This window comes from Anolis carolinensis, chromosome 2, assembly GCF_035594765.1.
Source record: "Anolis carolinensis isolate JA03-04 chromosome 2, rAnoCar3.1.pri, whole genome shotgun sequence".
NCBI classification, from domain to species: Eukaryota; Metazoa; Chordata; class Lepidosauria; order Squamata; family Dactyloidae; genus Anolis; species Anolis carolinensis.
Genome location: NC_085842.1, coordinates 155,605,172 through 155,677,260, shown reverse-complemented (window position 1 = coordinate 155,677,260; position 72,089 = coordinate 155,605,172). Strand labels below are relative to the sequence as shown.

The 72,089-nt window shown below is 39.2% G+C and overlaps 3 protein-coding genes across 4 annotated transcripts; all 3 read left to right on the top strand.

Moving 5' to 3' along the window:
• Positions 1 to 5,667: 5,667 nt before the first annotated feature.
• On the top strand, positions 5,668 to 18,663 carry LOC100561620 (keratin, type II cytoskeletal 7). Of its 2 annotated transcripts, XM_003217029.3 has the most exons (9): positions 5,668 to 6,084; positions 8,799 to 9,010; positions 9,726 to 9,786; positions 12,880 to 12,975; positions 14,096 to 14,260; positions 15,582 to 15,707; positions 16,820 to 17,040; positions 17,900 to 17,928; positions 18,055 to 18,663. In XM_003217029.3, exons 1-9 carry the CDS (start codon positions 5,743 to 5,745, stop codon positions 18,108 to 18,110), a joined length of 1,308 nt encoding a protein of 435 aa, XP_003217077.3. In that variant the 5' UTR covers positions 5,668 to 5,742; the 3' UTR covers positions 18,111 to 18,663. The 2 variants fall into 2 exon arrangements, with proteins under 2 accessions (XP_003217077.3, XP_016846728.2); XM_016991239.2 differs by having other exon boundaries at positions 17,900 to 18,663.
• A 10,016-nt stretch (positions 18,664 to 28,679) lies between these two features.
• Positions 28,680 to 47,808, top strand: LOC100561812 (keratin, type II cytoskeletal 5). The gene is made up of 9 exons (XM_003217030.4): positions 28,680 to 29,412; positions 30,501 to 30,721; positions 38,046 to 38,106; positions 38,800 to 38,895; positions 39,386 to 39,550; positions 41,646 to 41,771; positions 42,521 to 42,741; positions 44,261 to 44,295; positions 46,761 to 47,808. Exons 1-9 carry the CDS (start codon positions 28,783 to 28,785, stop codon positions 47,078 to 47,080), a joined length of 1,875 nt encoding a protein of 624 aa, XP_003217078.2. The 5' UTR covers positions 28,680 to 28,782; the 3' UTR covers positions 47,081 to 47,808.
• Positions 47,809 to 51,855: 4,047 nt separating this feature from the next.
• On the top strand, positions 51,856 to 66,025 carry LOC100566088 (keratin, type II cytoskeletal 5). Its single transcript, XM_003216970.4, has 9 exons — positions 51,856 to 52,587; positions 54,088 to 54,302; positions 56,216 to 56,276; positions 56,744 to 56,839; positions 59,846 to 60,010; positions 60,901 to 61,026; positions 62,427 to 62,647; positions 64,279 to 64,310; positions 64,430 to 66,025. Exons 1-9 carry the CDS (start codon positions 51,946 to 51,948, stop codon positions 64,768 to 64,770), a joined length of 1,899 nt encoding a protein of 632 aa, XP_003217018.1. The 5' UTR covers positions 51,856 to 51,945; the 3' UTR covers positions 64,771 to 66,025.
• Positions 66,026 to 72,089: the final 6,064 nt, after the last annotated feature.

The window sequence follows — 72,089 nt, the reverse complement described above, 5'->3', positions numbered from 1 at the left end:
AAATCCTACACTTCTCCTTGTTGAAATTCATTTTGTTAGTTTGGGCCCAGCTCTCTAATCTGTTGAGGTCACTTTGAATTCTGATCCTTCTTTTGGAGTATAGCTATCCCTCCCAATTTGGTATCATCTACAAACTTGATAAACATGCCCTCTGAACCTTCATCTAAGTCATTAATAAAGATGTTGAACAATATTTGGCCCAGAACTGAACCCTGTGGCACTCCACTAATCACTTCTTTCCAGGATGAAGAGGTACCATTGCTGAACACTTGTTTGGTTTGGGCGCTTAACCAATTACAGATCTGCCCAATAATAGCATTGCCTAGCCCACATTTGACTAGTTTACTTGCAAGAAGGTCATGGGGGACTTTGTCGAAAGCCTTACTGAAATCAAGACATAATATATCCACAGCTTTTTCTGTATCTACCAAGCTTCAAACTCTATCAAATAAGGAGATTAGATTAGTCTGGCATGACTTGTTTTTGAAAATTCCATGTTGACTTTTAGTACTCACAGCATTTTTTTCTAAGTGGCCATAGACTGCCTCCTTAATAATCTGCTCCATAATCTTTCCTGATATTGTTGTCTGACTGGATGGTAATTGTTTGGGTCATTTTTCCCCTTCTTGTATATAGGGAAACATTTGCTCTCCTCCAGTCTTCTGTGACTTCTCCTGTTCCCCAAGAATTCTCAAAAATTATTGCCAGTGGTTCTGAAATGACTTCTGCTAGTTCCTTTAATACTCTTGGATGTACGTAGTTCACCTAGCCCTGGAGATCTGAATTCATTTAGAGTAGCCAGGTATTCCTTGACTACTTCTTTGCCTATTTTGAGTTGCATATCCCCCTATTACCTGCTCTCTCTAATAAATAGAGTTTAAAAAGAAACTGTTTTAAGACTCTCAAAGTTAGAAAAGTAAGCATGTGGGATATGGTAGGTTTTATTGAATTAACTCAGTTCACAAAGACCCCTTCTACATTGCCATATAAAATCCAGATTATCTGCTCAGAACTGGATTACATGACAGTGTAGACTCATATAATCCAGTTCAAAGCAGATAATGTGGATATTCTACTTTGATAATCTGGATTATATGGCAGGAAGGGGCCTAAGAAGCATGGAAATGAACAGCTGACAGTGTCTTGACTTTTTCTATAGGGAAGACGAAAAGAAAGAGGAAAAAGCATTCCATGGACACCATAATTTCCTGAGTCTGATAAGAATGAAAAAGTAAATACAACCACTGCCCCCATCCCAATAAAATAATTTAAAAGATCATCAAGATTTCTAGGAGAGAGATGTACCTGTGAAATAAATTATTGGAGCCCTCCATTCCCCTTTAAAACCTAAAAGTATGTCATCTTTATATATTTTATGTAAAATTTACACACACACACATATACACACACATACATTGTTTGCTAAGAGCTTTGATAGGACAAAATATTGTAATATTCTATCCCAGTGTAGGTTCAGGAAGTTTTCTTTCAATTAAGATGCACATGTTTTACTATTATTAGAAGATGTATAATGACTATTGTCAATTGGTGGCCTTATATACCAATACATACACTAGGGAAATAATAAATAAATAAACCCAAAAATGAATATCCAGGTTTGAGTTGTTGTTTGGGCTCTTTTATTAATCTTTGCAGTCCCAGAAAACACAGAGGGCAGAAAATTGGGCCTTGAAACTACTTTGTTTGAGTCTGGGGAAGAAAGGTGGGAGGGAAGGTTACTCAATGAATAATGGCTTCAAACTTGTCAGTTGATGTTTGCAAGATCAAGAATGCAATGAATTAGACTGGGTCCCACTTTAATTATACTTATTGTAAACTCATTAAAACTAATAAAATTTCAACTAGTTAAGAATAAGGCTATAAGTTGTGATACTGCTACAAATGTGACAATGTGTGTATCATACCTACTATGCTTGTCTTGATTAAATAGAACCAAAGAGGACCTAGAATTAGACTAGAAATGTGATTCCTATAATGAACAATCTTTCTTACTCCCATCATGAGCCAATGAACCCTGGTCACTTGCAAATGTAAGCCCAAACTCTGCAATGGAATTAGCTTAGGAGATCAAATAAGATGACATTTTTCCAGGTATGACTAATACTTTGGTATGTATCCTCCAACTGCACCTAATGAACAATTAAAGCAATTATTTTCTTTATCCCCTATATTATATTTACATGCTCCTGGTGCATGTTTAATTTCTACCTGACTCCAGAGCCAGTGTCTGGCCAAATAGACTGTGCCAGTCTCTGTCCTACTTAAGATTCGAAGCCTATGTCGCAAACTACAAGCAAGTCTACATAAAAAAGACAATATGTACTCATGCCCTGCTTTTTGCAAAAATAGGAGACTTTTCAGGAAATTCCAGATTATCTGCAAGGCTTCACAGCTCCCTGGACAGATGGAGTGGATCCAATTCTGCCCAGTCTCCTATTCATCATCCTTTTCCTGCACTGATCAGCACAGGGAAAAGGGAAAGTTTGCCTTCAGTGGTGTCACTTCTACTTTTGGCTGGCTGCTACGGTTGCATCTGCTCATGGCAGAACACATGTTAACATGACCATCAAGAAGGACAGGTCACCCTACTCCTCCTTGATGGCAATGTGGGAGCCCTGGAATGACATCAGCAGACATTCAAATAACAGCCAGACACTTGCATGTAACTCTACAATAGTGGGAAGCAGGAGCAATGACATGGAGAATGAGGTGATTGTCCATCAGGGCCAATACAGTCTCAGGGTGCGTTTACACTGATATTAAAATTCAGATTGGAACTGGCTCAAAAGGGACCAGTTTCGCTGCAGGGTGATTAAATTGACAGTCTAGAATCAGTTTGAGGCAAGGAAGGTGATTACAATGTACCTATTTTCAAACTGCTTTGTAGAATTCCCCCCTTACACCCCAATTTTCAGGAGAGGTGCACACCAATACACCAGAGGCATAGAGGGTGAAAAAGGGAAAGTGACAGGTAGCAGTGGAGGTAATCAATTAGCCCTCCCAGGGCACCAATTAGTCCCCTTCTGCCCAGCCATAACCTTGAGGCATTTGGGTGAATTTTCACATCGATGAAGAGGTGTGCTCCACCAGTGATTTAAATGCAAAGCAGCAGTGGGAGAGACACAAGGTCATGTGTTAAGTATTGGTTAGAGATGCTATTATTCTGTTGTAAGTATGATTCATCAGTTTTGTATTAGAAAACCCTTCACTCAGCAATATTGCATTCTTTGACAGTTTTCAGGGAAGAGTCTTCCAGCCATGTGGTAAGTATTGGCTACAGATGCTATTATTCTGCTCTAATTGTGATTCATCAGTTTTGTATGAGAACGCCCTTAACTCAGCAATATTGAATTCTTTGACACTTTCCAAAGAGGAGTCTTTTCCAGTCCTACCTGTAGAGACTAGGGCTTCAAACAAATTGATCAACCTATGGAATCTATTCTTGAATAATCAATCAACACGTGTGTAAATCCCATTGATATCAGTGGCTCCATTCTAGTCAACACTAGCAACTGGAGTTCAGCCCATGCATTTCACCTGACACATTCCACATGCAGAGCTTGTGCTCTGATACCAAGCCATATAATTTTTTATATGTTCACCTGCACATACAAAGCATAAAATCCCTGGCATAAAAGGATCAGAAGTGAAATGGCCTTTCCTTTTACTGTGAATGCTTTGTAAACAGCAATGAGTTCTTAATAGCTCTTTCATTTATGAGTTATGATGCTATCCTAGCTTTTACCCATAGAGCTAAAGGCAGTATACATGGCTTCTCTTCTTCTTCTCCTCCTCCTCCCTTTTCCTCCCAACTACCCTGAGAAGTAGGTCATATTCTCCCTTTATAAGCTAAGCATTTCTTTTCAACTAGACATAACAGCAAAATCAAACGAACAACATACTCTTTAGTTAGAAGCTGAAAGACCCACTCTATAAAACACCTGTTTAGGTATGCACCTACATTTCAGGACTGCATCTAGAAAAACTAAAGTGATGCTGTGATAAATACATGTTTACAAAAGTGTATGTTGTGTCCACACATTCTTCAAGGAGGAACCAACCACTGGCTACAGTTAACCTTGGAGGACAGACCAGGCTTGCCTTTGCCTAGAGCACAGAATTGTACTTAGGATGCACTGGAGGCGAAAGGGAGGAAACTTCAGAAGAGGATGGGATATGGCCAAGCCTTTGGCACAAACCTCTATTTTGTCTGAAGCAAGTCCTTTTCCCTTCCAGCATTTTAATTAACACATGGATCCCACCCACAAAGAGTAAATGATGGATACTTGGTTAGAAAGCACTTTAAAGGGGCACTGTAAACATCAGTTCAGATTTGTTTAATATTCTGAAAGTACAAAATTTCAGTGTAACATGCTATTATAGTAATTATCACAGGAGTTACTGTCTTTCTTAAATGTTGGTATTTACAGGGCTTCAGTCACAGAGAGTTCCTTCATTTACAAGTTTCCTCTCTCTCCCTCATCCTGCTCCACTACCTACTGGTCTTTATCATAAGAATTGTTGCCATTCTTTTTCAAGCAGAAACACAATCTTTATTTGGGGGGGGGGGGAGTGGAGGAGAGTATGGTAGCTCAAGGCGTTCTTAAAAAGACAAATTAATCTGGTGTTGGACTGGACAGGTTGTTGTAAAATCACTAACCATCACAAAATGTTTTATATTATATAATGAAATCATATGTACTCTGCTGAAGCGAGCTATAGTTACGTTCAAATGCATTTTTTAGTCTTTATGATGCCACAGGATGCTCAAACTTGAAAATGTTGGCAGCAGCATTTTGATAATTGGGTATGCAAAGGAGCCAGTCCAGTGGACAGCAGAATGGTAAAGCTGGTGATTGTCACATGCAGGATTGCCTTTGGTATCTGTGGGGGATATATTCCCAGACATAGTGTGAATATGCAAAACACAGGAAATAGTGAACCATGTTTAAATGGACCTCTGATCCCAAAATACCATAGAGTAGTGGTTCTCAACCTGTGGGTCCCCAGGTGTTTTGGCCTATAACTCCCAGAAATCCCAGCCAGTTTACCAGCTGTTAGGATTTCTGGGAGTTGAAGGCCAAAACATCTGGGGACCTACAGCACTAGAGCTATAGTAGATGACCTAGAAAATGCTTAGAGACATATTTTTTCAAAATTGGATAAATGAAACCACAACTACTGATCTCACAGATACAGTTGTGTGTCATACTGCATTTAATAGTGAAGGGGGAAATTTCTGAGGGAAGTATTGGCCAGGGTGATGTGATAACTGGCATGTCATACTGATTTAGGAGTATGTTCTCAATTCGCTTCTGACATGATAAAAAAATGATTTAGGAGGGAGGACATATTTCAAACTCTTTTCATGCCTTTGCCCTCAAGAAAAAATGTCACATATAGCACACTACTGCTTGCTAAAGGGAAGCCAATCAGTTGAGAAAATGACTGCTTTCTGATTGAGTTTTGCAAACAGTGCACTTAGAAGGTTCCTTGTGCCCTCCAGGTCTTGTCTAGTGCTATTTACTTCCTTTTTCACCCTGTGGAAGTCAATGTCTTGCTGCCAGGCAAGCCAAGCCCAGTAATATCCTAAATCAACACTGCAAATTTTAGACTGTCATCCTGCCTCTTCTTCTATATATAAACAGCTGTTCCATGTATCACGTCAAAGGTCTTTCTGCTGCTCTTCTCCTGTGTTTCATGTTGTTGTTTGACTAAGTTATGATGGACCAAGAGCAGCCTTACAATTGCTCTCACAGAATGAGAGGTTTTTCTTCTGCTTCCTCCACTGGAGTTACCTACAAGCCACCTGTATGTCAACCTTACGTGGCCACTGGCAGGTCTGGAGAAGGCAACAGCAGCAGAAGTTTCCATAACTTTGGCCAAGCACATAGGATTTCCAATGGCAGATACCGGGGTGGAGGAATCCGTGAGATTTACATTAACAAGCAGCTCTTAGAACCTCTCTATCTTGGGGTTGATCCACATGACCATCAGGTTAAAGCAGATGAAAAGGAACAAATCAAGGACCTCAACAATCAGTTTGCTTGCTTCATTGATAAGGTGAGATGAATATTTTTTTTGTTTTCATTTTCTTTCAATCTCATATTGAAGGAACTGAATATTCAAATTGACAGAATATTCAACATTTGATTTGTAACTGAGTTTTTTGCTTACTGACACTTCTGAACATCAGTTTGAATCTATGAACTTTGATCAATATTTGTGGACTTTGATGAACATTTAATCTTAATATTTGATTATTGTGTACATGGTGACTGGCTGTGTGAACTGACTGTTCAAAAGCACTGCATTTGGTGATGGTGCTGTTAAAAGCATTCTGCTTGTTGAAGCTACCTTTGCCATGCCTCCTTCATAACACAAAGCTAACCGCATATTGTATTGGAATATCAGGTCTGGATTTCTGTGTTGGGAACAGACTCTCAGGATAACCATCTTTTCATGAATGACGCTATAGGGAGGCAGCTTTGAAAGTAGCTTTCCATGTCTAAAAGCAGCTCTGGAGAACAGAAGGTGGACAAAATCCAATAATATGTGTGTAGCGGGGGGATGAGTGGGTATATAGATATTTACACTTCAGATGATAGAAGTACCAGCGTTTCCTACCCAATATGGCCACTGGGTATGGTTTAGGGTTCTGGAAGTTGTGATGCAAAAGGGTAACTTTTCCAAACTCTGATACATACACTAAAGGTTCTAATCAATAATTGAGGAGCTCACAAAAATTACTGAAAGACCAAGGTCAGTCCCTGAATGTTGTTGAGATGGTTCTAATTTTTGAATGGAAAATTTTATCCTAAGATAGATAGGTAGATATAATCTTGGTCATTTAGTGCTTTGGTGCAAAATAACTTTTTCACTGAGGGCCCATCTACATATACATATTGAATGCAGTTTCAACTTGGTATTGAAGAAAGTGGTTTTGCTGTACACATTGATTACATAGGAAATCTTGAAACCAGTTTGAAGCCTGGATGGTGATAATGACACAAACCATAGAGCACTGGTACACACAAAGGGCTCTCATTTGCTTGCTTTTGTTCAAGTTCATTGTCTGACCACTGCAATTTGAAACTGTGAAATGAGCAGTGCAGGTGGGAGCTGTGACACTACAACTGAAGGGGAAAGGGTTTAGAAAGAGAGACAGAAAGATGGATAAGTTTTGAAATTTAAAAGAGACTCATTTTGAACTTATACCAGAAATTGTTACAAAATACTCCAGCACAAAAGAAACATGGATTTTTTTTAAAAAAAAACTTTAAAAAATAAAAACAAAACAAAAACTGATTGCAGGAATTCTGAAATTAATTCTATAGCAAAGTTTGAGTATAACTGATAGAACTGTGTGATCATCAAAGGGGAAAAAAGACATATATAGAGTATATGTGTGCCAAATACTTCATGGATCTGATTTGTTTATATGCCAGGTCTCCTACAGGGAAATGAATGGAAATGTGCTTCATGTGGGCAAGACTTTTCTAATGGTTGCCAGGTCTGTTTTCATGTATGAGTGTATACATGTTCTAAGCAAACAACTATGCAATATATCTATAAACACTGGCAGTTAATCTTACACCTAGTAACCTACATCCAGATAGAGCTACCTAAACAGGAATTTGATAGAAAACCCAAGTATCAAGGTATAGCCAAATCTCAACCATGTTCCAGTAGAAAAAGTTCAGGAACAGAAAGGAGGGAGCAAGGGCAAGATGGATGGATGGTATCCTTGAAATGACTGGCTTGACCTTGAAGAAGCTGAGGCCAGTGACTAGGGAACTCTGGCATGGACATGAGGTCAAGAAAAGTTGGAAATGACTGAGTGAATGAAGAAGAAGAAGAAGAAGAAACAGATTCAGGCCCAAAATGGATTTTTGGATTTGATATCCAAGGAACAACATTTCTAAACCCTATCAGAGGTTGATTGAAAGAAGTGTCTTTCAATGTAACACTTCTTGCAAAGTGATATTGTTTGGACAATCCATTATGTTCTGTGTCTACCCATGGCCTGGGCCCAAAATGAATGATAGGTATTGATTAGAAAATCTTCAGATTATTTCAGTATAAACTGCAACAATAGACAGTCAAAAGCTAGTTTTCCCTCTCAAGTGGAGCAGCTGAAATCAAGTAATGATGGAGCTAGAGCAGCAAGTGTAGGGTTATGTATGAAAATATTTGTTTGCAAAGTCTAGTTCAGATATTGTTAACAATTTCCTGGATTTAGCATGTTTACAGAGGCACCTAGTATAAATCCAATTGCTAGCCTCAGAGGAGAGCCATTAAATCAATAGGATTTTTGTTGTGCTTATTTACAATTCAGTTATTGTTCCAGTTGGTGAGTCTGTACAATGTGGGGTTTGATTCCCCATTTGACTGTGGAAATCCACTGGTTAATCTTGGACAAGTCAACCTTTCTCTCAGTCTCAAAGCAAGGCAAAGGCAAACTCTCTCTGAACAATTCTGACTAAGAAATGTCTATAATAGGTTAGTTTCAGAGTTGTCAACAAGTATTTTCTTTGCACCTGGTTTCAACTGGGGATTTTTTTTTTTACTGCAACATCCACAATTCATTTCTATTAGCCACTCTGGATAGATCTGATGGGACGTGTGGGTCAATCTTCTTGAGGGCCAAAGATTCTTCATGTTTGTCTAAATGTATCTTGTGAGCCTGGGCAGTGTCAGCTATGTATGTATTCACATTTGAAAATCTGAACTGCTTTGTAGCAAAATCCAGTTACTTCTTTCCTTTTGGATTTCAGGTCAGATATTTGGAAGAAAGGAACCAAGCCCTGGCCACCAAGTGGGAGCTGCTGAAATCTCAAAACCCAGCAGTTAAGAAAGACCTTTCACCACTATGTGAAAATTACATCACTAGCATGAGAAGAAAACTTGACAATTTATTGTGTGAGAAGAACCAACTACAACAGGAACACAAGACCATGTTGGATCTAATTGAGGCAAATCGATGCAAGTAAGGAACCTATTGAATAATACAGTCGGTCTTTGCAGGTAGTCAAAATGATGCTAACACTGAAATGCGTTCCGTTTTAAGAATGGAGGAGAGTAGAAAGTATGGCTGATATCAGTAGCTCCAAATTTCTTCCTTTGTTCTCAGTCATTATATCTAGAGATATGAAATATGTAGTATGGTGTCCTTCCAGGCCAGTTCAACTCCATTGTGTCACATAGCATAGTGGTAGCATGTCACACTTTTTGCAGTTTGGAATAGTTTGGAAGCTAGATTTAATTAATTGTTGAAGCAAATTTGCCTACATTTCTTGAGTTCTTCATATCTGAGAAATAAAGACTTAAAGAGTTTTGTTTGTTTATGTGGGAGAAGCTGGGATTCATCTCTTCATGAAACACTTTTAGTATTTAACACTTAAAATCTAGTTATGTATCCCTGTGAATTCAACCATGTTTGTAGTGCAAGCGGTTATGGCATGGCTCTCTCTGTAGTGGGAATACCTGTACCTCATAAATTTGATATGTAGCAATGAATACAATCTTGTATCAGATTGTTCTTGAATAATTCACCAAAATTCAGAATTTGTCCCTTCCAATCCTCAAAGGCAGGATTCTAGGTGAAAGCATATTTTAATCTAGTGCAGAGTCCATGTATGATTTATGTGCTGACAAACTCCCTTTTTCCTGCCACTATCATAATCCCCCTCTCCCCCTTCAAGGTATGAAGAAGAAGTCAAGAGACGAACAAATGCAGAGAATGAGTTTATTGTGTTAAAGCAGGTGAGTGATCCAGGAGGAGTATACCATCATCTACATCAAGTAAAGAAATGAAAAGGTTTACACTTACATAGTTTATAAGTATTCAAAGATCATCGATCTTTTTTCGATAGAGTTACGAGTTGGGTCGATACAGGGAATGCTGTGGATGTAGCCTACCTGGATTTCAGTAAGGCCTTCGACAAAGTCCCCCACGACCTTCTGGCAAATAAACTAGTAAAATGTGGGCTAGACAAAACTACGGTTAGGTGGATCTGCAATTGGCTAAGCGAACGAACCCAAAGGGTGCTTACCAATGCGTCATCTTCATCATGGAAAGAAGTGACAAGTGGTGTGCCGCAGGGCTCCGTCCTGGGCCCGGTTCTGTTCAACATCTTTATTAACGACTTAGACGAAGGGTTAGAAGGCACGATCATCAAGTTTGCAGACGACACAAAACTGGGAGGGATAGCTAACACTCCAGAAGACAGGAGCAGAATTCAAAATGATCTTGACAGACTAGAGAGATGGGCCGAAACTAACAAAATGAAGTTCAACAGGGACAAATGCAAGATACTTCATTTCGGCAGAAAAAATGGAAATCAAAGATACAGAATGGGGGACGCCTGGCTTGACAGCAGTGTGTGCGAAAAAGACCTTGGAGTCCTCGTGGACAACAAGTTAAACATGAGCCAACAATGTGATGCAGCAGCTAAAAAAGCCAACGGGATTCTGGCCTGCATCAATAGGGGAATAGCGTCTAGATCCAGGGAAGTCCTGCTCCCCCTCTATTCTGCCTTGGTCAGACCACAACTGGAATACTGTGTCCAATTTTGGGCACCACAGTTGAAGGGAGATGTTGACAAGCTGGAAAGCGTCCAGAGGAGGGCGACTAAAATGATTAAGGGTCTGGAGAACAAGCCCTATGAGGAGCGGCTTAAAGAGCTTGGCATGTTTAGCCTGCAGAAGAGAAGGCTGAGAGGAGACATGATAGCCATGTACAAATACGTGAAGGGAAGTCATAGGGAGGAGGGAGCAAGCTTGTTTTCTGCTGCCCTGCAGACTAGGACACGGAACAATGGCTTCAAACTACAGGAAAGGAGATTCCACCTGAACATCAGGAAGAACTTCCTCACTGTGAGGGCTGTTCGACAGTGGAACTCTCTCCCCCGGGCTGTGGTGGAGGCTCCTTCCTTGGAGGCTTTTAAGCAGAGGCTGGATGGCCATCTGTCGGGGGTGCTTTGAATGCGATTTCCTGCTTCTTGGCAGGGGGTTGGACTGGATGGCCCATGAGGTCTCTTCCAACTCTACTATTCTATGATTCTATGATTCTATGATCGACCTCATCAGATGGGATGAATTTAGTGTCCTAGGATGCCCTGCCCCCAACTGGGGTGAAAACGTCACTGGACGCTTTCCCCCCAACATGGGAGGTTTCCCATGTTGTGCTGGCTCCAATGGAGTAATGCTCACCAGAAGTGTAATGCTTTCTCTGGCCTTTATGATGAGGCCCATAGTTATGTTACTCTGCTTAAGCATACCAAGACATTTGAGACCACGAGAAAGAAGCTTATAGCATAACCTTTTGTAGATTCAGGGTGGTAGTTCTACACTGTCATTTATTGCAGCGTGAGGGTTGCAACAGCCTATGTGAATCTGTTAAATGATGTGAGTTTAACCCAGGTAAGCTGTTTAATGTGACTGCACCCTGGATTAAAAAAACACAGAAGAAGGTCCAAATCTTACAACAAGATTTGAATCTTCCCCTGTGTTGGGGCAGTGGAAACACTGATTCTGGATCAGGCATCTACACAGTAATGCTGATCTAGAGTGAGGTACTCCAAATCAGCATTGCTATGGTCCCCGGTGAGTCAGCTTTGAGCAGTGGTTCTCAACCTGGGGTCCCCAGATGTTTTGGCCTACAACTCCTAGAAATCCCAGCCAGTTTACTAGCTGTTAGGATTTCTGGGGGTTGAAGGAAAAAACATCTGGGGATCCCAAGTTGAGATCCACTGGCTGGTGGGTGCCTACATTTCACATCTCTGTGCCACCCCAGTTGCTGAATGGTATCCACACACACACACACACACACAGTCTAGCTGCACTGAATCATGTTCAGCATTGCTAGACACATGCTCATCTTGCTCCCATCATTCTGGGGTTTGCAAGGCCCGGTCACTGTTTGGCACTGTAGTGGTGATAGCTCGAGTAAAGAAGCAATGCAAGAGAGAGAAGGGAGGAAAGCAGTAATTGCTCTCTTCTTTTGCCCCTCCCATTTCCTGTTGTCTCATCACACTATCTAGCAATATTATAGGAACTGAGCATGGAACACCACGTTTTTCATTCCCAGTGGGCAACAGAACAATAAGGCAGGTATCATCCCCTGTCCCAAGGCTGCCCAAACCTGAGGAAAGTGAGATGGTGGTGTAAACAGCTGCAGGTGCATTCTGAATAGAAAGTAGCACAAAATGTAGATATGTTCCAGAGCTTCCCTAAAGCTCCAGAATAGTCCAAAAAAAATTTAATGTGGGAGGAAGCTGCATTAGGTGGCCTTCCCCGTGATAATGTGAATGGATATGTGGATGCCATCCCCAAACTGACTCATTTGGTCTATACAGATGGGTCCTAGATGTGCACTGCATAAGCCTCAAAGATGCTGCAAGATTCCTTGGCATATAACTTGCAGTTTCTCAAGTCGCTCCTAACACGGAAAAAAAAATTATAACGGTAGAAATGGAAGGCTAACATGGGATCTTCTGTGTTTACATTTACATAGTTTTCCACACACAAAAACACACTTTTCATAGCCAAATTCCATATTTACTTGACACCAATTGAAACATAGTTGTACTTGCACACTACATAGAGAAGCGTCCCAGTGGGCAAATAGGGCTACTAACTACAAAGTATTAAGACACTAAATATGAGAAGTGCCTGGGTAGAAAGAAAAGGTATTACATATCCTTCTGAAAAATTAGAATCATGTTCAATATGAAAATGTATCACTCCTTTTTAGTTGTCCCCACCCACACCCAAAGGTTATTTGTAGTTGGATCCTCCTTTCCAATCCCTGCCTTTGAAATTATATAACTGTTTCATTCCATGTTTGTTCTTCAGGATGTTGATGGCATATTTAAAAAGCAGAAGGAACTGGAACAGAAGAAAGAAGTGCTGGAAGAAAACATAGGTTTCTTGACAAACTTCTTTTCAAAGGTCTGTCTCCTTAAGTTGCAACATTAGACACAGCTCTTACTCCTCTATGCAGACATTTTACCTGTGTAATTTTGACAGATCAGGAACAATGGTTTTACTGATGTTGATTTGTCAGGTAGCAAAAAGGACAACATTTTCTACCACACAAGAGAGAAAACAATTAGTTCAGAAGATGGAACTAGGCTTCATGGCACACAGAAATTTGCCCATCAGCAGTTTGTTGCCATTTCCTGCATCTCCTGTCTGAGGCAGGTGTCCCCAGTTGGCCTACATTGACTAGCCAGATTGTATAAGAGGACTTTCCCTCTTCTTCATATGGAGATATTTGACTACAACAGGATAAAACTTGTGACCTTCTGTATGCAAAGATATGCTCTGTAACTCAGCTGCTGTCACCAACTAATCTCTTAGGCAATGATAGGAGTTTAGAACATTTTGTTCTAAACAATTCAAAGTTTATATTTTGTATTCATGTCACAATGTTATCAGGGTGACTAAATTGCTTCCTTGTCACCAGAGTGCTGAATCCTCTCCAGGCTTGCTCCCAAAGTTTAAAAGGACTGTCCAAGGTGCTAAAGTTACTGTAGAAAAAGGAGCCAACTCCTTGGACAGCTGCTTTAAAATTAGGACTAAAACCTAAACGAATGTGAGAGCCCCCAATGGCTACACTTGGATAGATGAGAATCCAGGATATCACAATGAAGGGAAATAGTGAAAAAAAGTTCCTTGCCCTTCATTTCTCCTTGGTAGGGAAGATGCTGCTCAATGAAAAGGGAGAGGAAAAAAAAAACTAGTTGCAACAGCAAGGATCAGTTAATTATGAATTTCTGTGGGCTCTAATTTTTAGCTTGGAAAAGTTACAACCCCCAGAACCTGGCCAAATTGGCTGGAAAAGGTGGTATTGGAAGGTGTAGTCAAAAAATAAGAAACCCACATTGTGGTTTTGAATAAACACCTCTGCCAGACAAACATGTCTATATACTTAGACATGCTGCGCACAGGACTAAAGAATCCAATATCAACCAATATAAAATATGTGAATTGTGTTGTTCATCATCTCAATACAGACTGTTTGTTTTATTCCTGTTAAGGTCTCACACAAGTTCTTTGTCCCCAACAGGAACGCGCTATCTTGGAGAGTCAGTTAAACAATACATCTGTGGTGGTCAATATGGATAACAGCAGATGCCTGGATATGGATGGCCTCATCCAGGAAATTGAGAGCTGGTATCAGGGCATTGTTCAAAAAAGCAAGGGAGAAGCTAACCTCTTTTACTGGAACCAGGTATGAAAGAGGGACCTAAAATGGTGTGTGTCAATTAGGAAATCAACAGCTCTGATACTCCAGAGTGCCAAAAGTGAGTTAGCTAACTTGAAAATATAGTAAACCAGGTCCTGCCATATTCTTCCTCAACATGGTACGCTTTAGATTAAAACTCCCATATCTTTCAGTCCTGTGGGGACTTCACTATTCATTTTTATTATTCTTGTCTATAATCTCTTTTTAGATTTCTCATTGCCATCTTTGCATCAAAATGACTATAAAATGATGTTGTAACAGTTGTCTGCTGATTTAAAATGGCTCCTGGGTGTGGTGGTTATGAAAGCAGCTCATATTTCCATGGTGTAAAGTCCTGTATGTTTTACTCAGCTATTCATTATCTTGAAAGTAGTATATTTTTGTTTTGGTGTGCTATTGGGAAGGGGATGACTAACTAAGACTTGGAGGGAAATGTCCCCCAGTACTCATGCTGTTGTCAACCATGTTCTAGAGTCTGTCATTTTGGTTAAGTAATAAGAAGTGGATTGGGCAATAATCTTGATGTGTGTTACTTAGAGGCACACAATTGGACCATCTAGCTCAGTTTTGTGAATTCTGACTGGCAATGCATCTCCAAGATTTGAAAGAATTTTAACAGGCCTGTCTGAAGGTCTCTGGTATTCTTTGATGGCCTCCCATACAATCACTAACCAAATCCAGCTTATCTTAGCTTCCATGGTCAGATGAGCTAAGGGGAATTCAGAGTGATAAACATGTTTATTTTACTGCAAGGTCTTTGACAAGTTTTTCCTGTTAATACGATTGATTGTGACCAACTTTTTCACCAAGTGTATCTGTTTATTACTTTTTGTTATTCTAGAAGGGATTTCTGAAGCATTCTACATGCCTCCATGTGGTTTTTTTTTAAATAGAATTTTTAACAGTCTTCAATTCAGGGACATACATTTTACTCCTGGAAGAGGAAAACATCTCAGAAAAGCATCATGGGGAACATCTGAGCATAATCTCATCTGATTCCCTCTTGCTTCGGCTCTATATGTAATCCAAGAGGCCACTTGCACAACAAACAATTCATTCTTGTTCACAGAAAGTCTGAGATGATTGATGAACTTAGCTAGTGAAAAGGACTCTCAAGGTAGTAATGTAAAATCTAGATTTAAGAAGAATCCATCCTGTGTCAAAATAATCCAGTGAGGGGGTCAGACTGGCTAGAGGATTCTGGAAATTGTAGTCTCCCATCCCAAAAGAAATTCCAAATTATTTTTAGAATTTGGTGTTTCCCTCTTCCCATTTGATTTTATTTTGTCTTTTGTATGGATATTAGATGGAGGATCTCCAAAGCAAACGAAGTCAGTTCTATGAGAAGCTGAGACAAAACAATGCTGATATTGCTGAGCTAAATCGCTATGTCCAGATAATGAGATGCCAAGTAGGAACCGAAAAGCAGAAGGTAGGAAAATTCTTGTGTTTACAGATGTGAGCAGTGGAATACTGCCTCGGGGTGTGGTGGAAGCCCCTTCCTTGGAAGCTTTTAAACAGAGGCTAGATGGCCATCTGTCGGGAATACTTTGCTTGTGATTTTCCTGCACGGCAGGGGGTTGGACTAGATGGCCCATGTGGTCTCTTCCAACTGTATATTTCTATGATTCTATGATTCTATGAGTCAGAACTACTTCTTCTAAATCCACTTCTTCTGCTTGGGGTGTTGTGCTGATGTCAAGAATCACTGACCAGGGATGAAGAAGTAATTATATGCAAAGCAGGCTAGGATATAGTTTGTCAATATGAGAAGTCATCCCAATGGATATGCAAAATGAAGATCAAATAGCCTGAAGAGGGAGAGAACATGAAGAGTCAACAGATTCTTCAACAATACCACAAACAGCTCCTCATGTATCCTTCTCATGGAGTCAGCTCTCCATATCGAAGGATTCTGCATCTATAGATTCAACTACCCATAGTTTGAATGTATATGCTTATATTCTTTCAAAAAACAAATCTTGATTTGGCCATTTTTATGAGAGTTGCCATTTTATTATGTCATTTTTGTCCCATTGAAGAAATGTGCCTTTTCTTGAGCTGAGTGTTTACCAAAATACATTCAGGGTACAGTAGAAAATCAACTTGTGGGGACAAAAGCCACTGTTCATAACAGTTTGTTTTGAATAATAATAATAATAATAATAGTAATAATAATGATAATAATAATAATAATAACTTTATTTTTATACCCCGCCTCATCTCCCCAATGGGGACTCGGAGCAGCTTACATGGGGACCAAGCCCGAAAACATACAACAATAAAATGATAAAACAATTATACCAACAATAAAACATCAATATCAATAAAACCATCATAGTAATCAACATATAGCATAAAATATAATAGTAATGTTTTCTTTGAGGAACCTGCTGAACTTAGGGTGACCTATTGTTCTAAGTTCTGGGAATGTATTATAGCATTTGATTATGCAGAATCCCTGCTGATGTAGGACAGTATTAAATCTGATATTAAATTTGGCATCTGGTATGACCTTTGGAAGTCTCCTCCCATGTTTTGCAGGTTGCTTCTTTGCATGCAGCCCTCAGGGAAACTAAAGAACTTGGAGACCATGCTCTGCAAGATGCTGAATCTAAATATAAGGATCTTCAGAATCGTGTGCAGACCTCCAAAGACAGATTGGTCGCCCTTGTGCGGGATTATCAGGATCTCATGAATACCAAACTAGCCCTCGATATTGAGATTGCAACATACAAGACACTGCTGGAAGGAGAGGAGCAAAGGTGAGAGTAACATACAGCATCTTTAAAAAAGAGAGGAAGGATTAAGCTTCTTTATGGCTGAATTTCTAGAGCAGAGAGATAACATTCACATACATTTCACTACTCTCTATCATATTCAAGAAAAATCTACCTATGTAACCCAGACAGCGATTTTAACAGGAAACATTGTTAACTTAATTTTAAAATAGTTGAATAACTGATTTGTGTCCCCATTTTGAATATTAGTTGTGCTTCAATAAAGACCTCATTTTTTATTCTGCAGCTAAACATATTTCTCTGAAAGAAGATAAAGTAGCAGAAACATATAAATGAATTTATTTATTTAAAATAGATTGGGGATTTTTTGATTGAGAGAGAGTGAGATTATAATTCATTTGCAGAATATCTAAAAAAATGGGAATGTAATGGTAATAGGGTTTGTAGAATAAAAGTAGAATCACTTGACTGGATTATAAAGCTCAAGTGGGAGCATGGTTATTATATTTTATTTTGTAGACTGATTTAAGAAGGAATTGATTCCTGCTTAATTGATATTTACAGTGGTTATAGAATCAGAAATAATTGGTTGATAAGAATAAGTTTATGTATTTTTATCTAGATTAGAGGGAGGATTAACAATATAGAGTCATATACTTTTAATAGGTATAAAGTGGAAGTCAATTTAACATGTTTATGGTTTTGTTTGTTTACTATATGTTTTATTATTGCTTGTGATTTTATTTTGTTCTATTTTGCCTGTTGCCATTACTTCTTTAAATTCAATACTATTTTTAAAAGGGATGTCATAGCACTCATAATTTCTTTATTTCATTTCTTTTTCTTCTGTCTCCCCATCCTTTCCTACCATTTTCTCAAACAGAATCTCTGCAGGAGTTCCTGTGAACGTGGGTAAGAAACTAGAAGTTTCCGTTATTTACTTCTGTAATGGGAAACATTTAATTTCCCACATTATCTCTATTTGAAACACATGGGTTATTGTGAGAATCACTCATTGCACATTTCATTCTTTTACAGCTATGGTGAATGCTACGTGTGCCCTCCACAACCCAGCCCGCCATCTGAAACCATAGACTGAAAGCCAAAAGAACACTAGCTACAAATATAGGGTGTTGTTGTTAGGACTGGCAGCTGAAACTTCAGAGGAGTTAATCCTTGCATGATTGCCTTGGGTTTATGGTTATATAGGGTGTATGCATCTGTGCTCCTGAGGACTCCTGATATGAATTGGATTTAAATATCAGTAATCATATGGGACAATCCCTTTGACTGAATAGTGAGCCAGGAACAAATCCACTCTCTCCTTAAGTTTGTGTGCAGACCTTAAACAAGACTGGGAATATTTGGCTCTCCAGATATTTTGGATTTCAACTACCAGAAGTCTCAGCCAGCATAGCAACAGTAAGGGATTATGGGAATGCAGGTCTAACAACACTTGGATTGCCGGTGACATGTAATAGTCCTTTAAACTGTACTAAGTCTTCTAAGGAAGCCATTTCAAAGTTATGTCTCAAATATAGCTTTTTTAAGGCAAACCAAACCACAACTGATATAAAGCCACAGTTTGTTAAGCTTGGTGACACGATGAGTTGTAGTTAATTAAAAATAAAAATGAAACCTTCCAAATTCTTTCTTGTTGTTGTGCCAGGGAAAATGCAAAAACACATGAGTTTGTCACATCTGTCACAATAATTGTGGCTTTTAGTGATGTTTCAATGCAGCTAATATGTTTCCAAATTAAGGCTTCCAATTGAGTGGCACAGAGTAGTTACAGATATGTACATTCACCCTTCAAGGCATGCTCAATTGTGTAATAATTGGACTGACATCAGTATTGGAGTGTTCATCATATCATGCAAGTAATGTCAAATTTTGCATTCACCTGAGAATGATCAAATAAGAAGATCTTTTGTGGCAGAGATTCTGGTGTGGGTAAATGTAATGTTCAAAATCCCTGTCATATATCACTGTTCTGTAGGGCCAGTCCTACTCTTACAAAAAGGAATTGGTTACCCAGGAAGCAGGTTTTTGATATTATGGAAGAGGAACAAATAAACAATTATTTCCTGTTATAATTGCATTTTATTGCCTGGAAGACTTGCAGATGTAGAATTTTATGCCTTACATACCAAAATAATTGCACTGTGTTTGAAACTATGCAGATTGACTTGAATGGTTAAGGTCATTTGCTGTTATGTTTCAAGTAGCAAAGTATCTTGGTTCTTTCCTGCCATTTCAGACATGACTTTGGCAATTCTCATTTTAGAAAGGATGCTGAGATGTTCCTCTGTCAGCTTCAATCATCCCTATTTCTATGTGCAATACTATTATAATCCCTGCTGCAACGCTAAGCAGTAATTTTGGTAAATGAATTAAATTGCTGTATTCCCCTACCTAATGTGGGAGAGGTATTCTGCTCTGGATTTTAGTGTGGACTAAAGGAGCTACCAACTGGGACCTACAAGGTGCCTGAAGGGATAGCTAATACATTGAAAACAGGTACAGAATTTCAAAGGAGTTTGATAAACTAGAAAATTGTCCTGAGAGTAGTAGAACAAAATTCAATCAAGACAAATGCTAAATTCTACATAGGGCTACAAAAACAAAATGTACATTTATAGGGTGGCTTATCAGCAGCGCACGTGAAAAGGACCTTGGAGTGGTTGCTGATCATGAGTTGGGCATTGCCCAGCAGTGTGGTGCTCCAGCAAGAAGGCAAATAATATTTTAACCTGCATTAATCACACTGTAGTTTCCAAGCCAATGAAAGCAATAGTTCCACTATGTGGCCTGAGTTCTCACTGCCTTCAGGCGAGCACTCCATTGTGTTAGATTTGTCCTTTCTTTCCAAAGTGAATCATATGCATTTCCACAAACTGATAAAATGTATCCATTTCCACATTCACACATGAGTTTGCTTGATGTTTGTTCCAAGCCACTATCAGAGATCTGCTTACGCAGTGATGTAAATGAATTATGGAAACAGCACAAACCACAAAATATCTGATTGCGGTTAACTAGAGGTTTATGTGCTGAGCTCTTCCATCATCTTTGGTTTACATGTTGCTTAGTTCCGAAAGGCAAACAAAACATTGTTTTGTGTAATATTCTGGCTCCATTCAAATGATTTTTTAACTTTCTAATTAAGAAACCATGGGTGGGGAGGAGAGAAAGAATAACTGTTGATTTAATATGCAAACAAAGTGATGAATTGCAATAAGACTTAATATAGCAGAGGGTGTATAGGCCAGTTAAGCAGACTTGTGTCATGGAAAATTTAAAGTACATTAAATATAATATCTCCTTTTCTATAAAGTACATGCCACTTTTGGGAGATGGGAATTTTTAAAGCCCTCCTGAGGTTGTTGGATTTCAGGTCCCAGCATTTCTCATCACTGTTTTATTCTGGATAGGACTGTTAAAGATTATGCTTCAGCAATATTGGGAGAGCTACATGGTTCCCAGCCCTAAACTGTATGGGTGGTATGTCTTAGAGGTCAGGTTGCACATAGGTGCCATTAACACCTACTGCTCCCAAATGCTGGCAAAGGGCAGGCTCCCAGCTATATTCTGAATGATCCTGAAAGGTTGCATTTCAAGTGCAGCTTGCTATTTTGGAACCAACAAGCCCAGCAAACAAACCAGAGAATCCTGGGAATGCAGGGCTAAATTTCCAGAGATTTTATCTTTGGCAGGTCTAAATATGGCCTACTACCTTACTTCTTAATTTTTCCCTGACACCAGTCTAGTAAATTGGAGCATGTACCCTTGATATGGCCTACTCTCATTTTCTTTTTTCTTTTTATCCTGTGGATATGGAAGCCATCTTGCAGGAGTTGAGGAAGGATTTTTTCTGCATGTTGACTGGATTAGTAAATGAGAAAGCATGTTTTTTCCCTTCCTTAAGGTGCCACCTTTACAATAGATCTTGTGTTCCTTTGCATTATCATAAGTGCACATGATTGTGACTACATAAATCCATAGCTAGTAGTCTATATGAAATAACTGGGAGGATTGAGATTGACTGAAGAACAATTCAACAGAATTGTTTGCAAATTTTGGGTGACTGCTAAATAGCCTCAAGCCATGCCACCCCCCACAATATTACTCAGGTATATGGCCATAAGAGCTCAGCTACAAACCAGACATTCAGAGAGTGAAACTTGGTATGGTTGACCAGGCCAGATAAGTAGGTGTGCAAGATCTTCCCCTCTTTGATCGATTGAGTTAAGAACGGAATCAATAAAGCTGCAATTTAAAAAGAAAACCCAGAGACTGCTATCTAACTCCACCTTCTTGAGCACAAGATAGCTTGTCCTTCCCCTCCTTGATGAAGAATTGGTTCTGCTCTCCAGGTTTATTATTTTGTTCTGAATCACTTGCTTTGCTTAGGAGTTACGCCACATTGAACTCAGTGAGTTTTACTTCTGGTAAATGGGTTTCATTTTGTAGGGTCAATAAATTTCTTCACACATCATACCAAGGGATGTATGGTTTCTTTCCCATTGGTGCAGGGATAATTTTAGTAAATAAGTGTACACAGTTTCACTGAGAATGGAAAAATGATGTCTTTCATCTCTTCAACTTGGGACCTTCTTGTGAGTAGACATATCGGTACTGTTCCGTTATCCGAGCGGAAGCCAAAAAGGGGGGCTAGATAGAGAAGGATAGTCCATTTTATGGGCGGGGGGGGGGGGGGGGAATTGAAGGAGGAAAACAAATTCCCCCATTTTCTCTGATTATTCCCTCTCTCCACTTCCCATTTAATAAATAAGGGTTGTTTTGATGATGGCAACATGGGTGGATGGAATAACAGGAAAGTGGGGAAATGGTTTTACTCCTTCAACCCACCCACCCCCATAAAATGGACTATCCTCCTCTGTCTAGTGCCTGGATAATGATAGAGTACTGACATATTTAGAGAGAAACTTGTTGAGTATAGCTGTGATCGTGTTTAACAAAGCTTTCCCTTTGTGAAATTTAATTAGAAATAATTTTAGAAGATTAACATTTAAATAAATAATGACAATGAGGAAAAGGCAGGAAAATGCTGTATCTCAGTCTGCCATTGTGTGAAGAGAGAATATTGGCATTTTCAGATCTGTTCAAGTCATTAGTGAATCATCTGAAATAATCTGGATATTAAACAAGATGGGACAATTCACATCTTTACCAATTCATAGTGGTCTTAGAAAGCCACTGTGGAGCATTAGACTTTGACTAACAACCAGTTGAAATAAATAGGACTGGTGGCTAGTAACTATTTGTGTAAGTCACGCTGATTTAAATATGTCTGTTCTATAATAATAATAATAATAATAATAATAATAATAATAATAATAATAATAATAAAACTTTATTTATACCCCGCCACCATCTCCCCAATGGGGACTCGGGGCGGCTTACATGGGGCCATGCCCGGGAAAAATACAATATAACAAAATATAAAAACAACATATCATAATACAATTACAACAATACAATAAAGGATCATATACAGTACAACATAAAATCCAAAAAGCAATATAACAGGGCGGGCTGCATGAATACTCAGTTAAAACTCGGGGTGAGAAAAGGATAAGAATAAAACCACAGGGAACTAGGGAAAAGATAGCAGACAGTCTAGAGGATAAATAATGGGGGGCGTAACAAAAAAGTGTGTTCTAGTTGGGACTAACATCAGATTTAGGCCAGTGATTTTGTCTTCTGTTTCCTAACTAGAAGAAAGGAAAGTGGATATGCAATTTGGATGAGGTGGCTAAAATAGCAAGGGTTTGGGATAATTTCATACATTGCTATCACATTACATTGTGGTGTAGGAAGATATAAATCAATGTAAGGTTTTCTGAAGCTTCTTTATTCCTTTCCTCAGCTCTAATTGAATCAAGCCCCATCTACACTGCCATATAATGTAGTTTGGAACTACAATATATTATCAGTATAGACTCATATAATGCAGTTCAATGCACCAAAACTGCATTATATGAATCTTCACTTACTCATTATTTCAAACTGCATTATATGGCAGTGTAGATGAGCCTAGGAGGAAGAATTTGGAAACTTTTGCTTTTGGTTAACTACATCCAGGTTAAAAAGTGGGGGCAGGACGCTCTCCTGGGTCTGAAACAAACTACCTTCAAGCACAGTGAAATTGCATTGGAAATATTTTGGGATTTTCAAAAAGTAAAAAAGTAACCAAAAATAGAATAGAGGTAACAGATGTGACATGGTGGGAGGACAGTCCTCTGAGGCCCTATCTCTGTATCATAAATTCCCCGATTTCCATTATGATCCAACATAATAAAACATGCTTTCAGGTTGGCCTGTCTGCAATGAACTACATACCTTCGAAGTATCTCAATTTAGGCAATCAATCTCCAGCAACTAATAAAACCTCTCTTCATTATAGTTTCTGCATGAACAAGTTCTTTTTTTGTCTGGCATCTGAAATACAATGTTGACCCAAGGAAAAAGTGGTGTCATTGGGGGTCATCCAATAGGTCTTATATTGTATCAGGCTACATTATTGTAGCTAAAATTTAAAAACAATATGTCAAAATCATATATAAAAATGCCGAGACACAATGAGAATAACATTGCATCCTTTTAACCCATGCAGATGAAACTACATTATTCAAAGCAATCTTTTAATGGGTAAAAAAGATTAGCTGTGACTGAAGTGCATGTGGACGAGAAGGTTCAAGGAGTATATTAACACTGAGTTTTAGTTTTATATTGATGAATGTAAAATGTATATACGACAAAATGCTGTGGTTATATCTAACTGCAGTGATATTTTAAATTTTAAAATAATATTTCTGCTGAAACACTGCACAAAAACAACTGTCATTTTGGTGTTATCCTAGGCAGGTTTCTTGGGGAGTACTTTCATTCCACAACCCACAAGACTTTTTTTTTTTTTTTTTTTTTGCATCGCTACCCATCTCATCTCGGACAAAGGTGGACTTTATTAGATAATCTAAATGCCATCTCATTTAATCTTTTAGCAGCACCATGTAGTAGGCTAGACCAAGAAAGTTTTGAATAGCCAAGCAGTGGACTTTTATGGATAAGAGTGACTTTGAACTCAGGGTTCACACCTTGAAACTTCTCCTTGTCTAGGTGTGGCCCATCTTGACTTTAACAGAAGACAGCCATCATTGATGGGGAATGTTAAGTATCACTTTGCGCCTTGCCATGGAAGGTGAGGCAAGATTGGAGAAGAAGTGATTGAGGAAATGGGGCATGCTTCCTAGCATTGCATTTCTCACATACCATGCACACAATGAGCTGCACAAGAGCAACAGTGAGAGCCTGAAGAAGTAAGAGCTTCCGCTGCTTTGCTTGCACACACCCTTAATCTCATTACCTTTTTCATGGTTGAAATGTGATTAGATCATCTGCATCCAATCAATGATATTTTACTTTCCCAGAAGTTTGAGGGAGTGCAGAAGTATTTAATAGTAGATCCATCCAGCCCATTGATGTGTACTGTGATCTTGGGTGATTATCTGAGGTCTCATCAAACAGTCTCCAACCTGAGAGTCTTTTATAAACAGGTGCCAGTACTGAACTGGCACTAATAGTGTATTTGTTATCTGCAGAACATATCACTACTTGCAACACTGACATGTCACATATGGAATTCAAACCATGTCTGTATGGAAACAAGATACTGATACTAATCCATTTTGGCCACCAGTAGTTACTTTAATATGTCAGCTATAGGGTTAGATTTGTTCTCCTCTGGCATATCAGCTTTATTGAGAGTCATTTGTCTATGTAGTTTCTTGACTACAGGAAGGAACATAAAAATAGCTGCTGATAAATTCATCTTTATATAGTTTTGTCACTGGCTTTCTATAAAAATTGTATAGAAATCTTCCATAGAAATCTCTCTCTCTCTTATATTATTGAGACTCCATAAATTTCATATATATCCCTATATATGTTCTCAGGTAACTATTAGATATCTATCTGTCTGCTTGTCTGCCTGTCTGTTTGTCTGTCTCCATTCATTAATTTATCCGCATTCTCAGGCATCTCTCAAGCATCAGCTGCTGAAATTTTGCATGTTATCCAAGGGTTAAAGGAAGTGGAGAAATATGCTTTGCAAACAGCACCAGATAAAAGAACACTCCCTTAGATTTTTTTTTAATTTCTATACAAAAGCAGTGACAAAAATAGTTGTTGGTATGAAAATCCTGCTAGCCAAGTCTCTTCTGTCTTGCTTCTTGTTGAGCAGATATTTGCCATTTCAATGGGATGCCAAAAATGTCAAGTTTCCAGAAAGACCAAGCCCACTAACACAAACACTACATTTTCTTATTTCTCATGCTTGCCCATCCTGACTTTTTAGACTAAGCATGTAAAGAATATTCACATATTTGCCATCCAACCCGCCCAAAATAAAGAGCCAACACAACAAGTTTGGGTTTAAAACTTGGCAACTGTATTAAATGTTACCAAATTAACTCTTCAATGTGAAACTTGTCTAAGTCTCAAGTGTTCTCTAAGAATTTGGTGAAGAAAAGCCCCATTTTGGTGGTCCTTCCTGACCTACCCCTTTGTTAAATTTAGGGCAAAACACCAGATCCCCAGTTTAACTAAACCTGGATGACCTAAAGGGGAATGTGGTGGAGAGTTTTGCCCCAAGGATAATTGAGGTCATAGTCTTCCATTCCTAGGCCATAATAGTTTCCCCTAGTCGGGGTTGTTTTAACCCTAGGTGAGGTTTCGGCTTCTGGCCTACACCAAACTGAGGTGCCTATGGGGTGTACACCGAAGGATGCAATTCCCCTTCCGATTCCAATGACAACCCTATTTAAGTGACCACATCTTCCAATCTGCCACTGTAAACAGTATAGGGTAGGCGAAAAACCCTCCTAGAACATAAGAGGGAAAACATTCCTAACTTGAAAGTGTGTTTCAGAATATCAAGGAATTCTGTTCAGAAAATAACCAACTGCCATGAGATTTTTCACATTAGCAGACTTTTATTTTTATTTTTGCAAAAAAGTTCTTTGTGCAAGAGTATGATCTGGCACAGAAAACTACAAAACACACTTTTTTTTGCAAACCTCTTTGTTGTGCAAAATGTTATTTTTTACAATCCTCTCCCCTCAAATTATGGGAATGTTAAGAATGCGAAATCCTATCATTTTCTGAGACAATCTCCTCAAAAGGCAGTTGTTGAAGGACAAGCAGAGACAGCTCCCCAGCTATTCTCATAAACTCCATTGGTGAATAGAAATGTGCACTGACTAAAGTGAATCATATCCTTCCTTAATTCCAGGGCTAGGATGCAAAATAGATTACAATATAATTTAAATGATCCCAATAAAACACAATAAATTATATGTATCAAATTGTAAATTAAAGCAATTATATGTCTAAAACAAAAATTAAATGGTTTTTAAATGCCATACCAATAATAAGTAAATAGCATTATATTTAAAAGTTTATTGCACCCCTTTTAAATTTTCAGGGTGAACCAGATAATCATTTGCTAAAAGCCTGTCTGAATAACGAAGTATTTGCCTATTGGTGAAACAACAACAGGAAAGGATATTCCTTCTACAGAATCACTTAAATCTGAAGCTAACCCAAAGCATTGCTGCAATCAGACTGACCCTGAACTGGTTTACACAATCTTTTAAATATAAAATATTAAAATTTTATAGATAATATAAATCAAATCATACAATTCACCATTCTGGACACAAAGTAGCAGGAAATATATACAAATGCATATACAATGACTCCACTAAGGCTGAATAATCCAATAATTTGAAGACCACTGTGAAATTATTACATGAATTACAATGGAGTTTTTACTGGGACCAATATTTAACATTATTTTGTGTTGTTTATTTTTCTTACTTTCAATTATTACAAGGAAACTGTCGCCTTTTATCATTAACAAACAATAATACTAAGAATCGTTAGTATTTTTTCTTGAAAAAATATGTATGAATGAATACATTTTATACTAGGCTTTGCATTTATGATTCAAAGGAAAAATTTGATTGTCTTTGGTATTTTTTTTTTCAATTACTCAATTTAGGAAGCTGGGCGTTGTCATTTTTCCTAGACAGATCAGGTTACACAGAGGGAGTTCTTTTCCTTTCTACTTAAGATTAAGTCAAACTGATGTGCATTTGCTTCTCAGCTTTTACACAGCTACTAATCAAAGGTTTTCTGGCATTTCTGTAGTTCAAAGATTTATTTATAAAAAAGCATTTATTTTTAGATGAAAACTGTGATGGCATACCATCCTATAAGGGAAATCTGCATGTGTTGGCAGGCTCCCAGGCTCCCATGTACACAAGTGACATGTGGTTCTAGATGTACATTTATTCTGCATCAAAATACTCATCTATGCCATCTGTAATTTGCTAAAAATGTGCTTTTGTATGCTTTTCCATTCATGGTTGTGCATGACTGCTTCCAAAGGAGAGTTGATTGAAATGAACAGAGGTTTCTGTAAATAATATAAACATAATCTGTTTTCAGAACAAGAGACTGCTATTAAGACAGAATACAGAGAAACCAAATGGTTTCTAATTGGCTTCATTTTCTCATGTATGCTGAATTGCAATTAAATGGTGTCGAGTATAGGCTGCTAATTCAGTTCTGGCCATCCAGTCAGCCAGGCATCCCCTCTTTTATTGTACTCCATTCCATTACACTCCATTCTACTGCTTGTCCCTGAGAACACAGTAGTTCAATTGAACTATCTTGATAAATTGATTGGCCATGGATATGTGTAGTCCCCTTTTAAAACTGGCAGTATATATATGTTCTCTAGCTCATGCATCACTCCAAATACTCACTGGTTGCTTTCCTTTTAGGTAATCCACAGAATCCTGCAACTAGGACAACAAACTTTCTTCTTGTGGCAGATGTTTTCTGGCACTAGGGTTTCTTTTAGTTGTAATATATTAGAACCATTGAAATATTTTTAATAAATGAGAATGAACTGATTAAATAAACAAGTGCTGCTCTTCCTCATCTACCATCTGATATTCTCTATGTTAATTTCAACTCTTCTCTTTCTTTTCCAAGACCTTGGTGGTCCTGCTTTGCATGCAGGAGGCCCCATGTTCAATCCTAAACATCTCCAGTAAGTTTAGGGAAAGGGAAATCTGCTTAAAATATTGGCATCTACTGGCAATCAGTATCTACAATCCTGGGTTAGATGGAATAAGGGCATCTTTTGACACAAAGCAGGGTCTTATGTTGTGATGTTATATGGAATGTCAATAAAAGTTACTAGTTGCTGAACTACTGTAAAATATAAGATATGTTGTGAAGCACCAGTGCCCAAAGGTACATATGTATTATCACCAAACATTGTTCACTGCCTTCCACTTGCTCAAATACAACATTTCTGTTTGCTTGGATGGCTGCATTGCACAAATTTTACTCTCCTCTCCACCTTTCTGCCATCTGGCTAGTAACCAATCATGTTTTAGGGTATTTAAGGCCCCAGGCCAGTCAAAAAACATATCACTCCATAGGTGTGTGCTATATTCAATTAGCATTAAACAAGTCCCATTAGACACCTGCCTTCCAGGTATGTCAAAAACATGAATGCACCCCGTTGATCTCCTGACTCTCAAAGCAGCCAAACCCAGGTCCTCTGAAGGATAAAAGCAGCCAGATCTAGGAGCTCTCCCACCAGAGCTCCGTTCTCTAGATCCCCTCTGCTGACTGTTTCTTTTTCAGAGGCCATCCTCCAAGATGAGCCGGCAGTCCTACAGTATCAGGGCAGGCAGTGGAGGAGGCAGTGCTGGCAAAGGTTTCAGTACAGCCTCTGCCATTATCCCAAGTGCCAATAGATCTGGTTTCAGTTCACTTTCTCTTGCCCGAGCTGGTGGAGGTGGTCTTGGTGGTGGAGGTGGTTTGGGAAGGATTACTATTGGTAGTGGTGGCGGTGGTGGCGGCGGCTTTGGCAGCAGGAGTCTTTATGGCCTTGGTGGTGCTAAAAGAATATCAGTCAGTAGAAGTAGTAACCTACGCAGTGGATTCGGTGCTGGTGGAGGTGGAGGATTTGGTTTTGGTAGCGGATCTGGCAGTGCATTCGGTTTTGGTGCAATAGCTGGAGGTAGTGGCTTTGGTTTTGGTGGTGGTGGTGGAGGAGGAGGTGGTGGTGGATATGGTTTTGGTGGGAGCCTTGGTGCAGCTAGAAGTTCCCTAGGCTTTGGTGGTGGTGTTATACCTGGGGGTGGCACCATCCAAGAAGTGACCATTAACCAAAGTCTCCTAGCTCCGCTCAACTTAGAAATTGATCCAGCCATCCAAGAGGTCCGGAAAGAAGAGAAGGAACAAATTAAAACTCTCAACAACAAATTTGCCTCTTTCATTGACAAGGTGAGACTTTTCATCTATTTCCTGAAAAGACAATGACAAACAGAAATTATTGTCTTACACACAGCTATATAAAATCCACATATAACCCACTGGATTATATGGCAATATGGACTCAGATAGCCCAGTTCAAAACAGATATTTTGGATTATCTGCCTTGATATTCTGGGTTATATGGCTGTTTGAAAGGGCCTTTAGTCAACATGTACTGAAACAAATGGAGAAACTGAAGGATGGCAACTGTAGTTTTAAAAGAAAAATGTAAACCTTACTTAAATAATGAATGTAAAAAAATTCAGTGATGGAGTTTCAGGCTTATAGTATTTTAAGCTATCCCAACCAAACTAACTTAACATATTATAACTTCTTTCAAATTTACAATGCTGGTAACTATGGCTGGAAATGGTGGGGACGGCTGAGGAGGAAAAAAAAGGGAAATATACCATTGCAGTGAGCTAATTGTATCTTACTAGTTTGCTTGAACATATATTTTTACCTAAAATTTTATTTGGGAAGACAAAAAATAAGAGTTTGAACTTTTAATCATATGGTGGATTCTGTTCCCACTATTACCTGTAGTGATTTTTTGTTGTTAAGAGGAATGATCATGACTGATGAGTGGATGGATAGGCTTTGGAGATTTGTTTTTAACCTAAGGCCCACGAAGAGAATGAACATGATTCACACCTTGTGGCCTATTTCAGTTTTCTTTCAGATTTCACAGTTGATAATAACATCAAATCTAAATCCATATATGCCCTAAGGCTGCAATCTTACACTTTCTTGGGAGTAAGTTTTGCTGAACCTATGGCATTTACTTATCAATACTCCAGCAAAATATTGTGATATATGTTATCAATATTTCATAATAAATGCCTTTAAAATGTTTCCTCTGCAATGACTTCACCACAGTAATACAGTACATGCTTTGTATGCAGTAGGACCCAGGTTCAAACCCTGGCATTTATATAGTTAAAGAATAGCAGCTAACATAGCCGGAATAGATCTGTTCTTGATTGTTGATAGAGTCAATGTTGTGTTAGATGATGGGTGGTCAGTGGATGGCAAATTCATGTATCCTTGCCATTTAGGTTCGCTTTCTGGAACAGCAGAACAAAGTTTTGGAGACCAAGTGGACCCTTTTGCAGGACCAAGGTTTTAAAACTGGTGCAAACAAGGGCAACCTTGATCCGCTCTTTGAAGCTTACATCAATAACCTAAGGAAACAGCTCAATGGCCTGATCAATGAGAAAGGACGACTGGATGGGGAGCTTAGGAACATGCAAGATATTGTTGAAGACTTCAAGACCAAGTAAGTTAATATCTGACAGCTGGTTTAGAACGTAAAGACTTTCTGTATATATTTCAGATTTCAGTATTAATGTCAAAAATACGTAGCATACTACATAGGATTTGTGCTACATTTGAACAGTAAAGACAAATATCACTTAAGTAAGATAAACATTAAATATTAAATAGCCAAAAAAATAAGGTGCAAACACTAAGATAATCTGGGACTCTGCTATTGCAACATATCCAATGAAGTGGTTTAAAACCAGTATAAAAATGGTTAGGACTAAGTACGTTCCAGTCTATTTGGAATACACGAAGCTCATTCCAGCAGCGTATTTAAGAAATGCTCCAGGAGTCCAGAAGAGCCTTGACTCCCAGTGTGACCATCATCCCACTTTCTTTGCTAGTTAATTTGTACCCAGTATGCTTTATTATGCCAATTGTTTGCGTTAGATAGTTGAGCAAATAGTTTTCATGGTTGCCTCTCACTAGCATCGGGGCGGAAACTGGGGGTTTGTTCGCGATTCCATGTAAGATTTGAGTTCGTATGCTGCGTCGCTGTCGACTTCCATGGATTTCCAAGAAAACAGGAGCCTTTTGTCTCCAGTAATTTATTAATAATCAAGATAAGTTTGCTGGATAAGATTTGTCAACTGAATATGCTGTCTGAATTAAAAACAGCAACAAAGACCCGTCTCATCCATCAAGTCATGCCACAATTTAAGGGCAGCTGAAGAAGAAGTCCCATGGTTGACTATCACCAGCTTAGTCCTGGTTGACTGGAGTAAATGTCCCAAAGGACCTCATTGTACGAGGTGGATTATACAGGAGGAGGCAATATTTTAAATTGCATTTTGCAATGTTAATTGTTAGTTGCTTTGAGTCTTTGAGAGAAAGAGAGAGAGCGGGATACAAATACTATAAATAAATAATCCCGTTAGTCACCTGGATCCAACCTATGTAGGACCAATACTTTTTACTTTGCCCAGAAACTAATTACCAGCCAGTGAACTGATTGTAATATAGGTGTCATATGATTTTAGTATAAAAATTGGGAACACAGAGAAAAACTGAAAAGAAGGAAAGAGTGGCAAATGGATAAAATGTGGTCTGTCTTAATGCAATCCAACATGGCAGTGTGTTCAAGTATTGATGTAAAGAAGTTGCACACAGTAGGACAAAGGTAAATGGGTCCATTTGAATACTCATCTCACAAATCAAATGTGCTTGGAGTTTAGGAAAGGATTATGAGGGGGTTTTTTTGTACAGTAGAGTCTCACTTATCCAACATAAACGGGCCAGCAGAACGTTGGATAAGTGAAAATGTTGGATAATAAGAAGGGATTAAGGAAAAGCCTATTAAACATCAAATTATATTATGATTTTACAAATTAGGAACCAAAACATCATATTTTATAACAAACTGATAGAAAAAAGTAGTTCAATACACGGTAACGTTATATAGTCATTAATGTATTTATGACTTTAGCACCAAAACATTGCAATGTATTGAAAACACTGACTACAAAAACATGGACTACTAACAGGCAGACTGTGTTGGATAATACAGAACGTTGGATAAGTGGAAGTTGGATAAGTGAGACTCTACTGTATTTACCCGAATAGAAACATTATTTTTATACTATTAACTGATGGAATAATACTTACATTTTCTGAACAATACATAGAACGGATTTCTTCTTATTTATTGCCCTAAAACATGGGGTTCTACTGCTACTGACATGTAGTTTTACCAAAATATTTTTAATATCTCTAACAAATAACTCACTCATCGCATTCCCAGTTGTCTCAACATGGCACAAAAACAAGATAGGCCAATGCCATGTTGACTAATTTCAGGGAATGCAGAGAAAGCATTTTATAGTCATCATTATTATTATTAATAATAATCCTAGGAAACAGTGGGAACTGGCTAATGACTCATGACTAAGTTATACAACCATTAATTTTTGATGTGATGAAAGTGATGCTAATTGAAATTTTCAGTGATTTTTTGATGGGTAAGACCAATTTAGTGAATGTTCTGGCATGTTCTGATTGCATCCTGGGAACAAAAAGTAAAGGTGACTCAATCCAGGACCTAGTAAATTATGATCTGCATATGTTGCCTCAATGTGTGGTTCTTCTCTCTGAGATCTGCAGGAGTAGTCAGTTTGGTAACCTCCCTCACCACAGGCCAGATGGATACACAGCCACCCTTTCCAAAGACTCAAAAAGTGTTTGGGAAGAAGTTTAATATCTAGCCACTCTCTTTTAATAAAAATCAAACATTAACACAGACATGGACCACTTTCTTTGCAAAAGGAAATACTCTGTGGTATCCATTTTATAAGTTTTCAGACAGCTCTTCAAGAGAGCCAGTGGAGGTTGCTTGCTCCCTGAAATGATTATCTTCATTTCTTTATTATGTACATATATTTGGATTATTTACATATATAACCCATTTGCCCTCAGTTGTGGTCAGTGTGGCATACATGACTCCCCCCACCCTACTTTTGGGTCTTATAGTAATCTTTCTGACAAAGGTAAAGCTGAGAAAGTATCAAAAGAAGCCTGAATGTGAGTCTCCCAAATTCCAGTCCAACATACTAACCATAAAACCACATTGGTTCTCTTTAAGCAATGGTTCGCTTTGAGCAATACCAGTGCAGTGGCTCACCATAAAGATCAAACATGGGATTTTGCTTGGGGCATTGCAAAATGTGACAGGGTGTGGACTGTTCATGACACAGGAAGAAAGTGCACCGATGTCCTTGATGAACGAATGACTTGCTATTTGCTGGTGTTATCAAAGACATCACCCAATGATTGATGCAACTGCATGTCAAGTTTGGTCAAGAACTCTATTAAATTGCCCTGTACTGCCATGATCAAATGTATGAATAACTGCTTCACTGGATTCCAAACAGCAGCTGCTGTGATTCTTAGAGGTCCTCAAACAGGGCTTGCCAAAGTTGCAAACTGTCCCCTATAGACAACCTAAGTATAAAATTACATTGTATGTATATTCAAAAGCAACCAATGGTTCAAGCATTTGCCAACCATCTCAGTGCTTTTTGTAGATATTGGCTAGGTCCAGTCTTATCAAGTTATTAAAAACAGCATGTGTTCCCCACTCCCTTCTACTCAGACTGTTCATGTCTCCGCAAACAAATGTCTAGATCAGTGGTTCTCAACAGGGGAGTTCTGATGTTGTTGAACTTCATGTCCAAACAGCTAGCATGGCAAATGGTATAAGATTCTGGGAGTTGACATTCCATAGTTCTTTAGTCTGACCTGCTTGAGACCCAGATACTTATATTTGCAATGTAAAAAATTCTGGAAATTCAGTGACGTCTAAAATATATTTGAGAAATCCAAGTTCCCATTACTCATCTTGTATAATATGTGCCTGTTATCTTCTTCTATTGATGTTTTCCCTTGTGCCCTTGTGACTTCATACCCCCCTCCAGTATTGTTGTTGATGTTGTTGTTGCTGCTGCTACTGCATGACTTCAAGTAGTTTTTGACTTGTGGCAATCCTAGGGCAAACCTATCATAGGGCTTTCTGGACTGAAAGTATTTGATTTGCCCAAGGGCACGCAAAGGGTTTCCATGGCCATGCAGGGATTCCAACCCTGATCTCCAGATTCATAGTCCAATGCTCAGATCACTATGCCATGCTGGCTCAACCACAGCTCCCATCTGCATTCATGACTGAATGCTGGTGGTGAAGAAACTTGAGTCTGTCTGGTTTCTGTAATGTTAAGCAACAGTAGAGGAAGTTTAGGTGATTCCCCAGTAGGCTAATTTCCTATCTAAAATAAAAAAATGCAAGACTTAAATGTTTTATGTTGTGTTTGTGATTGTTATTTATAGTTTTATAGTTTTAATGGTTTTAATCTATTGTTATATATAGTTAATTTGATATATGATGTTTTATAAGTGTAAGACATTGAATTTTGCTATGGATTATGTTGTGAATCACTTTGAGTGCCCCAAGGGTGAGAAAAGCTGTATATACAATAAATAAATAAATAAATAAATAAATAAATAAATAAATAAATAACAAAAGGGGCTCCAGAAAAATCTGCAAAAAATGTTAATGCTCAGACAAAAACATTAAATTTCACACTATGGTGGTTAAAATCCAACTTAACCATGCCTGCCTGGTTGAAACCTCATTTGTTTAGCTCTGTCTTCTTCTGAGAGCAAGGGAGGAAAACCACCACATTAGACCCAGAGCCTAGACCAGGGGTCCCCAAGCTAAGGCCTGTGGTCTAGATGCCTGGCCCCTGCCGAAAGTCTGAAATGTATTGAAGGTACACAACAGCAACAATCCTAATTAACTTGACTGTCTCATTGGCCAGAAGTTGGCCCACACTTCCCATTGAAATCCTGATAGGTTTATGTTGGTTAAAATTGTTTTTATTTTTAAAATATTGCATTGTTCTTTCATTATGGTTGTGGGGGGGGGGGGTGCACTTCAAATAAGACATGTGCAGTGTGCATTGGAATTGGTTCATTTTTTTTCCAAATGATAATTCGGCCCCTCAACAGTCTGAAAGATTATGGACTGGCCCTCTGCTTAAAAAGTTTGAGGACCCGTGGCCTAGGCTGTGAGCCACTTTCTGCCCTGTGGGTTTTAATGGCTAATATCCCAACAACTGAACTGAGCCACTCAAAAGCCTTTTTATAGTATTCTGCTTGCCTCCAGCAAGCTTTTCATTGTGCACTTTCTTTTTGGGCAGTTTTGATTATGTGCCAGAGCATTTATGGCATTCTAAAAAATATAATTGTGTGCCTTCACTAATGTTATGATATACGGGAGTAGAATTTGTGACAGTATATGAGGTGGCCATGCCTTCTTTCTCTAAAGAAGACAACGTTGTGATGGATTTTTATTTTTATGTCAGTGTGGGTGATGAATCTAGAGGTTTTAGTTTGAACTTAAAATTGTGGGATGGGTTCCAAGTTGCTGAACAACAACCTCCCTCAAGGACCTAGGATGGCTTCCTTTGGACTATGAAAGTAATAGTTGCCACTGAGACATTATGGCAATTTGTCATTGGGTCTTAAGATACTGAGTCTACAAGCAGGTTTTTGCATAGAAAGTTGGAACATGATAAAAATAACAACCATCTTGGATTTAAACCTGCAGGATTGAAATTGTTGGATCAAGTTTGTGTGTAAGAGAAAGAAAGAGGGGTGTGTGGGGTGGGAACATCTTTTGAAATTATCTATGTTATTATGATTGCTATTTTTTTTGATAACTGAACATTGTAAACCAGTGGTTCTCAACCTGTGATCCCCAGATGTTTTTGGCTTTCAACTCCCAGAAATCCTAACAGCTGGTAAACTGGCTGGGATTACTGGGAGTTGTAGGCCAAAACCATCTGGGGACCCCAGGTTGAGAACCACTGTTGTTAACTAAAAGGGGAGGTATAAAGGTTTCAAATAAACAAGATTAATAATGTTGCCTCACTGTGATAGAGTGGGCTCAGACAGTGAAGGATTGTTATTAATCTTATTTATTTGAAACATCTATACCTCCCTTTTCAGGATTGGCATGGTTTCCAACAGATTGTTTAGGAGTTAAACAACAGGTAGCGAGGTGTGCAACTGGTAAGAAGCCAGTTTGCTAAGGGACACTCCCCTAGACTGTATGACATAACCTGGAGTGCTATCTCAGACCACACCACAGTGGGACAATGAGACCTGTCAATAAAAGGTGGATTTAATTGTGAGAGTTTTCCTCCAGGTCAGATTGGCTAACGAGACATGGAGATTTTATTGACTTCTCCTGGAGCTTCTGCATTGCCTCACTTGCTTGAGTCATCTGGGGGAGGAATTTACTTTGCAAGCAAATTATTGTTTTTCTCCTAGGAACATCTGAGATAATTTCATTGGGTTTTGATATAGTTTTAATTATTTTTAAATCCTGAGTTCTTCATTGTTGCTGATTTTTAAAGCAACATTCTGAATGCAGTACAAACTAAAATTGTTGGATTCGTTTGCTCAGACTGAAGGGTTTGAATGTTTTCCACTCTTAACCTGGGTTGAAATCCTGTCATGTTTTTATTCATGTATGATCTAGGTTTGCCCCTTTTTTCTTCTGAGAAGCACTTTGGGCAGGTATAGCATACCCACTCCTTCTTTGGAAGTGCTTTATTTACTAAATGTGGCTGGTATAGATAAGGCTCAGATCTGTTTCAGATCATTTTTGAAGAATTTATCAAAATTTGTAAATGCATTCAAAATAAAAATTGAATGCTGGGGAAAGCCACATGAAAGGTATATCCATCACAAATGTTTTGTGAATAAGACTGTGGACTGATCTAGCATATCCTGCTGATGTGCAAATACACTGTCCTTTCTTGTGCTGTATTTTTTTTTATTTCATGCATTCTACATGTATAATTTTTAAGTATATCATTCAGAATGTAACCACCCTCGGTTAATTGCAAAGACATTAAAAAACCTGTTGTACATAGAAGCTCTCACACTGCACTCATCCACTGCCATTGTAGCAGTCCATAGTCAATTCTTTAAAAACATACATTTAACTCATCTTTCTTTGATATTCTAACTTCTGATTGGCAAAACTACTCCCTGTATTCAATTGTCTGTTTCAGAATGCATGCTCTTGTTATGAGAGCCAGCATAGTGCTGTGGTTTAAGCCCTGGACTATGACTCTGGAGACCAATGCTCAAATCACCATTTGGCCATGGAAACCTATTGGGTTGAATGAATGTGGGCAAACCACACTCTTTCAACCTAATAAGGCAAAGACAAGCCTTTTAGGACCAAATCTTGCTTTTAAAACCCCATGATAGGTTCACCTGGGGGTTGCTATAAGTCTGAAATGACTTGAAGGCACCCAACAACAAAAACACAGAAAAATACAGTATAAAGACAACAATTTCAAAAACACATCCAGGTATAATAAAACAGCAGTATAGAAACCAGCAGCAGAATCAGGTTAAACATTAAAAGCTTGGGGCAAGCAATAAAAAGTGGTTTCCCAGTGTTTTGAATCTGTAAACTAAGTACAAGATAAGCAATCCAGGAAAGAGTGTTCCTGACTTTAGAAAAGAGAAAAGTTTCTAAGGTTGTTGTATGTCTTTCGGGCTGTGTGGCCATGTTCCAGAAGTATTCTCTCCTGACGTTTCGCCCACATCTATGGCAGGCATCCTCAGAGGTTGTGAGGTATGGAAAAGTTCCTCTTCAAAATTGTCACTTATGCTATTGCTAAATTTCCTGAAACCATGTCTAATACCTATTTATTCCTTTATGCCCAGGGAATGATGGCAAACTGATGTTTTATTTTTTGCTATCATAGATACGAAGAGGAAATCAATCGACGTACCTCTGCTGAAAATGAGTTTGTTATGCTCAAGAAGGTGAGGCTGGATTAATTGGGGTCTCCTCAAGATACTGTATCAGGAGTGACTCTGGATGGATGTGAGGGATCAGCAGTATCTTGTAGGCAAATGATTTAAGACAATAGTGGGATACCTCCTGCCCAGAACTATTGAAAGAGTACATCTTATTAGTTTTGTATTTTTTATATGCGAGGAATCAGCTGCTGGGGAATTGGAGGGCTAAAAGTGCTACTGGTCTCCTATCTGCAAGCCTAAGAGACTGTGGCAATATCAGTTGAATGTGCTGGCCTTGTGATTTTCTCAGGCGCTGCTTGAGGCAGTCACATGGGTGGCCATCGTCACAGCCAAGTAAAGGGAGACAGTACTTCAGGATAACCTTTCCATGCTTTGAATAATCTTTTTCTCCTCATGGTCTCAGTCCACCAGTGGTTGCTTGCCCATTTCCTTTACCCTTCACTAGGTCCTCCATTTGGACCTCCCAGAAAGCTGGTAGAAACAGCAACTGTTGTGTGTACACAAGTATATGACTCTATCCCACTGACTGCAAACAACTAGTGCCTATAGCATTTTTTAAAGAAAGGAAGCAATGAAAAAAGCCTAAGAAATGGTTTTTGGCATGTTATCTGTTTAAATGTAACCCTATATGCATTGAAGTGTGGGCTTTTCATCCAGTGAAATCTAGCTGAATTTGATTTCTCCTTATCTTTTTAGGATGTGGATGCTGCATACATGAACAAAGTAGAGTTGGAAGCCAAAGTGGATTCCCTAACTGATGAGCTCAATTTCCTGCGGGCCCTCTATGAAGCGGTATTATGTCTGCTTATACTCCTTGGCTAGTAGTGAAGAAATTAAACCCTACCTTTAAAATCATATGCAGATCTAAGATGAAGAGGCACACAGCTCAGTAACTATAGTGTGAATGGGTATGCTGGACATCTAGTCACAGGTTTCTTGACCATGGAGAGATGTGGGAGCCAGAGATTGACTTTAAAATTCTTAAGAAGTAATCAGCAAAGGTGTAAGTTTCATATTTTGAAAAAAATATGCTGAATCTGACCAAATGCCAAATTTTGGATTTTTAAACTCCCTCTCGCCATGTAAAATATTTCTGGTCTCAACAAACAGAAATATTTTACACAGCTCTGTGCAATGTTACAAATAAGTAAGTAAGTAAGTAAGGAAGGAAGGAAGTAAAGAAAGAAAATCTTTCCTGTCCGATCCCAATACTGAGTGTACAATTACATGCACATCTGTGAGTCATCTCTTCATCCAGATTATTCATTTCTATACTTTCCAGGAGTTGGCTCAATTGCAGGCACAGATGTCTGATACTGCTGTCATCCTATCTATGGATAATAACAGGGATTTGGACCTAAATGGTATTGTATCTGAAGTGAAAGCACAATATGAAGACATTGCCAACAGGAGTCGTGCAGAAGCAGAGGCCTGGTACCAAACCAAGGTGGGAAAATCCATTTCATACATCTCACACTGTCTTGCTAGTACTGAGACCTTTATCACACAATACTGCTATTCCACAGCAGTGCACAGTTACCAATAGCAGTCAGCTACATACCAGCATGAGCGCTCCTTTTATTGAATCTCTCTTCATTCACGCAATAGCAAGAATTAGGTGATCCGTGGGCCTATGGTTGTACTTCTGCATATCCCTGTAAACCTATCTTTCACTTTTCTATTGTTTTTATTGTTTTTAAAATAAATTTTCAATTCTAACAATCATTTTTCTTTTAAAAAACAAATTAAAATATTACATATGCCTTCCTCTTCAGTAAACAACATATAACAATCTTGCAAGATAATTTGGAGAGGAAGAGAAATGTTGAAATAATTTTAAGAGTAGACCCTATTTCAATGGTAGAGCACCTGCTTTGTCTGATATCCTCTGAAGATGAAGACCAATATATACAGAGATTAATATGTGTGCACACATTTCTTTTTCTCTACATGCACATACTGTCTCCAGTTCTGGGCACCACAATTTAAAGGAGATGTTGACAAACTGGAATGTGTCCAGAGGAGGGTAACTAAAATGATCAAGGGTCTGGAGAACAAGCCCTATGAGGAGCAGCTGAAAGAGCTGGGCATGTTTAGCCTGCAGAAGAGAAGGTTGATAGGAGACATGATAGCCATGTATCAAGATGTGAGGGGAAGTCATAGGGAGGAGGGAGCAAGCTTGTTTTCTGCTGCCCTGGAGACTAGGACGTGGAACAATGGCTTCAAACTGCAGGAAAGGAGATTTCACCTGAACATTAGGAAGAACTTGCTCACTGTGTCGGGGGTGCTTTGAAAGTGATTTCCTGCTTCATGGCAGAGGGTTGGACTGGATGGTCCATGAGGTCTCTTCCAACTCTACAATTCTATGATTCTGTGATTCTATGTGAGAGCTGTTCAGCAAAGGAACTCTCTGCCCCTGAATGAGGTGGAGGCTCCTTCTTTGGAGGCTTTTAAACAGAGGCTGGATGCCCATCTGCAATTGAATGCAATTTTCCTGCTTCTTGGCAGGGTGTTGGACTGGATGGCCCACGTGGTCTCTTCCAACTCTATGATTCTATGCTTAGTGTGCAGTTAACATTTTTCCTGAAGCCTTTTGTCTCACATCTGAAACCTTATAGGGAGAGATCTACTCCCCTGTTCAAGGAGGTCCACTGGCTGCCTTTTATTTTCCGGTCCCAATTCAAGGTGTATACCATCACATATAAAGCCCTAAACGGTTTGGGACCCACCTACCTTCGTGACCGTATCTCCTATCACAAGCCTACACGATCCCTTCGTTCATCAGGGGAAGCTCTCCTGTCCCCACTCCCGATATCCCAGACCTGCCTTGTGGGAACAAGGGAGAGGGCCTTTTCTGCTGTGGCCCCCCGATTGTGGAATTCTCTGCCCGCTGAGATTAGGCAAGCCCCCACACAAGAAAGACTTGAAAACATGGCTCTTTCGCTGTGCTTTTGGAGAGTGACCATTTTATATTTCTTTTCTGTTACTCCCCCTAATATCTATCCTCCAGAATACCCCACTCCCTTATGACCCTGTTCGCTGTGGTTTTTATTTTTATGTCTTTCTCACCCCGAGTTTTAACTTAATGTTCATGTGGTCTGCCCTTGTTTTTATTGTCTCCTTGTTTTATTTTGTAATAGATATTATTTACTGTATTGCTTATTGTATTGTGTTGTGCTGTTCTTTTATATGCTGTTTACATTGTATTGTTTTGGGCGTGGCCCCATGTAAGCCGCCCCGAGTCCCCGTTGGGGAGATGGTGGCGGGGTATAAATAAAGTTTTTTTTTAATTATTATTATTATTATTATTATTATTATTATATTGTGTAGAATTATGTCCAAGCCCTTGTATTTCATGGAGTGGGGAGTGGAGCATACATGCCAAAACTGAATAAGCAAAGATTTATACCCATACTATAGTTTAAGACATAATCCGGTCATAATCCGGCAGAAGTTTTCTGAAAAAATTATTCACTAACCAACAATGTTCTTCTTTGTCTTTCTTTCCCTTCCCTATGTTTGCCTCCATTATGCTTTTGTAGTTTGAAGAACTCCAAGCAACTGCAGGGAGGCATGGTGATGATCTGCGAAATACTAAAGGAGAAATTTCGGAGCTCAATAGACTGATTCAGAGGATACGGGCAGAAATTGAAAATGCCAGAAACCAGGTATGGATTCTATAATGAGCACCATGTTATTTCTCAGCACAGTATATAGCATAACAACAGAAGGGATATATTTCCAATAGTTCTTGTAGTAAGATATCACTTTGAACTGACACCATTATCATAGTTTTCTAGATTAGTAGCAGGAGATGAGAATTTACAGCTTTGGCTGCAAATATGATACTGAAATAAATTAAACATATTGTACTATCAAGGGGTGTTCTTAATGGTGTATTGTTTCTCAGCAGAGAAGTACATGATGATACTACATTCTGATATAGGAATATTTATTTCACTATATGCATATATTTATGTACATTCAAATGAAAGAAAGGGAGACATTAGGTCAATTTCTAAAAGCCACACATTGAAACAAAGAAAAACAAGCAAAGGGCCTTTTCACCCTACATAGTAAGGGCAGCATGATTGTACTTTAACGATAATAGTTGCTTCTAATGAAATCTTGGGATTTGCAGCTTGGTGAGGTACTAGAGCTTTTTGGATGAGAACACTATCTCTAATTCATTAAACCGTAGAACAGAAACTGCATGAAAAAAATGAGACACCATAGGTATTTTCACTCAGGGGGAATCTGACTTTGTTTACTATCAGCTCGATAACACTACAGTCTAAATTCTTCAAGGAGTCAAAACTTAAGTAAATGAATGATAACAACAACAATGTTAATGCTTGGAAACAGATGAATGACAAAAAGGGAACAATAATGTAAACATGTTTGCTCTCTTTTCAAGTGTGCCAATATGCAGACAGCCATTGCAGATGCTGAGGATCGAGGCGAGTTGGCTCTCAAAGATGCCAGAGCCAAGCTCATTGAGTTGGAGGAGGCTCTCCAGAAAGCAAAGGAAGAAATGACCCGGCTGTTGAGGGAGTACCAAGAGCTCATGAATGTCAAGCTGGCTCTGGATATTGAGATTGCCACATACCGAAAGCTGCTGGAAGGCGAAGAGAGCAGGTAAGGATAATCGGAACCATAATAGAGAAGCAAAGAATACTTGCAAAGTTTCTTACCTTCAAAGAGAAAATGTGTCTGGTCAAGAAACCTTGTTGAGAAATAAGTCAACCTCCATGAATTTATTTTGCATTTCACATTTTTGGGGGAAAATTCATTAGTGCAAAACAACAACCACCACCACCACCACCACCACCTTTTGGATTTTGTGGAAAATGTTTTTATTAATGGATTAGAGGGGTGAAATAGTTGATTTTAAGTGACCAGTCTAGGAAATAGCACCAAAAAATGAAAATCTTTGAATACACTGTCCAACACACATTTTGGTGACAAATGCTAGACCTATTTCTGGGCATATTTGACCTGCTGATTCCAAAAATGGCACTTGTTTCCCCTGATCAGCTCTAATTTTTGAGATAAAGAACATATACCATATATCAGTTGACATCTGCTCACCCATAAAAATCAGGATATTTTAACATGAAAATATACTTATTTCATGCCAAAAGCACAGATTTATGATACAAACATTCCTGTCATTCGACACACATATCTAAGAAACTAGAACTATTGCAGTCTATCCAATGACATTTTCTGAATCAGGAACAGGGATAAAAATTAAGGCTCATTTATTACTCTACATCTGTAAGGCTGTAAAAAAGACCAAAAGAAGATCGTGAGCAAATCAGATAGACTGGACTCCTTACCAAAGACTTCTTCACACGGAGCTAAAATTGGCGGCAGGGTCTGCCCCCCCCCCCCCCAATCACAAAGCCGAGCAACTCCAGTGGCTGTGTGACAAGGTCGTCAGTTTCTTTCAGGATGTCTATTTGTTTGGAGTCCTAGCAGATGGAGGTCCTAATTTTATATAGCCATATGGATGTTTTATTCAAGAGGGTGTTTTATGTACTAGGATCTTCTCTAGGGTTTAACTATCAATTGCTATCAAACTTCCAGCAAGAATCTTTAATATTGCACAGTACTACAGTGTTTTACCTGCTAAACATGGGCCAATTCAAGCAACGAATAGGCCAGTCAGCTTTATAACACTGTGCAGAGATAGTGTTCGTTCCATTTGGCTGCATCCATTCACCAAGGAATTTAGAATATGTGAAAAATACACAGTGGAATGTAAGAGCACTGGTCTGCAAAAGGGCTGTGAATCAGGAAGATGATGACAAAAAAACCACAATTCAAGTTTAATGCCATGTAAGAAGTGATATGAGGCACTAGTTGATAGGACTAAGCCCTCGACACTGCCATATAATGCAGTTTCAAAATGCAGATTGACTACACTGAATTGGATTATATGGCAGGCTCATATAATCCAGTTCTTTGTAGTTAAGTTCCATTCTGAAACAGAATCCAGCCTGAGAGTACCTGACATAGCAAGCTTGCTTGTCCAGCATACATTTGAAACGTCCTCCACAATTTTGCCCTACTACAATTCCCATCATCCTAACCATCATGGGAAAAATCACATCCTGTCTTTTAAAACTATTTTAAATTTCTTCTTCAACAGGCTCTTTGGAGAGGGAGTTAATCCTGTCAGTATCTGTAAGTACCTTGACTAGTTATTCGGGTTTTTCCTTTTTTTTACAATGTGATCCCCATCTATGTCTAAACTGAAGTCACTCCTATTAAATGTAGTCAGTAGGGTTGTCCATATTGTCGTAAAAATTCCCCTACCGTAATTATTTCGTATTGTTCCCGTTTTTTGACACGAGTATTGAAACGTTTTCCCTGGGCGCTACTGGCAATGTAATACGATCCATCGTTGGCCCATTCTGTAATTGTGTCTTAAAATTTTCATTAATTTTTTTCCTCCAATTTTTTTAAAATATTTTTTAAATATTATTATTATTATTATTATTTTGTTTCTGCAACCTAACATGAACGGGAGCCTAGCGCAGCCTAACATGGCTCCCGCTCCCTGCCAATCAGAGTCTTCCACGATGGCTAAAAAAGGTGGGGGCTAGCGTCCTCCGCGTCCACGTTTAGAATCGCTATAAAAATCGCCTCCGCACGGAGCCAAGCCATTCTGGGTTGGGATACCGAGGAGAGAGGGTGGTTCGCATGCACCATGAAGCTGAGAGGGCAAAGTGACTGGGGATAGAGGGTTGCTGCAGTGCTTAGATATTGTGTTGGGGGGAAATTGGCTTGGGGCTTGGGGCAGAGTCCTTGCTGTGGATGTTGGGAATTTTTTTTCCCAAAGGAGTCTGCGTCCCTCCCTGCTAGTGCTGAGCTTTGGGTTGGTTCCTTCTCCTGAGGTAGACCTTTTGCCTTTCTATTTTTCCTTTTTCTGGAATAAAGCAATCACCCCATAAGCCTTTCTTTCCAAGCCTTAAAAGGAGGGAGCTTGAAAATTATAGTTTTCTAAGCAGCACGTCTGCTTCCCTGTAAGTGCTGAGCTCCTGAGGGAGAACTTTAGCCTTTCCTTTTTAAATTTTTTATTGGAAGTAATAGTTTCCAAAGGACGTGGGGCACCCACCAAGGCATTGCTTCCCTCACGCTCCATTTCTATTCCCAAGCCTTGGGCTGAGTTTTATTTCTGCAATCACAAAGTCAGACATTGATTTGATTCAATAGAGGGTCCACAGCAATTTATAGTTTCCAAAGGACGTTGCCAATCCTGTCAAGGCATTGCTTGGTGTGTGCTGCATTTCTAATCCAAAGTCTACACAAGTAGAAGAGGGACTTTTACAGTGATAAGAACCCAATTGAACAGGAAATAAGACTTTCAAACCAGGAACAGGTTTCTTCAAATATTGAAAAATAGTGTATTATAAAAAGTTATGAAAATTCGCCAAAAATCATAGGAGACAGGAAACATACTGCAATTTGTTGAGCAAAGAGTGTGGAATGTGTTCTCCCACTGTACCAAATTTGATGAGGATAGCTCAATAAATGAGGGCGGGAGACTCCCAGAAAAGTCCCCACCGGTTTCCTGTTTTTTGGCGATTGCGCATGCGCGTCCGCCATTTTAGAAACATTTTAGAAACATTACGAATTTTCGGAAATATCCGAAAATTTTGGGTGAAACATTTAGAAATAATTTCTACATCGAAGAGCTGGCACCCCCTACTTTAGAAACGAGAATTGAAACATTTTTTCCATCGATCGGACAAGCCTAGTAGTCAGGTGTTCTCCCCCGCTAAAATATATGATTGCCTTCTTGTCTGTTTATACTTTAGCTATCTGGTCAACAATATAGCATATTAGTATGTGAAATGTACTACTTAGGGTGCATTTACACTGTAGAATTAATGCAGTTTGACACCACTTTAACTGCCATGAAACACCAGCATTCTTTGGCAGAGACGGTGACAGACCTTGTTAGACTACAACTCCCATGATTCATAGCATTGGATCACAGCAAATTGTATTAATTCTACAGCGCAGATTCACCCTATTGTGACTTCTAGGTCAGGATGTTCTTCAGTTTTTTCATCACTAGCAGAATATTTTACATTTTGGAACATAAAGGCAGGAGCATTGAAAACTGCTTTTCATGACATTTTCAAGAAAGAAAACAAATAAAACATTTCAGAAATAACCTACCAAGAGGGAATAAAAATAGTTTTATGTTCTTGTGAAAAAAGGAAGTTTGTGTTCTAGCTTTCCAACATTTGGGAAACTCTACAATAGATTGTTACAGGTTATAATTCAAATTAGACACTTTAACAAATTCCTAGGGAATTCCTAATACAATCTGAATTCAGCACCTTCCAGCAGAACCAGTTGGCAACAATAGCAGATATCTGTTTTTTGTCCCAAGAAAGAGCAGGTGCATTTTCATTAGAGAGATTCTCACACCCAGCAAGGAATTCATTGTGGTAACTAGGGAAGGCTCTATCAGCAAGTTGGCCTACCTGTCCCAAACTAGAAGGTCGGGAATGGGAGGACCTGTGTCCACTCTCCTAGCCACAGAATTTCACCTCCCTTAACCATTCTGTTTGCATATTATGTAAGAATTATTCTATTACTAGGCACTTAAGTAGCTACTTGTGCTTTCTTCACAGCTGTTGTGAGTACCAGTGCTGGAGGTGGCGGCGGCGGCGGAGGTGGTCTTGGAGGCGGTCTTGGAGGAGGACTTGGAGGTCTTGGTCTTGGTCTTGGAGGAGGCGGTTTTGGTCTTGGAAGTGGTTTGAGTTTTGGAGGAGGAGGTGGCAGCCTTGGAAGTGGACTTAGTTTTGGTTATGGTGGTGGCAGTGGTGGGGGGTTGGGTTTTGGAGGAGGAAGTTTCAGTTCTGGAAGTGGGAAAGGCATTGGGGCAGGAAGTAGTTCTGGTGTGAAAATTATCTCCAAAACCTCTACTAGCCAAAAGAGTATCAAAAGCTAAAACTGACAGAATACTCCCTTCTCCCCCCCCCCCAAAAAAAAGCATGAGCAAGGAAGAAAAAACACATATGCTCTTCCATCTCTTGTGGGAATTAGTAATGGTGCCATGCTACATAATTAAAAATTGTCCCCATCCCCGCTCTCTCCATGGCTCTGGAAAATCCACTTCTTTATTTCTCCTTACTATCTGGCCTCGTCATCCACTCTGTTCTATTCTTCTTCCTCCACTTCACCCCACCTCCTTTTAACCTCCACATTTTCTGTGCCTTTTTACAGTTTTACCTACCACTTATAATGAACTGCTATGAACCATCTGAATGACACCACTGGGCATTAGTAGAAGTCATACCTATCTGTCAGAAAATAGATATGTTGTTTAAGCTGCTCTTTGCCTGTAAATTTGATTTCGCCCCTCCTGATATCCAACCTGAATTAAAGTGTCACAAAGATTCCCAGTGAGAGCATTTCTATTTTAATCTCCAGAACAATTTTTTTCATAAAACATCAAATGTGCATGTCTGAACAATTGCCTACTATTGGGATTTTGTACTGTAATTAAAATGTGTATACGTGTGAGTCCTCGGGAATGCAAATTAACATGTATGCATGAGTTTTTAGCCATGAGAATATATCAGTGCCAAGGTGTGAAATGAAACTAACTTGATACCATGAAAATCCAAAATATTAATTACATGTTGAAACAATAAAAGTGAACCTACTCAAACAAAATTAATGTTTTGTTTTTCCCCCTGCTTTTAGGGCTTGAAAGGGTTTATTATCTGTCTTTGTCACATACACAAAAAGACCCAGGTTGGAGTAGCTCTGATGTTTGTTACATTTGCAAGGACTACTACAGATAGGAATAATATTTGTTAATATTTACTCTGTTTTCCATCCCATGGTCCTTCTGGTGCTTTAGACTTCAACTCCCATAATTCCTGACTATTGTCCCAGTTGACTGGAATTCCTTGGAAAAGAAGTCCAAAACACCCAAAGGACCAAAGTTTGGGTGTCACTGATACATTCACATAAAAAAGGAGATATAAAAGGGTACAGGAAGAGTTGAGATCACCAGCCAGCTGTTTCCTGCTCAATAGGGAAACAGATCCTTCTTGATTACAAGGAATGCAGATTGGTAAGTGAGAGTGACTTTCACAGTCTCTAAATAGCCTCTAAATGAGGGATTATGGCTACATAATTCTGACATAGTTGATTCTGTCCATCATGCTTGCTCATGGAACAGTGCATTTTATTCAAAATACATTGAGTCCTATTTTGGCCACTTTGACTTGCACTGAAAAAGCAGGATAGATAGAAAGATAGATAGATAGATAGATAGACAGACAGACAGACAGACAGACAGACAGACAGTTGATGGCTGGCTGGCTGATTGAAAAGTTACCTGCATCAAAATATTGTGCTCAAATCACATTTTGTGCCCAGAAATGTTACAAAATTTTTGGAAAACAAATAATCTGAAAAAGAGTTCAGAGGTGTCTAGAAATTGTATATAAATGTTTGTCTTCTTGCACATCAAAGAGAAATAGGATATTATTTTCCACTAAACACAGGAATGAAGGAAACAAGGATAGGCAATTTCAGGACAATCATACATTTATTATGTCCCTAGACTGCATCAGCCCTCACAAAATGCTCCATACACTCTAGAGCCACCCGGAAGTTGAAAGTGGTCTCTGGTATGGAGTTCACCTTTTGTACTTTGAATCAATCAAAATAGTCAATTGTTTCATTGTGGATCAAAACATTGGCTCAGTTCCTGCAGGCTGAAAGTATACAGTCTTTTAGATGTTATTGGACTGAAACTGGAATCATCTCGCTCCATTGACTAACCTGGCATAGGCAGATAACAACAATATTTCAGCAACACCTGGAGGCCACAGCTTCCTCGGCCCTGGTGTGTTATCTCTCCTGATCGATCTGAGCACATGAAACTCTGCAATCTTTAATTAGAGATGATGTGGACTTTAATATGAGCAAAACAGTTATGGAAAAGCAATGCCCCCCCCCCCAAGATCTTCCAAAATAAATGGGACAGTATGGATGCATCAATGATTTCATGAAATCTGAATTCCACTAACACTTTTGTCAGCTTTTGCACTGGCATTTTCCAAAGAGACCAATGGATCACTAGAGAGTGACAAAAATTGCTTACGCTCACAGAAGTCACAAGCTCTCCGAGATTACAGCACCCCCTTGCTACAGCACAGACTTGCCCATACAGCTGAAGTTTCATTCTAAATACTTCTAATACACAATCAAAGATATCTTCTTCTAAGAGCCTTGGGTGTGAATGACTCACATTATTGGCAGTGTACAAGGACAGGAATGCCTGCAAATGAAATACATTGTGCAAGCATCAGACTTTTCAGATTGCCGTGAGAAAAGAAATTGGTTCCTTCAGTTCAGGTTCTATCAAGTCCCTTGATAGAAAACAGGGGGGAAACCATCCAAAAGAAACCACCCTAGTCTTGGAAAAGGTTTCCAAGAATGGGACAATGCTAATGCCTTTCAGGCATTCAGATCAGATACCATCTCTGGGCTTGTATTAGACAGGTCTGCCTATGCAAATTCCTACTCCTACAGGGTGGTTCTTCTGTCAGTCCTAGTCATCAGACTGCATTGCTTGTCTCCTCCATAAATGCAATGAAATCAAAGAGGCTAGCTTAAGGGAAACAGGTCAATGCTGTTAAGTCAGCTACATCCCGCTCTTCCACTTGTAGAAACTGAATGGTGAGATGGTTTCACATCTAAGTGGTGATGAAGTTGAGACTTGTTTAGCCAGTGAGCATGTAATACCCTTGGACTTATCTTATGGGCCAATGATTTGCTGAGCTGAATTGAGCAAAAGGGGAGGAAGTCAAGATCGATAAGATGATGTGGAATCTAGCTTTTGAACTGATCAGTGGATTTACTCAAGGATCCAGCTCAATGGGATCCCCCCCCACACACACACACAATTTTCTCTTCAGGTTTTATCTGCAATAGAAAATCAACATGGAAGGCATTTGGAGGAAAGCATTCCTATGAAATGATTGCTCACAACCCAAAAGTTGCACTTAATGACACCTACATTAAAATTTCCAAACCGTTGGCTCTGGAGTCATCTCAATTTGACAAAGTTGCAAGTATTTTCTGGTGACATTAAGCAGAGATGATCAAATCATAGACACTGAGAAACTAAAATTTGGAAAATTTTGAAATTTAGTCTAACTCCCTACTCAATAATGGCAATTTGCATTTGTAGCATTCCTGATAGATGTCAGTCTAGTTTCTAGTTAATTATCCAATGAAGGAAGGATCATGAGGGTGTCTACTCCACTCCTATCAAAATACAGAGAAATAGATATTTTGTTGAAAAGCATAATCATCAAATTCAGTGCAAGCATGTGCAGGTTGTGTAGAGACAATTCAATCTTAGTGATATGGTTTGTACTGCCTGAATGATTTTATATTTCTTGCAGTCCTAACTTGAAGTATCGCAAGCAAAAGTTATTCTAGAATTTCCTTGGCTTTCTTATTAATTCCACCCTTCCTAACAAACATGCACTCGGAGAAAATTTTTCACAAGAATAATTAGGAGGCATGCATCTACTGCCACTTTTGAAAACCATTCCAAAATCTTATGCAAAGATCAATAAGAAAATCTGCTGAGATGTGTCTGCTGATGCAGCCAATCAATAAAGGATGTTGAAACTGCAATTCCTGGCAGAGTTATTAGGGAGTGAACCCCACTGAACACAAGGAGGACTTATCAAGAAAATTAACCTCCGTGGTTTTCTGTTAAAGAAGACAACACGATGGATGGAACATTTGCTTTAGAGAAACTGGAGATTAATTCAGCCTTCTACTTAGTGATGAAATTAATCAAGTAATCTATGTTAGTATGAGCTCAGTGGTAAAGCCAATGGAGCATGCACATATAGTGTTTGGAATCGCCAGCTTTCAGGCACTGGTGCTAGGAAAGATCCCAGACAGCTGTTTATGGACAGGATTAACAGTCGTGTGTTCAATAGTGCAACAATATTACATGTTTGCTCAACCTCATAGCATTGCTGTGGAGCAAATGGCATTGGAATTGCAACGATTGATGTGTAGCACAAGGTTGTTGAAGGTAAAGCATATTACGGAGATGTTGTGGAAAATCAAGCTTCAAATGAGGTAGATCAAGCTTTCCACAGGCATCATGAAAGGCTGATACATGTGTTATAGCAGGAACCTTCATGAACCATAGTCTCACTTTATGAAGTTTTATCAACAGATTTTGGTAAATCCAATAGATGTTGTGGGATCCTGAAAGACACAGTCTTCCCATTGCCCAGTGTCATGTAAGACCATAGATGACTATCACTGGAGTAATCAAATTCATACTACTATCTTTTGTGCATATTGGGTCTTGCAAAAAAAAAAAAAGGCCTATCCTTTTAAAAAGATTTGGAAATCCTAAGTATAAAATATGCAGAGTTGTGGGTATTGATATCTCATTCCACTCCCTCCTCCTCTCCCTTAATGAAATACCTTGCTAAAAAGGGGCTGGGGGATCGTTTTCACTTGCTTGCACAGGTAGTATGCAATTGCTTGCAGACAATGCCTTTCCCCATCCCTCCAGTTCCACGTTGTCGGCTGGAGTAGGTGTGTCTCACCAACAAGTTGCTGCAAGGCATATTAAGCATATGACTACATTAGATTGCCTTGGAACCTGTGCCAATTTTTTCCCAAACAAATAAAAGGGGAGGTTTCCCGCTCATCTTTATCAGAGGGGTTCTGCCTTCATTCTCCGCTCTTTTCCTGCAGCTCTGCTTGTAGTCAAAACCTTTCTTCACCTTTCTCTCTCTGAACAAAGTCATCATGAGTCGTATATCCTATCGAGCATCCACTGGAGGAGGAAGCAGAGGCTTCACCTCTGGCTCTGCAATTGTTGGTGGCGGCGGCGGTGGTGGTGGTGGGAGATCAAGTTTTAGCTCCTACTCTGTGTCTCGGGTTGGAGGAGGAAGAGCTGGAGGTGGTGGTGGTGGCTATGGGCTCGGCGGTGGATTTGGTAGCCGAAGTCTCTACAACATTGGTGGAAACAAGCGGATCTCCTATAGTACCATTGGTGGAGGTTACCGATCTGGCTTTGGTGGTGGTGGAGGATTTGGTGCTGGTGGTGGAGGATATGGTGCTGGTGGTGGAGGATATGGTGCTGGTGGTGGAGCAGGAGGTTTTGGGTTTGGTGTTGGCCTTGGTGGTGGCGGCGGCGGCTTGGGTTTTGGTGGGCCTGGGTATGGAGGACCTGGTGCTGGCTTTGTGGTAGGTGGTCCAGGTTTTAGTGGAAGAGGTGGCCCTGGATTTCCAGTTTGCCCTCCTGGTGGGATACAGGAGGTGACCATCAATCAGCACCTCCTACAACCCCTGAAGCTTGAAATTGATCCAGAAATCCAAAGAGTGCGCACAAATGAAAGGGAACAGATCAAGACTCTCAACAATAAATTTGCCTCTTTTATTGACAAGGTAAGTCAATACTTTGATTAATACCTTAATAACTTTTACTATGTACTTATGAGGCACCAAATCTATTGTGATTGAACACCTTACACCTGTTCTTGCTGCCAGCATTATAGTTCATTGAGATAATCTGAGTTCACCTGGGAGAGAAGAGCGGTATATAAATTAAATTAATTAATTAAATAATAATCTAAGCATAGGGAAAGGGGATTGTTCATCTATGACTTCACACATTAAACTAGTCACATACATAAGAATGGACAACAGCTTCTTTTACTATCCAAAGTCATTAAGTACATCAGAATTGTCAATGTCACTATTTATAGTAGGGATAGCTAGAAAAATATGTGTAAAAAGGTCAGCTGAGTGACAAAATACACATCTAGATCCTGGACCCATTAGATGCACTCCTGTTTTGAAAATGAGATATGGTGAAATAGATAAAGAGAAGCACATTCTAGCTTGATTGCATCACTATCCTTAACAGCAATAAAATCTGTTATGACTGTGTACTTAGACTTCACCCATTTGGTTGAAATCCATAAAGGTAAAGGGAAAATCCTGAGGTTAAGATTGGTCCAAAATATATTTGTTTCAAAAACAGATGGCACAGGGGGTTTGCTTGACACTTATGACAGCTTCTACATCCTATTTGTGCAATTAAAATAAAAGCATGAGGAAAATGTATGGTAAAAAATGAAGAGAACTGAAAACTACATTTTGCAGCCCATCTATACTACAGGCTGACATTCATTTTTGTAAAACAATCTATGAAACAAATATAGTTTCTTTCATCTTTTGAATGAATTCACAATCATTTTGCAATGCAACACACTTTGTATTTCATAGGGTACCAGCGTGATGTCATCATCACAGCATTTCTTAGAATAAGCTGAACAAAAATATAATGGCTAACATAGAACCCCACTAACCTTTTATAAAAAGAGGTGCCAACAAACGTGTCCACTTTGCTTGAAACAGTTACCCTTTGCTAAAGAATCCTAATCTATTAAACTTTCCACTAAATGATATCAGTGTGTGCACGCTTAGCACATGTTCACTGGGCAGGTGCAGACAGATTTTATAGTATTGAATATTTTTGTCCCCGCTTTCTTATCTCCATCCTTGTCGTCTTCAATTCGGTTGCTTCCTTTCTTCTATCTAGGGATGGCAGACATGTGTTCTTGAATTAATACTCATAGCATTTTGAATACATTATAAAGATAGCTCCCTGCTTCAACTAGCTTAGACTGTGGGGAAGAAACACAAAAGATGGTAGGAAAAGCCAAGAAGAGGTAAGTTCCAGAATATTTAGGCTGCTCCGGTTGGAGATAAGAAAGGAAAGTTCATTGGGTTAAATCGGGTTAAACTAAAGACTTTTCAGAACAAGTGAGGGCTACCGCTATTTCTGCTTCAATTGACAATCTATCTTTATCTTTCCAGTGGACTTGTGGATTGTTTGTAACATGCAAAGCATTACAAATCCTTGCCTACTTTATCTTGCAGGTCCGGTTCTTGGAACAGCAAAACAAAGTCCTTGAAACCAAATGGGATCTTTTACAACAGCAGGGGACAACTTGTCAACAAAGCACTATGGAGCCCCTGTTTGATGTATACATCACAAACCTCCGGAGGCAGCTCGAGGCTCTGACAAATGAACGGGGAAGGCTGGATTCAGAACTGAGGAACATGCAAGATATGGTTGAAGACTATAAGAACAAGTAAGAATATCTCAGTTCCATAGCCAGATGAACAGGGGTATTCTGTCTAATAAAATGACAGAAAGCAGTAAGGTCAATAGTTTTTGCTGGATGATGTGTAGCCCATTCATATGAGATTTTATTCTGCAGCTGACTCCATTTAGTTTAAGAGGGTTTGTCCTCAAATAAGTTAAAATGAGATTGTATCCTTAGACTGGCAAGAACCTGAAGGTTTTGCTCATTTTGAAGTAACCTATGGGTAAAATGTACACAAATTATTTCTCAGAGAAAATTAAGCAGAATTCCATCTAGTATAACCAGAAGATACATGACAAAAATATGTTTCTTCTTTTTTCTGACATGTAAATTTTGCCCTACTTGACTGGATCAAGACAATACTACAAAAGCATAACCTAAGAGTCAAAATACCACTAACATATTTGTTCAAGATGATTGGCTATTGCACCGGCTCATAAATCATATCTGCAATCCTCCCACTCTCCCCCATTTTGATTAACCAAACACCCATTAGCTTTGATTTTGCTGACCAAAAAACTTGGTAGTGGTTACATGGATGAGATATCTTTTTAGATACTATCTTTTCTATCCATGCCAGACATATTCCTGTTTTAAATTTTATTTGCTGGAGGGCAAAATGAATCACCACAAATCCTGGCACCATCTTGTTTTCTTGCCATGCCCAAATCTTTTGTCTTTCTTCAACTGATGTTAGCCACACCTTGCCTACTAGATAGCCAATTTCGCCTTAAGTCATGATATTTCTTAAAGAGGATGCCTTTATGATAACATGGTTCTCTTGCCAAACCAAGGTAAAGAAACATGGATTAAATTAGATGATGCTGCAGATTATATACCTTTTCATACAACAGCCATTCTTCATATTTCTGAATGGAGATAAGCAGCTAATCCTGCCTCTCAGATGTATATATGCGTGTTTGATACTTATACATCTAGATATGTGTTGTTTTATTCATTTAACCCTGTCTTAGCTGTAAAATTAGAATTCCTTTAATTTTTTTTTAAAAAAATCATTGATGTATGCTTGAAACATTGTGAGACATTTTTTAGTATTGCTCCAAAACTAAATATGTGCTTCCTCGGGAAAGTAAATACAGGGCAGAGGACTTGAAATCACCAAATTTATCAAGTCCACATGCTGGCAAATAGTCAAACAACCAAGCCATCAAGCAACTTGCATTATAGTCTTAATCATATTGGTACCTGTCACAAAATTGTGGCACTGTTAGTTTAATGAAATCATTGTTTATGCTCATTTCTCCTTCTCTGTCCATCTCAGTAGATAAAAGTTCACAGGGATCCCTTATAAATGGTTATTAATCCTGTTGAAATTTGTACTTTTGGCCTGTCTTCCAAATGTATGAGTAACATTAAAGGACTATCTGTCTTTATATTTTAACCTTCATATTCCGTAGGGCAAGAGGGCCAATCACTTTGAAACCGATAGTTAAAGAAAGAGTTTGACATCTAGTTGAGAAATAGTTTTGTGCTAATTTGCAGGCAGGCATATTCCCCATGATATCACTTTGGATGTGCAAGAGAAAGTTTAAAACACAGCAAAGTTGAAAAGCAGTGCCACACACTGATTCTATTTGCCTGTGGAAAACTTTAATCCTGTACATTTTCTGCACACATTGGAAATCCATTGAAATCTATGCACTGCACATGTGGTGTCTTAGAAGGGCTTATAACCTAAAAAAACAAGGCAAGTTGATCTTCAAACAAATAATTCAACTGTCACCCACTATAGACTAAATGTCCTAAACAATGCCCTTAAAATGGGTTGAGGACAAACTGACATTGTCCTCTTTATATAAGCATTGTCTTGGCTTCCTGCATTAAGATCTCATATTGAAAATCACTAATGCTATCTTTTTTCTCTGTTCCCCTAACAGATATGAAGATGAAATCAACAAGCGTACAGGTTCAGAAAATGAATTTGTGGTGCTTAAGAAGGTAAATTATCTTCAAAATAATAAAAGAAATCATAGGAATACAATAAGCTGTGTACCCAGTCAAAGTAGCAGTCTTCTCTTAGTTCAGAACAATAATTTCTAATGGACCAGTACCTTTTAGGATGTCTAACATATTACCTTACCAAAAATCTTTCAGATATAGATATTGATGTTAACTGAAGCTGAATATTTTTAACATTTTGAAAAAATATACCCGAGTAAGTTTTACTAGGAATCAATCACTGCTGATTGGGTCCAGTCAAACCTAATCAGAAATAAAGGACAACAGCCAGTTCCTGCAATATTAGGTCCTTTGCAAGATTTTTTAATGTTGTAATTGCCACATTATTTTAAAATAGAACTGACTAATATATTTCAAAATATGATTAAAATACAATAGATTTCTCCCACTGAGAAACAACACAGACTCACACAAATCAAGCTTACTTTCCCTATGTTTTTTTGCAGGATGTTGATGGTGCCTATATGAACAAGATTGAACTGGCTGGCAAATTTGAATCCCTGAATGATGAAATTGAGTTCCTGAAAGCAATGTATGATGCGGTACGTACCTTCCCTTGGGAACATAACATTTTATTTCACTGTGCTGAACTGTCACTTTTACCTGTCATGTTGTGTCTACCATCATAGCAACTGGTCAAAGACCTCGGAAATCTCCCAGCCACTGCTGGGCACCTTTGGTAACATCAGCAAAGATGCCCACATAACAAGGGCTACCACAAAAATGCCAACCACATGATCCGAACTTGCTGCCTTTTCCCTGCACTGCAAGGGGATGGATCAGGGAATGGCTACACTGGCCCATGTGGACAATAGCCTGGTTCACTTTGAAGTCTATTTTCTCTCCACACTCTGCTGAACATGCAGGGCTGGTCTGGAGTTTCAGCAAAACTCTGGAGCATTCACTGACTTTGCTAAAAATAGGGTAAACTGGCTCAGCCCAGTTTTCTTCATGTTGAGGTATGGAAGTCCCTGAACATCATCTATATATTCACGTTTGAGTTCTGGTCCACTTCAGGACAAAAGGCTAGTGTAGAGAAGCTGCAAGTCAGATCACTAGAGCACCTAGCTCAATAGTATTGTCAGCTCTAAGTACTATGGCTCCAATAGAGAACATGGATGCTCTAGTCCTCCCTGGTGTAGCAGCAGCTGGACCCATAACATGGAATCCTAAACTCATGGCCAGTTGTCTTTCTATGATATTTGTATTTGCTGTTCAGCAGGCGAGCATGGTATAGTGGTTTAAGTGATGGGCTGAAGCTCCAGGAGAACAGGGCTCATTCAGCAATGGAAATTCACCAAATGATTTTGTGCAAGTCATACTCTCCTAATCTTAGCCTTATAGCAAGGATAAACTTCCTCCAAATAAAACAAACAAATCCTAGGAGTGCCTTCTTGAAGGCTAGTAATATATCGAAAGGGGAAATTCCAAAGGTATTCACCCTGAAAATCCAGAAACATCATTTTTAAATCCAGTCCAATTACTGATAATGTATTTATAATTTAAGATTACATTGATATGGATGAGCCTAAACACAAGATTTGACAACCTTTTCTCCACCGATTTCAACCAAACTTTCTCGAAATTCATACATGTTCAGATTTGCAGACTTAATCTTGAAACTATATATCCGTGTCTCCCTGACTCCTTCCAAACTTGAATGACAACAAAAATAATTGCAAATTACCAGTATTAAACCTTTCACAATTAAAAAATGCATTTTAAATTGGAAAAAAGTTGGCATGAAAAAACACTTCTGTTTTCCGACAATGCCAAAGGGAAAGAGAAGGATGGGAAGCCCCCAAGGCTTGCAACAATATTGTTGTGTTGAAGCATGTTCCACCGTGGAAAGTTTCACATCACAGGTATATGTGTGTGGGTATTCGGGGTTTTTTGGGATCTACCTACCTCTGCTAATATATCTGCAGTGATGAATAGATGTTAAAGCAAGCACAGACTTAGTGACATAAATTATCACATCTTGTGCAACCCATGTGGAGTTTCCTCCAGCTATTATTACTGGATCAAGACAGATAAATTGTTGAATAATGCTCCTCTTTTGGGAACCTGTCTAGACTTGATGCTAATAAGAAATGGAAAATCCATCTTTTTCTTTGGCAGCCTCTCCCAGTTATATTAATCACTTGAATTAAGAAACACATCAAAGTGATTGCGTGTATTCAATTCTGTCTGAGAGTAGTCAAAGCATCAGCAATTGGAGGCAGTTTCATGTAGCAGCTAAGACTCTGTACAGGAAGATAAAAGAGTAAGGTTCTAGTGACCAATAAGGTACTAACAACCCACTGACTGACCATGGTTTTTGTGAAGACAACGTGGGAGAAAAGAGAGCTAGATATGGTACTTGGGGAAAGATGGAATATAAATGAAATTGGCAATAGTGATTGCAAAAGTACTGAACAATCACATGGTTACATAGAACCAGCAATGCTTTCTTTCCTGATTTATCTTTTTATAAGACCTAACAAGAATAAGAGCCCTGTGTCTGTTTCTTTCAAGTCACATTTTAAGCTATGGCTGAGGCCGGAGTGTTCAAACTGTCACTGAAATGTTGAAGAGCAAAATCATAGAAACTCAAAGGATGAAGAGATGTCCCTCTCACTCCCATCCCGTCCCGTCCCGTCCCGTCCCCCCCCCCCCCCCCCCCCGCAAAATTTTCAGACTTCAGTTTGGGTTTTGGCAAGAATCATGTGCATAGCCTTTGGTGTTTCAGATATTTTATTTTATTGCTAATTAAACTGGTACAATTCCTCTTAGGTTGATCTTCACATATAAAAGTAAATGAAAATGTCTGGATCCAGTTGTGTTTCTAATTAAATTGTAATAATAATAATCAAAGGTATGGAGAGGGATGCACACCAAAAGACAGCCAGTTCAGTAGCCTTTGGGTGGCATCAAATTGTGGGGCAATATGGTGTTGTCTCTGGACTTGGAGCCCCGGTGGCGAAGTGTGTTAAAGCACTGAGCTGCTGAACTTGCTGACCGAAAGGTCCCAGGTTCAAACTCCGGGAGCGGCATGAGCGCCCGCTGTTAGCTCCAGCTTCTGCCAACCTAGCAGTTTGAAAACATGCAAATGTGAGTAGATCAATAGGTACCCGCTTCGGCGGGAAGGTAACGGCGCTCCATGCAATCATGCCGGCCACATGACTTTGGAAGTGTCTACGGACAACACCAGCTCTTTGGCTTAGAAATGGAGATGAGCACCAACCCCCAAAGTCAGACATGACTGGACTTAACATCAGGGGAAACCTTTACCTTTACCTCTGGACTTAGATAACAATGTGAAAAACTGCTTCCTCTTGTGAATCTCCTTGCTGTGGATCAGGAAAACTCTTTGTATAAAAATGAACATAACAAATTCCAATGAAGGTTGCTTTTAAACCACAACAGTACCTTTTCCCCCATAGACCAACATTAATCCCATTTACTGAAGATTTTCTTTTTCTACATACATCTACTGCATCTCCAAAAGTGTAATATTTCTTCTACTTTATACATTTTAAATGGCACACGTTTCTTTTTCTGTGCAGGAACTATCACAGATGCAGCAACACGTATCTGATACTTCTGTTGTGTTGTCTATGGACAACAACAGATGCCTGGACTTGAACAGCATCATTGCAGAAGTCAAGGCACAATATGAAGACATTGCCCAGAGGAGCCGAACCGAAGCTGAATCATGGTATCAAACCAAGGTGAGTAACTGTGACTCAGTGAAGGGACTAGAAGCAAAAATAGGAAAACATCTGCCCTCCAAATAGTGGTGAACAATAACTATTTCCACCATCCAGGCCGGATTTCCCATTGTGCTTAGGAGCACCTGAAAGGTTGTCTAACAGTGCTACTTTTGGTGATAAGGAAATTAATCCAAAACCTAATCCATCACAACAAATATTATTGGACTGGATGATTCCAGTGCCTTCAGGACCTCATCCAGAGAAAGGGAAAGGACATACATATGGGGTGGTGTGTGGCCAAACCAAAATTTTAACATACGGGTATGAAGAATGGAGTGTTATGACAGATGTAGGTGAAGAGACAAGAGCTCTGCAGTTAGGACTGGATTTCCCCTCTCATTAGCAGTAACGGGGAAATGATTGAAAACCTTCTGTTATTTTTTTTCTTCTTGTGATGAAAAGTCAAGGTGCTCTAGTTTTGGAAACCTTAAGATAATGTGAGCAAAACCTGACTTGTGCTTCTAACATTGGATGGCCTGACCCCAATTGAGCAGGATACCATGGGAAACTTGGATGTGTCTCCATAATTAGAAGAGATAAGCCTTTGCAGAGCTGGCCATACCATTAGTCAGAACAGTGCAATTACCTCAAATGTCCAAGGGACATTGAGATCTGGGTGTGGCATATGCCCTCAAAACTATTATTGGGAAGGAAGACAAGGAGCTGTTGCTATTGTCAGAGTTACAAGGTAAAAATACCTGTCTGGTCGATATCACATGGGGTTGTTACTGCCATACAGCGACTATAATCTTACATGATACATACATAATACCTGTTATATAGTACACACTCACTCTATAATGATGGGAATTCTATATCTTTCTTCTTCCCTGTGTTTTGAATATCAGTATGAAGAGCTACAGGTCTCTGCTGGGCGTCATGGTGATGACCTGCGCAACACAAAGACAGAAATTTCTGAGCTCAACCGGATGATCCAGAGGTTGCGTAGTGAAATAGATTCCTTTAAGAAACAGGTGAGGTTTGGATGTGCCTTGCTAGTATCTAGCTGAGTTCAGCTGTCTCTATAACAAGTATACCAGTATTGATTCTTTGTGATAGGCAAGTCAACAGATCTTTCCACAAGATAAAAAAAATATAGAAAATTACATCAGGGGTAATGCTATGTTGAACCCCTTTTCCCTGATGTGTTTAGTTTCTTTGTGCAGGAAATGTGTCTATCAGGAAGAAACAATTAAATATGTCACTAAGCCCACCTTTCCCATCCCTTCATACATGTGGTTCAGTTGGGAGCAACAATTGGCACTTGATTCTGCTGACTGCATCTATTTTTTCAACAAAGATGTGGAAACAGCAAAGAGGACCACACTGTTAGATCCACTGCAATGCCTTGTAGATAATATATTTCAATGACTTTCCATGAAAGCTAATTGTCATTCTCCACATAACCAAAATTAGTCATTTCTTCTTCATTCAAGGACACTGTGCCTTCATAATCTTTCAGGCATTATAAATAATATCACCCTTTCTTTATCCTTTTCTTCCTGGTAGAAAAAGGCACAGAATAGCCCCCTTTAGGTTCCTTGAATCTGGTCTTTGAATATTGAAATAATAATTGACCTTAATATTATTAGAAAAAATATAGAAATATGGTAGGATTGGGCAATCAGTTACAAAATATTTAGTTCTATTGTGTTTGCTTATATTTCTCTTTATATGTGCTAAATTAACCGAGTGTTAACATCTCCATCACCCTGCTAATAATGTCACAGATAATACAGTTCTCATTGCAAAAATGCTGCAAGGCATCAAATGCAAAGGAGCTGAATAAACCAAAATTGTTATCTTAGTGGTATCACCCAGACATTGCAAATAAGATCAGAAATCTCTTCGCCTTTCCCTAGAACCCAGACAATCTGGTGAAATATAAAATGGTTTTACCCTCAATATCTCCAAAAATTCACATGGGAAGACCAGCCACAGTGCTCTAGGTTTTCAATATTATTTCAAAATAGGAACTACTTTTCCCATATTTATAAACAAATATAGGATGTGGATGCAAACATTGCTTTCTGTTTGGAATTATTTGTCATGAAAAATGTTCCCCAGCTTTTGTGAAACATGGCACCCTTCAGATGTTTTGAACAAAAACTCCCATAACAACTGATCTTTGGTTGTAATATCTAGAGCAGGGTTCTCAAACCTTTTCAGCCACAAGGCTCCTTTTGAAGCCCAAAGTAATGTCCAAGTTATCTGGAGATTACTGTAGAGGAATGATGCTTTATTGATGTAAATGGAATGACGTGCACTATAGGGATGGGAAAGAAATTCACACAGTGAGGAGGGTCTCAAACATCTGCTTGGATGGGTGGGGATGACTATAACAAGAAGAACCCACCTTTTCTCTCCTTTGCAGTGTGCCAATCTTCAGGCAGCTATTGCTGAGGCTGAGGATCGTGGGGAGATGGCCCTCAAGGATGCCAAGCATAAACTGAGTGAATTGGAGGAAGCCCTGCAGAGAACAAAGCAGGACCTTGCTCGGCAACTCAAGGAATACCAGGAGCTGATGAACGTCAAACTGGCCCTGGATATTGAAATTGCCACCTACAAGAAGCTGCTGGAAGGAGAGGAAATCAGGTAGGCAGGAGTGGAAGAAAGCTCTTGCAAAATGGCCTTAGTCAAATTGTCACTGATGAAATAATGAGTCAGCCCTTTTATAGGGTTTATCTAAACTCCGTTAACCTCTTTCATGCCTTGCCACACGAGAAAAGCAGAACGTATCTTCATTTTTTTCGTGAAAACTGACCTTTCCAAATTCACCTCTCTGCAGGCAAAATTTAGGAACAAATCACAGTTCACAGCTACTTTCAGATTGTTCTTTTGGTTGGTCTTGGTACAATTACTTTTCCTTATAATTTAATATTTTACCAAGGGGTGTATGGTTTAAACATAATCACGTTCAGTTTGTAGCCTTTCCATGCTTCCTCACAGCATTTTCTGCCTTTCTTTTCTTCCTAAAAAAAAGTCAGTTAAGGATTTTGCCCTTTGATTGTCTGGGCTAGAAAGCTTCCATCCTGAAAAGTGCATTGACAAATGTGTCTGGAATGGCAATAAAGTTCTTGGCAAACCAGCACAACATCATGGTTTTATGATGTTCTGTTTAAAGAACTAATTTGTTGTTGGATCAAATGGAAACCATCTTATCTTCACCAGTGTACTCTAGAGTAGAATTACTGGCCCCTTCCACACAGCTGTATAAAATCCACATTGAACTGGATTATATGGCACTGTGGACTCAGATAACCCAGTTCAAAGCAGATATTGTGGATTATCTGCCTTGATGTTCTGGATTATATGACTGTGTGGAAGGGCCCACTGACAAGCATTCATAGATATAGCATATTTTTAAAATATTACACTCAAATACACAGATTTCTTCAGAGATGCTGGAAAGTGATGGTATTACATTGGAAGACAAAAAAAGGAATACACACACACACATATATAATCTGTGAATGCATTTAAAATTGCCACAAGCTTCAGCATCTTTTTCCTTCTGTTTTTTCTCTCTCATCATTCCCCCTAATAATTCTTTGTTGTAATTTGTATAATTATGCACCATATAAATGATAGCCCTCCTTACTTCCCTAAGCGGTAGGAATTTCTAAAGGCTATACTCACTCAGATTGAAGGGAAACATAACTGAGGACTTAGATATTTATTTTATTTAGTTATTTATTTCAGTTACCATGTGTTAGGGTGACTCTAAGGCAAAAGTATCATGGGATTTTCTTGGCAAGATTTTACAGAGGGGGTTTGCCCTTGCCTTTCTTTGGGGCTAAAAATGTGTCATTTGCCTAAGGTCATCCAAATGGACTTTCATAGATCAACAGGTATTTGATGCTGGTCTCTAGAGTCATAGCCCAATGCTTAAACTACTACACTGCATTGGCTCTCACTAAGATTGTAATATCCCGAGTTACTAATGTAAAAGGTAAACATAGCTGGAGGCAGGCAGCACAGAACTTCTGTAAAGAACAAATTCACAATCTTGTTTTAAATACCCAGAAAATCAACCCATTCATAGTTCTTGTTTTAATTCATTTTATTCGGTCCAGTTCTCACTCTGTGTCTTCTGGCTCACCGTCCCCAAACCTGCTTCTATCATTATCTTAACACACACACACAGAGAGAGAGGCACATTCATCAGCTGTAATGAAGAATAGACCTGATACTTATTATACTAATTTGTTCTTTCCTACTCCTAGGTTGGCAGAAGGTGTTGGAAATGTGGGCTACAGTAAGTAATGCCTCTATTTATGTATGTTTGGGATTGTTTTTTAAGGATGCTCTGAACAAGATTGCTATTTTGAAGTGACAAATAGAACTTCACTAATGTTTAAAATGATTTTCCCCCAGCTGTGGTCAGCAGCAGCACCAGCACTGGCTATGGAGGAAGTGGCCTTGCTTTGGGAGGCGGCGGCGGCGGCGGACATGGTTTTGGAGGAGGATTTGGAGGAGGATCTGGCGGAGGATATGGAGGAGGATCCGGATATGGACTCGGAGGCGGTGGCAGCAGCTATTCCATTGGTGGTGGCAGCGGCTTTGGTGGTGGGAGCGGGTTTGGCTCTGGGGTCAGTCTGGGGGGTGGTAGTGGCTACAGTTCTGGAGGGGGGCGCGTCTCAAGTGGAGGAGGAGGAGGAAGCTCTAGTGTGAAAATTGTATCTAAGACCACTTCAACTAAGAAAATGGCCTATTAAAAGTCGTCCTGTCCTGAGTGTCTGTTGGTATGGCAATTTCCCAGTAGAAGTACTTCAACCCATGGTGTAAATAACTCAGCAAAGCTTTTTCCCTCTGATACTTTTCACCTTTTCCACATGCATTTGGCTGCAACCTGGATCCAGATGTTTGTAACCAGCTCCAACACTGCTGACCCAGTCCACGGCTCATCCTTCCACTTGCAGAAAAAGATATTTCTGTAGGTGAATCAGGTGTAGCAAGTGGATCTTAGCTTGATACGCAGAGGGGTAAATCCACATTGTCAAGTGAACTATATGTTGACCTCTTAGAAGAAAAGTCTACTTTAAGCAACAGAAATTCTCTCTGTATGTCACTGGGAATAGAGTAGGCCTATGAGTATATGAAATAGGGTCTGATACATAATATGATATAAATTCACAAAAGTATTTTGTTAGAAAGGAATGCCAGTGTATTGTTTTGATTACCTCCAGAGTCACACCAGGCATTCTGTAATGAAATCATGGGATTTGCCTATTTCAACAAACTCACGTGCCACTCATAGGAACCTAGATCTGTAATGAAGGACAAATTGTCTATTAGAAAGTGTAATCTGTTTCTATTAGTGTAATCTGTTTTTGAGACCCAGCTAAAGGCTACATGATTGGTTCAACTTATCAACAACCTGTTTTCACTCAAGAGAGGGTCTAGCTTGTCTGTTCTCCTAGTTTGTGCAACAACAAGAAACCCACAATCCATTTAGCACAGTATCAATTTTAAATGTGTATTTGGTTCCTTTTCCTGCCAATGGGATTTCATAATGCACGTAATATTCTCTGCTTTCAGTAGTACACTTGGATAGACAACTATAGTAAATGTGATGGAGGATTTGGGTTGGCAAGCAGATTGCATGGATTTGGTTCACTCCGAACATGCTTCTGAAGATCTTTTCACCTGTTTGAACATGTTCTTTGTAATTTCAAACAAGAGACAGTTACAACGTTAATGAACCATGAAAGTACCAGGTCTTGCCAAAAGAAAACAATTTGGAGACATCTGTGATAAGATCTGTTCCCACCCTGTGTTCCAACACGCTCCAGTCCCTGTTTTTTTTTTAACTACAAAACACCTTTGATTCTTGTCTTTGAAGTGTAAGCACCATTGGAAAAGGTGATTGCTTCTGCTGTTGCTATTTTGTGAACTGTAACACTGAATTCTATTGCTTGATTCTAATGGCTAAGGCTGCATGACAAATAAAGAGCAACTGTCATTTTTAAACATGTTGCCTTCTTGTTTCTCCCTCTTCCGAAAAGCATAAATCTAGATTCAAGATTGATTTCCCCTGTTAGATACAATGCGGCAAGCACCTCAGATTGCAGACACTGTATGGCAGTCTATCTGCCTTTCCTTTGGCTCCTTCTGTTTCTCTCTGTTTCCCACAGAATCTTCGATACTCTCAAATTAGACTGTTCTCCTCAGATGTGGGGAGCACTTTACCTCACAGACACAGAGTATAGTGGTTTGAGGATTTTATTATGACTCTGAACACATATTCAATTCCCCACTCAGCCATGGAAATCCACTGGGTGACCTTCACACTCTCAATCACAGAAACCCCTTGGTAGGCTCATTTCATAAACTGGAAACAACTTGAAGCCACAGAACAATAAATTTTCGAGCATGATCCAACTGTTAGTTTACTTGGCATCTGTCAATGGAACAGACAGAGGTGCTGGAAATTATCATTTGCTAAGTGTTTTCCATGCTGTTCCTTTTAGGTGTTCATACATCTCTTTTTGTTGTCCCAGATCTCTCTGAGGCCCCTCAGAGAGGTAGTAATGATTTTCTGGGATTTTGGAAGAAACTCCACTACCTGCTGCCTGCCTGAACTTTTTAACTGGAGATGCCAGGGATTGACCACAGGATATTCCATTCATGAAGCATGTGCTCTGCTGCCAAGTTATTATCCATGCCTTGCCCCATATAGGGAATTAGGAAGTATATTTGATGGAGGTGGGAGTAAAAGCATGTGTACATGCTTCATGGGATCTCCCTTTCACACATAGAATCATATAAAGTTGGAAGGCGCTTCTCATAATGATTCCATCCCACATACACAATCCCATCTTCTTATACTTTCAGTGGCTTAATTTTTTAATTGTCTGACTGCCTGGTTGCTATTTATAGCCAGACATGTCAATATAATGTGTGTGTACCTGTAATGTAAACATTTATCCACAAGTATTAGTGTGCCAGTCTAACTGCACAATCCAAGTTTAACTGCCTAAGCACACTTCTCTTTCAAAAAATGCCCTGGTCTAGCAACTTACTGGTCAAAATACGGCTTAGTTCCAAGATCATCCAAGAAGCTAGTCCATGCATTTCCTCAGAAGCAAGAAATGATAACCTGTCCCAACTTATAGAGAAAGATCAAAGGAGCATGTAGATATTTAGAAATCAGTGGCAATGTTTATACAGTTGGAGGTGTAATACATAGAAATATAGATGGAAAGAAAAAAAAATCCCTGAATGATGGCATCAAAAAGGGGACTGCTGTACATGTTATTTTTATAGCTCCAAACCTACAAAGTCTATTAGGCTTTCTGGGTTTTTTTCTGAAAAAAAGCTTATGCATTTTCTTCTCATAAGGCAAAATAATATACCTCAGCTGCTATAGGCTAACCATAACATGTTTGCTCCACTTCACCATGGTGTGTGAGAAATTCCAGGGGTAAAATTTACACCAGAGGTTAGCTAGGCTAACCATTAAAAGTGGAATAAATAGATATTTGAGGTAGTTCTCTGATACCTACAACCTCTCATGTTGAAAAAACAATGAAGGCTGGAATAGGAAAGAGAAACAGAGATATTTTTAAAGCAGCTGGAAATGTAGGATGACATAGAATTAACTGGGACAGCCCCTGCTATACTGGGACAGCTGGAAGGTATGTAATTCTGTAGTGTGAAAGGAGGCTGACCTTCCTTTTAATAGTTGTGTAGGAGAGAGGATTTCAGCAGGTGTAGTTCTATGGACATCAAGCAACAAGGGTTGAAATTATTTCTGTTTCACGGACGAAGGCACAAGTAGCCTGTACTCTTTCTATGTACTGTGATGCACAGTCCAGTGATGCTTCCAAATTTTGCCCAGAATTGTTGGTAGTCGGATCCTTTCCTGCTCATTCCAAGAGTTGCCCATGCTCACTCTAGTTACCAGTGAGCTATGAACCTTCCATTTAATTGTTCAACTCTTGATGTTTCTTACTATAAAGCAAGCAGAGAAAAAGTAGAGATGTTCCGTGAGTAACAATTCCCATGAATGTGCATAACTGAACTGAAATAACTTTCATAGTTATTATTGCAATAATACTTTATGTTTCATAAAAGTGGTTTTTTTTGTGCTAATCAGCCCTTTTAACTCATCTGATTATGCCTCTGGCATGAATGTTTTTAATATATACCCATCCTTGTAATAAAAGGCACTTTGTTAAGGTTTTCTCCAAAAATATCTTTAATAAGGATAATGTATGATAAGAGTTGTAACTCTAATGTGGAATATACCTTGGAGTAATGCAAATCTATTATGAAGAGGTTTTAAATAAATTAAATTACATCCCCTGAAATCCTCTCGGTGGCTTCAGGCAAACTGCTGCTCTGTTTCTCTTCCAAGGCAGTCCTAGACATGTCTACTCACAAATACGTTTGGCTAAACTCAGCGGAACTTGTGCAAGGTAAGTAAATATAGGAACTGGTGTGGTGAAGTAGTTTACATTTAAGAACAGTTAAGGCTAGGGGCTTAAATATACTGACAGGAAAAAAAATCTCCCTGGCAAACGTGGCTTGCTGTTAGAGGGCACCAGGGTGGTACACATTTCCAGTCCTTCACTCTTCATCATGTATACAAATACACACATTTCCTGTTAAGTGGAAGTGCACTAATAAAGGCAGCCTCCAAGTTACAAACAAGATAGGTTCTTTAGGTTTGTTCTTAAGTTTAATTTGTTTGTAAGTCAGAACAGGTACATTTTTGAAGTGTAACTCCAGCCACACACACACACACACACACACACACACACACACACACACACACAGCTTTAGATAGAACAGAAAAGAGTTAACACCCTTGTAGTGTTTGTTTAGGAGCCCCCAGTGGCACAGCAGGTTAAACCACTGAGCTGCTGAACTTGCTGACCGAAAGGTTGGCGGTTTGAATCCAGGGAGAGGGGTGAGCTCCCGCTGTTTGCCTCAGCTTCTGCCAACCTAGCAGTTCGAAAACATGCCAATGTGAGTAGATCAATAGGTACTGCTCCAGCAGGAAGGTAACTGCGCTCTATACAGTCATGCCAGCCACATGGCCTTGGAGGCATCTATGGACAACTCCGGCTCTTCAGCTTAGAAATGGAGATGAGCACCAACCCACAGAGTCAAACATGACTAGACTTAAAGTCGAGTGAAAACCTTTATCTTTACCTAGTGTTTGTTTTGCCGTGATTTCCCCTCACTTTCTGTCCCTGTGATAATTGTATTTTGCAAAATTTGGCTTGTTGTGGAAACAAGGATTGATGCTAAAGCTTCAGTGGAGACACCTTTTCCCCATGATACCTCTTTCAGGAGTGAATTTCCCTTCTTAGGGGTAGATTTCTCTCACTTCTTATTGTCTCACCTCCATTCTTAACTATGAGCCGTTTCTAAATTGGATGTTTGTAACTCGGGCACTGCTTGTACTGATAAACGTATATGCAATTATCCATGTGCACATACCTTGAATAAAAAACAGCAACTTCAAATTTAAATTCAACCTGGAAAAGATCAATTTCTTGGTGGGAATAATCATTTCCTGATAACTGCACTCTGCAACTGTACAGTGAAGGGTTGCGGTCTGGAGGGCCGGCCATATGGTGCATAATCCAGATTGTTTGGAAAACTGCAGGCTAAAACCCAAGGTATTTTGAACCAAATTAAAGCCTAAAGATCCACATTGCAAGAACATCCTGTGTCAGGATTACAGTAACGATGAGTCCTAGGAATATGAGTGGCTAAGCCCCCAGTGGTGCAGTGTATTAAAGTGCTGAGCTGCTGAACTTGCAGACCAAAAGGTTGGCGGTTCAAACAGTGGAGTGGAGTGAGCGCCCACTATTAGCCCAAGCTTCTGCCAACTTAGCAGTTCAAAAACATGCAAATGTGAATAGATCAATAGGTACTGCTTTGACGGGAAGGTAATGGTGCCCCATGCAGTCATGCCAGCCACATGACCTTGGAGGTGTCTATGGACAATGCCGACTCTTCAACTTAGAAATGGAGATGAGCACCTACCCCCAGAGTTGGACACGACTGGACTTAATGTTAGCGGAAAACCTAACCTTAAGGTTTGAATCCCTCTCTGCAGGGCCGTAGCCAGAAAAAAATGGGGGGGGGGGTTGGAAATATCGGGGTGGGGTGGGGGTTGAACCCCTAACCCCCCCCCCCAAGCTACAGGCCTGTCAATATCTGCTTGAGATAGCGCCTGGAGGGACTCTTAATTTTTTGCGTCTCATGGACTTAGCATGGGGATTTGGTTAACCAGTTAAAATTCATGAGCAAACCAGGTTTTTATTTTAACCTGAAAAATTTCGGGGGGGGGGGGGTTGAACCCCTACCCCCACCCCCCCCACACCCACCCCACACCCACCCCAGCTACAGGCCTGCCATGGAAATTCACAGGATGACCTTGGGTAAGTCACATTCTCACAGTCTCAGAAGAAGACAATACCAAATGCTCTCTGAATAAATCATGCTGAGAAAACTCTTGGATATGGTCACCAACATAAATTGGAGTTGACCTGAAGGCACGTAACAAAGTCAACATACAAAGTCAACATACAATTTCAACCTCAGCCCTTATCTACCATGTGGATAGAAGAATGATGATCTCAATCTGTTTTACAGCAAAGTAGCACAGATTATTGGTAAGCAGATTGGAAACCACAGAAGCCTCTTTTGAAAAACAAAGCTGCATGTCTTCTGCTAGTAAGGTCTCTCACCTCCAGAGGGGACCATCTCCACACTTTTATGGCTTCCGTTTGATTAGCATTTTGGCTGTAAGTCAAAGCCAAAAGAAAACACCAAGTATATTTGCAAGGTGACTAATCAGTAAAATGCCAAAACATAGGAAAAACACATTCTATTCTTTGAAGACAAATATTTTGTATTGCTAAAAGGGGAGGGACACATATAATGGCAGGATTAATTAAATACACTTCTTAAGCAGGGGTGAGAATAACGCAACCCTTCAGATATTGTTGAACTGCAAATCTCAGCAGCCTTTGGCTATGCTGGCTAGGTCTGTTAGGAATTGCAGTCCAACAATATTAGGAGAGCTTTGAATTAAAAATAATAATTCTGATTTGTAAAGCCATATAAGCCTGGAACCACACAGTAACTCATCATAAATAAATGAAATAGTGTGTCTGTGATGCCTATAGACTAGACAACTGTTTTCATTTATACTAAACACTGTGGTCAATTGCTGCTGGAAATTACCATAGGATTTCCAAAAGACACCAATCTGTTTATCCCAGGGGATTCCGGGAATTATTCGCCAGATAAAGAACTTTTTCAAGCTGTAGTATAACATAGGAGAATGTTAGTTGGGCAATGGCAAATCCTTACTGTGGCCTTATTATTTGCTATAAAACTGCATTATTTTCGAAATGCAAGAAGTTTGTAAGACTTTAAGTATGTTTGTCTTATTGTGTAAGTGTGTTACATAATGGTTTAACTGAATTGTTTTTAAAGAGTTTTTATGTTTTAATTGCACTTCAACTGAATTGTTTTAACTGGTTTAAATAACTAATTTTAAATAATCTTAATCAGTTTAATACTATTTTAATGTTTATTTTTATATGCTTTCACTGTATTTTTTTTTAAGATGTGAGCTGCTTTAAGTCTTGTGGGGAAAGGTGGGATATAACAACAACTATAACAACAACAATTGTGTGTGCGTATGTAAACTGAATGCAGTTATTCCATAACATTTTTCAATTGGGTGGAGGCTGGGGGGCTTCAAGTGGAATTTAGGGTGGACAAATCTGTCTGTTTTCTCCATCCTTCATACTCATTTTATTAAATTAGGATAAAAAAGCAACTGAAATGAAATTCTCATTCATTCTTAGCTGAACGTGATAAAATATTTTTGAGTGCTTTTGAGGTTTACAACTGAATAACACTTTTGGCAGCCCTAGGGGAACCAGACAGTTTAATCTTCCATAGAAAGGTTAATTAGAGTATTAGGGCCACTCCTTTGCCAAGTTCAAAGGAATAGTTCACTTGATGTTACTGATGCGATAATAAAATGAGGTTTAATATC

Coding starts and splice junctions, on each gene's coding strand:
- LOC100561620 (XM_016991239.2), top strand. CDS start 5,743: ATGATGGACCAAGAGCAGCCTTACAATTGCTCTCACAGAATGAGAGGT. Junction 6,085..8,798: donor TTGCTTGCTTCATTGATAAG/GTGAGATGAATA, acceptor TTTGGATTTCAG/GTCAGATATTTGGAAGAAAG. Junction 12,976..14,095: donor TGACAAACTTCTTTTCAAAG/GTCTGTCTCCTT, acceptor TGTCCCCAACAG/GAACGCGCTATCTTGGAGAG.
- LOC100561812 (XM_003217030.4), top strand. CDS start 28,783: ATGAGCCGGCAGTCCTACAGTATCAGGGCAGGCAGTGGAGGAGGCAGT. Junction 38,107..38,799: donor AGTTTGTTATGCTCAAGAAG/GTGAGGCTGGAT, acceptor TTATCTTTTTAG/GATGTGGATGCTGCATACAT. Junction 42,742..44,260: donor CTGGAAGGCGAAGAGAGCAG/GTAAGGATAATC, acceptor CTTCTTCAACAG/GCTCTTTGGAGAGGGAGTTA.
- LOC100566088 (XM_003216970.4), top strand. CDS start 51,946: ATGAGTCGTATATCCTATCGAGCATCCACTGGAGGAGGAAGCAGAGGC. Junction 54,303..56,215: donor GTTGAAGACTATAAGAACAA/GTAAGAATATCT, acceptor TTCCCCTAACAG/ATATGAAGATGAAATCAACA. Junction 56,277..56,743: donor AATTTGTGGTGCTTAAGAAG/GTAAATTATCTT, acceptor GTTTTTTTGCAG/GATGTTGATGGTGCCTATAT.